The sequence below is a fragment of the Suncus etruscus genome, chromosome 9, assembly GCF_024139225.1.
Source record: "Suncus etruscus isolate mSunEtr1 chromosome 9, mSunEtr1.pri.cur, whole genome shotgun sequence".
Taxonomy (NCBI): Eukaryota; Metazoa; Chordata; class Mammalia; order Eulipotyphla; family Soricidae; genus Suncus; species Suncus etruscus.
This window is the reverse complement of record NC_064856.1, coordinates 9,081,971-9,134,982: the sequence shown is the minus strand read 5'-3', so window position 1 is coordinate 9,134,982 and position 53,012 is coordinate 9,081,971. Positions and strand designations below refer to the sequence as shown.

The following is a 53,012-nucleotide window of genomic DNA, read 5'->3' as shown; positions in this document are numbered from 1 at the left end:
TTTCTTGTTTTTTTGGGGGTGGGGGGCGGGGAGGGGTCACATCCTGCAGCGCTCAGGGGTTCCTCCTGGCTCTAAGTTCAGAAATAGCGCCTGGCACGCTCCAGGGGGGACCCTATGGGCTGCAGGGATTCGAACCACCGTCCTTCTGCATGCAAGGCAAATGTCTTATCTCCATGCTAATTCTCCGGCTCTCCCCCGGGACGGGACGCAAGCCACTTTCCAGGCCTGGGGGCGACGGCGGCTCCCGGGCGCCCCCTGGCGGCTCGCCCGGCTCCGGCACCCACAATGCTCGCGTCGCCGCGCTCGGGCCGGCCGGCTCCAAGATGGCGCAGGCGATCTTCGAGGCCCTGGAGGGTGAGCGCGGCGGCTGTTCCGCCCGGCGCCCCCTCCCGCCGCGACCTCGCGGCGCCGGGCCCGGCGGGAGGGCGGCGTGGCGGGAACAGCCGCGGGGCGGGAGGGGGGCTCGAGCGGGAACAGCCCGCGGGCGCCTGGGCCGGGCCGGACTGCGCTGCGCTGCGCGGCGGGGGGGTGGGGTGGGCGGCGGGACGGGAACAGCGGCGGCGGGAGGGGGCCTGGTGGCCGGAACAGCCGCGGGAGGCCCAAGGGGAGGGGCGGGGCCTAGGGGAGGGGGGTCGGGTGGGGCACACCCCAGAGTGAGTGGTCCGAGGTCCCCCCACCCCAAGCAAGGGCTGGAGGCTGGAGCCAGCCTTCTGGGCCCGCGGGGTGGTGGTGGTGGAGCTGGAGAGCAGCCAAGGGATGCTGGGGGTCAGGCAAGGCCTGGGGGGAGCAGGTTGGGGTGCATGGGGTCATGGGGGGCCCTGCCCACAAAGAGCCCCCCGCTGTGGATCCGTGTGTGAGGCCCCCCACTGGGAAACGATTGGTGCCACCTGGGTTGCAAGTGCAGGCCCCGAGCCCCAGATCTTAGAGGGATTGATGGGATCCTGGCATGGGCACCCTGGCATGGGCGAAGGGGAATGTAGGCTTCAGAGACAGCAAATGAGGGCATCCAATAATTTGCACCTGCTGGGCATGCAGAGGAAACCTTTGCGACATTCAGACTAGATGCCAGGGCAGACTAGATGCCAGGTGGGTGCAGGCCCTGCCTAGAATGTTTCTGGGAAGGGTGTCATAAGAGGGGTGACGGTGAGTGTACACCCTAAAAGTAGGCCAGACTAGTGGGATGTGACTAAGACTTTTCGAGTCTGGTAACTGCAGGACGTCTACTTTATGTTCCTCCACTGCTTAAAGGATCTCAAGAACTCTCACTGTGACATTAGGGTCCCCCTTTCTTAATTTAGGGATAGTTTCAGGACCCATCTTTTTTTATTGTTTGTTTTTGTTTTTTGTTTTTTTTTTTGGCCACAACCCAAAAAAAGTGGAAACTACTTGGCTGATATTTAGGAGCAACCCCAGTCTGACAGGCTCTGCAGCCTAGCAGGGAAAAAGTTGCTGTTTGTTTGTTTGTTTGTTTTTTTGGGGGGGTCACACCTGGCAGCGCTCAGGGGTTACTCCTGGCTCTACTCTCAGAAATCGCTCCTGGCAGGCTTGGGGGAACCATATGGTATGCCGGGATTCGAACCACCGTCCTTCTGCATGTAAGGCGAATGCCCTACCTCATGCTGTCTCCCCGGCCCCATGTTGCTTTTGAGTTAAAAAAAAGAGCCAGGTCAAAGAAATGTAACTCTGGTGTTACTCCTGGCTATGCACTCAGAAATCGATCCTGGCTTAGGGGATCACATGGGAACATGGGGGATCAAACCATGGTCTGTCCTAGGCTAGCCGCCAGCAAGGCAAACACCCTATAGCTGGCCCCTTATATTTTAAATTTTGGACCACTCAGCAGATTTGCTCAGGGCTTACTCCTGTCTCTACTTAGGATTGCCCTTAGCAGTGTTCAGGGGACCTTATGTGGAACTGAGGGATCTAATCCAGGTAGGTTGCCATTAATTAAGGCAGGTGACCTATCCACTGTACTATCTTTCCAGATCCATTCTCTGGGACTCTTTGAACCACACACTCCCTGCCCCATAACCCAGTTGCTGTAGGCGGCTTCTGTCCTACAGCTCTAGTGGGCTTCAATGAATCCTACTTCAGGGAAGTGGGTAAACATGGACTGGTGGTGAGATAATATGAAGAAATGAGACCACACAATGAATGTATAGGGAAACACTTCTGGCCAGCGTGTCACAAATTCAATCTTCATGCTAGGAGTATTTTAAAGGGTGAAACGACAGTGTTGGACATGAAAGGAATTTCACATTCATGAAAAGCAGAAAGTTTTAGAAAAACAGAAACATTAGCAGTAGGCCTGTTGGATATACATAACAATCTAACTGGCTTGGCAGCTCAGGTGAAAAGGATCTATTTGAGAAGTCCTGAGTTAGAAGGGAGAAAGTTAGCCTATCAAAAAGCGGAAACTGGTGCTCGCTTTGGCAGCACATATACTAAAATTGGAACGATACAGAGAAGATTAGCATGGCCCCTGCGCAAGGATGATATGCAAATTCGTGAAGCGTTCCAGATATATATATATATATATATATTTTTTTTTTTTTGGTTTTTGGGCCACACCCGGCGGTGCTCAGGGGTTACTCCTGGCTGTCTGTTCAGAAATAGCTCCTGGCAGGCACGGGGGACCATATGGGACACGGGGATTCGAACCAACCACCTTAGGTCCTGGATCAGCTGCTTGCAAGGTAAATGCCGCTGTGCTATCTCTCCAGGCCCGCGTTCCATATATATATATATATATATATATATATATATATATATATATATATATATATATATTTTTTTTTTTTTTTTTTGGTTTTTTTGGTTTTTGGGCCACACCCGGTAACGCTCAGGGGTTACTCCTGGCTATGCGCTCAGAAGTCGCTCCTGGCTTGGGGGACCATATGGGACACCGGGGGATCGAACCGCGGTCCGTCCAAGGCTAGCGCAGGTAAGGCAGGCACCTTACCTTTAGCGCCACCGCCCGGCCCTTTTTTTTTTTTTTAAAGCAGAAACTGCTTGGCTGATATTTAGGAGCAACCCCAGTCTGACAGGCTCTGCAGCCTAGCAGGGAAAAAGTTGCTTTTGGGGCCGGGTAGGTGGCGCTGGAGGTAAGGTGTCTGCCTTGCAAGCGCTAGCCAAGGAAGGACCGCGGTTCGATCCCCCGGCGTCCCATATGGTCCCCCCAAGCCAGGGGCGATTTCTGAGCACATAGCCAGGAGTAACCCCTGAGCGTCAAACGGGTGTGGCCCAAAAAACAAAAAAAAAAGAAAAAGTTGCTTTTGAGTGAAACAGAGCCAGGTCAAAGAAATGTAAATTTTGTACCTGGCTTGGAGATTTTTTGTTTGTTTGTTTGTTTTTGGCCACATCTGGTAGCACTCTGGGGTTACTCCTGGCTTTATGCTCAGAAATCGCTCCCAGAAGGCTCGGGGACCATATTTGATGCCGGGATTCGAACCACCATCCTTCTGCATGCAAGACAAACACCCTACTTCCATGCCATCTCTCCAGCCTCCTTGGCTAGGAGTTTTGATGACTTGGAGCAAAGTTCCTGACCAGGCTTTTTGTTGTAAATGGGGCTGACAGAGAGATGAAAATTGTCTTGGTTTCGTTTGCTACTGAAAATTCTCTGGGCAAAAGAATTTGTTTAAGACCAAAATTTGGCCTGTAAATGTACAAGGGAGAAATAATATTTAGGCTAAATAATGTGAAGGTAATGTAATGCCAGTACCATGACATGAATTTCAGAAATATCTCCAGAATTCCTCAACTCTCCACTCAGGGGTAAAGCTTCCGCAGCGGGCCTTTTGATGGAATTCCATGGGGTTAACAGTTCTCCGCATCAGGAAAATTCAGAAATTTCATCTGACACACCTATGGATAACTCCTTTAATTGGAGATATAGAAACTATTTGGGGCCGGAGAGATAGCATGGAGGTAGGGTGTTTGCCTTGCATGCTGAAAGACAGTGGTTCGAATCCCGGCATCCCATATGGTCCCCCGAGCCTACCAGGAGCGATTTCTGAGCATAGAGCCAGGAGTAACCCCTGAGCACTGCTGGGTGTGATCAAAAACCAAATATATATATATATATATATATATATATATATATATATATATATATATATATATATATATATATAATCTATGGTGTTGACACCTGGTGACCAAATAGTCACAGAATAAGTAATTGTTGAAATAATAGAAACCAGGGCAAAGTGTCCTGAACGACAGAATGGCACTTGCCTTGTACATGACCACCTGGGTTGATCTGTGACACTCCATATGGTCCCTTGAGCCTACCAGGAGGGATCTCTGAGCACAGAGCCAGGAGTAAGTGCTGAGCACTGCTGGATGTCTCCCTATCCCTTTTTAAAAAAGGGTCAGAGAAGTACAATATACATATATATGTTGCTGTGTCCACTGAGGCTGACCCTTGTTTGATCTGCCACTCTGGGCACCAAGATAGGTCAGTCCTGAGTACAACACCAGTAGAAGTCTCTGAACACTTCTCAGTGTGCTCCTAGGACCACTCCCTCCAAAAAAGAGAAATTTTAGAAATGATATAAAGATTAACCTTAGGAACCAGAATGATAGTACTGCAGGTAGGGCACTTTTATGTGGCTGATTCAGGTTTGATTCCTGCTACCCTCTAGGGTCCCCTAAGCCTTGCCAAGAGTGATTCCTGAGCGAGAGCCAAGAGTAAGCCCTGACCACAGGTGGGTGTGACCCAAAAGAAAGAAGAAAAAGATATCCTAGCTGATATTCAGTGCTGTAATGGGTGAGGGTGTGATAGTAACCTCTAGGAATCTGTTACAAAAGGGAAACCCACTTTCTTTTGAATTTCTCAATGTTTGAGTTTGTATTTTGTTTTTAGCTTTGGGGCTATACCTGGTGGGGCTCTCTGTTAGTGCTCAGGGAACTGTGTAGATCCAGGGGTTGAACTCATATTTATTCCACATTTAGAGTATGTACTACAGCCCTCAAAGCCATTTTCTCAGGCCCCAGCCTTTTAGGTTTGTTTTTTTGTTTTGTTTCGTTTTGTTTTTGTTTGTTTGTTTTTTGGGTCACACCCGGCAGTGCTCAGGGGTTACTCCTAGCTCTGTGATCAGAAATTGCTCCTGGCAGGCTCGGGGACCCTATGGGATGCTAGGATTCGAACCAATGACCTTCTGTATGAGAAGCAAACGTCTTACCTCCATGCTATCTCTCCGGCCCCAGCCTTTGAGTTTTTACTATGAAATTGTAAATGTGAGATTGGAGAGATCATACAGTGGGTAGAGTGCTGGTCTTGCACACGGCTGACCTGAATTCAGTCTCTGGCACTTGATCTGGTCCCCCAAGCCTGGCGTGTGTGTGTGTGTGTGTGTGTGTGTGTGTGTGTGTGTGTGTGTGTGTGTGTGTGTCTGTGTCTGTGTCTGTGTCTGTGTATATGTGTGTCTGTGTGTGTTTGTGTATGTCTGTGGTGTGTGTGTGTCTGTGTGCGTGTAGGGAGGAAGTGAGGGAGAGAGAGAAGGAAGGGGGGGGAGAGAGAGAAATGGAGAGAAGAAAAACCAGTTCTTAGCATACTATAAGACATATGTGGGGCCCGGAGAGATAGCACAGCGGTGTTTGCCTTGCAAGCAGCCGATCCAGGACCAAAGGTGGTTGGTTAGAATCCCGGTGTCCCATAGGGTCCCCCGTGCCTGCCAGGAGCTATTTCTGAGCAGACAGCCAGGAGTAACCCCTGAGCACCACCGGGGGTGACCCAAAAAACCAAAAACCAAAAAAAAAAAAAAATGACATATGTGGAGAGAGAGCCAAAGAGAGAAGAAAGGGAGGAGAGAGAGAGGGGAAAGGAGAGAGAGAAAGGGAGAGAAGAAAAACCAGTTCTTAGCATACTATAAGACATGCCCAACTAGGGGAGGTTGCAGAACTTCAGAGATCTGTGGGCAGGGAACATGCCATGCCCTGGGGAGAGCTCTTCAGAGTCACAGAACTTTATGTGGGTGAATAGCTAGAGATGAGGCTTCTGAACTTTTGTCTTGAAGTCAGTGTGGAACCAAGAAAGGGCTTTCTGCAGGGCATTGTTAATGGGCTCTATGCTTAGGGGGATCATATGTGGTTCTGGGGATCCAACTGGGGTTCACCCCATGTAAGGCAAGCATGTATTTCTCTCTGGCCAATTTTGAAATTACTTTTTCTGTAGATTTCATGCATCTAGTCATAGTGTACTCTGATGATTGGGAAATATGAAATCAGTTGGCTTCTCAAGAAAACAGAGAAATGGGCTAGAGCAATAGTACAGTGGGTAGGGCATTTGCCTTGCACAAAGCTGACCTGCATTTGCTTCCCAGCATACCGTACTGAGCACCATTAAGATGAATCTTTGAGCCAGCGTAAGCTCTGAGAACCATGAGGTGTGACCCAAAAGCCAAAAATAAATAAGTTTTTTTTTTTAAATAAAAACACAGTGTAGCTATATGCATAGGCATATTTATGGGATTTGTGGGGTATGGTTGGGGGTTCACTTAGGATTAGAGGCAGCCATTAATCAGAAGTCCAGCCTAGTGGGGCCTAATGACTGAGAAAGAGTGACCCACCAGTACATGTGGCTTCATGGTACAAGTGCTCAGGACCAGTGGTAGAGCATTAGAGCATTTGCCTTGCATGTGGCCTGCCCGGGACAGACCCGGTTCTATTCCTGGCATCCCATATGGTCCCCTGAGCTTGTCAAGAGCAATTTCTTTTCTTTTCTTTTCTATTTTTTTTGTTTGTTTGTTTTGTTCGGCCACATCGGTGACGCTCAGGGTTTACTCCTGGCTAGTTGCTTAGAAATCGCTCCTGAGGGGCCGGTGAGGTGGTGCTAGAGGTAAGGTGTCTGCCTTGCAAGCGCTAGCCAAGGAAGGACCACGGTTCGATCCCCCGGTGTCCCATATGGTCCCCCCAAGCCAGGGGCAGTTTCTGAGCTCTTAGCCAGGAGTAACCCCTGAGCATCAAATGGGTGTGGCCGAAAAAACAAAAAGCAAAAACAACCAAAAACAAACAAACAAACAAACAGAAAATTGCTCCTGGCTTGGGGACCATATGGGATGCTGGGGGATCTAAACGTGGTCCATCCTAGGTTAGCCTCGTGCAAGGCAAACACCTTACAGCTTGCACCACCACTCCGGCCCCCAGGAGCGCTTTCTGAGCACAGAGCCAGGAGTAACCCCTGATCACCACCAGGTGAGGCCCATAAAAACAAACAAAAAAAATCTGCTTCTGGGGCCGGAGAGATAGCATGGAGATAAGGCGTTTGCCTTGCATGCAGAAGGACTGTGGTTCTAATCCCAGCGTCCCATATGGTCCCCCCAGCCTGCCAGGAGCGATTTCTGAGCGTAGAGCCAGGAGTAACTACCGAGGGCTGCCGGGTGTGACCCAAAAACCAAAAAAAAAGAAAAAATATGTATTAATCTATGTCTCTCTGTGTGTACATATATACACATGCATGTATATGAATACTGAATGAAAAAATGAAAAAATGAAGTGCTCAGAATCCAGGTCACTCAGTTTATTGCCCTGCAGCCTTGCAGTCCTTCTGGTATGACCCATGACCTGAGGTGGTGACTAATATTCCTACTTCATATTCTTTTTTTTTTTTTTTGGTTTTTGGGTCACACCCAGCGGTGCTCAGGCGTTACTCCTGGCTGTCTGCTCAGAAGTAGCTCCTGGCAGGCACGGGGGGTGGGGGGGTGGGGGTGGGGGGTGGGGGTGGGAGTGGGGGGGGGACCATATGGGACACCGGGATTCGAACCAACCACCTTTGGTCCTGGATCAGCTGCTTGCAAGGCAAACGCCATTGTGCTATCTCTCCGGGCCCTTGGTTTTGTTTTTTGAGCAACAACCAGCAGTGCTCAAGGCTTATTCCTGGTTTTGTGATTACATCAGGGATCATTATTGGTAGGGCTTGGAACACTATGAGTACTGGGGAGCCACATGCAAAGTAAGTGCCCTATCACTATACTATTACTCCAACTCTCAGAGTCTAATTTTCTTATTTTAGGGTGTAGGGTAGCAGATAGAAATAAGAAAGGCAGGGGCTGGAGCAATAGCACAGCAGTATGGTGTTTGCCTTGCACACTGCTGACCTGGGACCAACCTGGATTTGATCCCCGGCATCCCATATGGTCCCCCAAGCTTGTCAGGAGTGATTTCTGAGCACAGAGCCAGGGGTAACCCCTGAACAGAAATAAGGGCATCACTTGCAACTCCACTTCCTGGACTATATCTCAAGGGCCCAAGAAACAAAATGGAGAAAAGACATTTGCACCCTTATGTTCCTTGCAGCACTATCTTCTACAATAGCCAAAATCTGAGAACAACCCAAGTGTCCAAAAGTAGATGACTATGGGCCGGAACGGTGTTACAGTGGTAAGGCATCTGCCTTGCCTATGCTAGCCTAGGACAGATCGTGGTTCCATCCTCCAGTTTCCCAGGAGCAATTTCCAAGTGCATAGCCAGGAGTAACCCCTGAGTGTCACTGGGTGTGGCCAAAAAAAAACAAAAAAGAAAAGAAAAAAGTAGATGACTAGATAAAGATATACAATAAAATAGAACTTGTCCATAAGATACAATCAGGTTGGAGAGATAGTACAGTGGGTAGGCTGACTTGGTTTTGATCCCAGGTATTTCATAGTCACCTAGCTCCACCAGGAGAAATTCCTGAGCAAAGAGTCAGGAAAAAACTCTGAGCATAGCCTGATGTGACTTTAAAACAACAGCAACAAAAATAAAATAAAAGATACAGGGGCCGGAGATTTAGCACAGTGGTAGGGCGTTTGTCTTGCTTGCAGAAGAATGGTGGTTCGAATCCCGGCATCCCATAGGGTCCCCTGAGCCTGCCAGGAGCGATTTCTGAGCATAGAGCCAGGAGTAACCCCTGAGCGGTGCCGGATATGACCCAAAAACCAAAAGTAAATAAGTAAATAAATAAATAATAAAATAAAAGATACAGTGATTTGCTGCTACATGGAGGGACCTGGAAAGTCTCATACTGAGTGAAGTTAGTCAGAGAAAGACTGACACAGAAAGATCTTCTCTCATATGTGGAATATAAAGAAACAAAGGTGTACTAACAAATTACTAAAGACAGTGGAATCAATGTGAAAATTGGTGTTTAATAGGAAACATGCCACTTAAGAGGGTTGGAACATTGTAGACCTGAAAGACAATCATGAATAACTGTAATTTTATAATGGGGGAATTATATATGAAACTCTATCAGCAACAGTACTATAAACCACAATGGAAAAGCTTAAGAAAAAGAAAGCACCTCAAAAAGCAGACTTGTGTATATGTGTGTGGGAGCAATATGGAGGGAGCATTGGTGAAAAAGTGGATACTGGGGAAGGATTGGGTGTTGAAACATTGTATGCCTGAAACCCAGTTATGAATAATTTAGTAATTTCATGATGATTAAAAAAATAAAATGACTAAAAAAATTTTTTTAAAGGGAGATCATGGGGCTGGAGAGATAGCATGGAGGTAGGGTGCTTGCCTTGCATGCAGAAGGATGGTGGTTTGAACCCCGGCATCCCATATGGTCCCCCGAGCCTGCCAGGAGCAATTTCTGAGCACAGAGCCAGAAGTAACCCCTGAGTGCTCCCGCTGCCGGGTGTGACCCAAAAACCAAAAAAAAAAAAAAAAAAAAAGATTAGTCAACCACTCTTATCATTCTATCATTCAAAGAGCAGATATTCTGGCTGGTCTGCAAAGAGACAAAGGGAAGATTATATACTGAAGGGACCAAGCTAATTATCTATCTTAGAAAATTGAAAAAAAAGATCTTGGGGCTGGAGAGAGAGTATAGGGATTAAGATACTTGCCTTGCAGGCAGCCAGCCTTTCCTTTTTGATCCCTGGCTCTACAAATGGAGCCCTGTGCATCTCAGGACTAACCCCTGAGCACATAGCCACTGAGCATTGCAAAACATGGCCCAAAACACACTCCCTCTTTCCCCTACCCTTAGAGGCACAAAGAAAGAAAGAGAATGGGGGCTGGAATGATAGCACAGTGGTAGGGTGTTTGCCTTGCAGGCTGCCAAACCCAGAATGGATCAGGATGGGTTTGATTCCTGGCATCCCATAAGGTCCCCGGAGCCTGCCAGGAATAGATTTCTGAGCACAGAGCCAGGAGTAAACCCTTTATGCCACTGGGTGTGTCCCCAAAACAAACAAACAGACAAAAAAAATAAAGAGAATGAAAACTTACTAAAAGTCTACAATACTTTTCATTACCAGAACTCAGACATTCCCTAGTTGCAAGCATTTGGGCAGTGACACAATTATACTAGGGTTACTATGCTTCCAGCCACAATCTTGGCTTATGTTGCTGAGGCAGAAGAAGAAAATCAATCAGGGCCCAGCCAACTACCTCAGCTATATGAGCCTTGTAACAGGTTTAGTTTGTAAGGGCAGCACCTCTGCTGGATGCTAGCCCTCCTTCAGAGAGGGTATGTTTCCTTTTTTTCAGGGATGGACAACCAGACTGTCCTGGCCGTCCAGTCACTATTGGATGGCCAAGGAGCAGTCCCTGACCCCACAGGCCAGAGCGTGAATGCACCCCCTACAATCCAACCACTGGGTGAGTATGTGTTTATGTTCACCGTGGGAAGAGTAAGTAGTTCCTCATGAAAAAGAAATGGTGCTCATCAGGGGTTGTGGGAGAAAATTGTGCAGTTTGTCCACCAGGATTTCTGCTGAACAAGCTCACGTTTCTGAATCTTGACCTCAGAACAAGCTCTGGTATCCGAATCTTCTCCCTTCTTCTAAGCCTACTCACTCACAAGGGAAGAAGTAGAATCATACATCTTTTTTTATTTTCTTTTTTAAAGTCCGGACATACCTAGCAATATTCCCTTCCTGGTGCTTTGAGGTCACCTCTGGTAATACGAGGGAAACATGTGGTGCCAGAGATTAAACCCAGGCCTGCTCCACCATTGAGCTACCTCATCAACCTTCAAACCACTTCCTTTTAAGAGGAAGTTACAAGTATAGCATGCTTCTGCTGTTGTCCCGAGTTTAGACACATAAGAGTCTACCCCAGAGAAACCTGGGAAATACATATTTAAGGCCATATTTCCCACTAAAATTTATAATACTATTTAAGGGGAAGAGTGACTATTGAGTGATGGGTATTTTTTGGGGGGGTCACACCTGGCAGTGTTCAGGGGTTACTCCTGGCTCTGCACTCAGAAATCGCTTCTGGCAGGCTCGGGGGACCACATGCGATACCGGGAATTGAACCACTGCCGTTCTAGTTTGGTCTTGTGCAAGGCAAATACCCTACTGCTGTACTATCTCTCTGGCCCCGACATTTCTTTTTTTTGTTTGTTTTGTTTTTGGGTCACACCTGGCAGCACTCAGGGCTTACTCCTGGCTCTACGCTCAGAAATCGCTCCTGGCAGGCTCGGGGGACCATATGGGATGCCGGGATTCGAACCACCAACCTTCTGCATGAAAGACAAATACCTTACCTCCATGCTATCTCTCCGGCCCTTGGCCCTGACATTTTTGTTGTTAATATTTTTGGTGCTGGGGATTGAACCCAAGCCTCATACTTTTAACTGTACAACTGAGCCACAGCCCTGGTCCTGATTTGCCATGGCTGCTTGGCACAGTGCATGATTTGTGGCAACCCTCAGTGATGGGTAGTGGTAGCTAATCATTTAATTTTTCATTAAATTAAGCATCCATGAGGGTCTCCAGAATATGTGCCTAGAATATGTTTCCATTATGGTGATGAGTAGAATATATTTTCTTCCCTGGGAAAGTGTGATGTGGGAGTTGTGTCCAGAGAAGGAACTGTGGCCATAGGCATTAGGAAGATGTCCTGTATGGGTCAGAGCAGTAGTACAAAGGGTAGGGTGCTTGCCTTACATACAGCTGACCTGGATCCTATCCCTGGCATTCCAGAAGGTTTCCCAAGCTCCACCAGGAACAATTTCTGAGTGCAGAGCCAGGACTATCCCCTGAGCATCGCAGGATATGGCTAAAAAAAAAAGGATGTGCTAGAGGAGATGACATCTGGGTTGACTCTTGGAGAATGAATTTTCTCAGATAGGCAGCATGGCCAGGAAAGCAAAGGAGACAGATACCCAGTGGGTATCTTGGGGCTCCCTGAAGTCTGATGACCAAATTTAGCCATCTGAATTTATTCACTTTGAAGTGGATTTACTTTACTACTTGATATATAATTTTTCCATGTCTGGGTGAACGTGGTCCTGCAGGGTTTTGCAGGGTTTTGCAAACTCATCAGACACGAAGCCTTGACACTGTCTGTCCCCTAGGTCCCAGAGCTTTGGTAAATTGATTGGCTGTTATGATTTGTTTCTCTTGAGTCTCCCTCTGATTTATCCACTTTCACTTTTTCCCTGATCCCTTCCTCTTTCTGCTTGTCTGCGGCTGTTATCCCAAGATGATGAGGATGTCTTTCTCTGCGGGAAGTGTAAGAAGCAGTTCAACTCACTGCCAGCATTTATGACACACAAGCGGGAGCATTGCCCGGGGAGTGCCCCTCCCCTGGCCACCGTCTCACTGGCCACCAACAGCATCTACACACCTTCGGCAGCCCCCACGGCAGTCCAGCAGGCCCCACCTCCTGCCAATCGCCAGGTACTCGTGCCACCGTGTGTTTACGCATTCATCCATTCAGCAGAATGTGCTTGTCGCAATTCAGCCTTTGATGGGGCTTACTGATGGAGGGATGATGAGGTCTTTCTCCTCCAGCTCAGAGCGTCTGTCACCCCGTTCAGCCTGCAGTACTGAGGTGAATGTGTCGGGTATAAAGCTAACAAGCAGTCAGGCGTCAGAAGATATCAGCTTTATTTGGCGGACATGGCTGAAGCCAAAAGCCCCAGAATCAGCCCTCGAAAAAAGCCCCGGCCTTCCACAGACCCTTGCTTTTATACATGAGAATCAGGTACCACCGTAGGGTGGGAGCAGAATGCCAGGTCACCCAGAATACCTAGGGTAGGGCACAATCACTGATCAGGGATCAGAGTAGGATCAGTAACATAATAATCCCATGGAAATGTTTACATACACAACAGTGCTCAGCCACTCAGTAGGTATAAGACTCTGGGGTGGAAGGCCCGGAGAGATAGCACAGCGCATTTGCCTTGCAAGCAGCCGATCTAGGACTAAAGGTGGTTGGTTCGAATCTCGGTGTCCCATATGGTCCCCCGTGCCTGCCAGGAGCTATTTCTGAGCAGACAGCCAGGAGTAACCCCTGAGCACCGCCGGGTGTGGCCCAAAAACCAAAAAAAAAAAAAAAAAAAAAAAAAGACTCTGGGGTGGTACAATGAGGTCCTGTACACACTTGGGTGAGGAAGACGGGATCCAATTAAAGGTTTCAGCCCAAAAATATAGGGCCCAAAAACTAAATACAGCTTTCATGTAGGACCTTGTATTTATTCCCAGCATTGAAGGAAGAAAGATAGAAAGTAGGAAAGAAAAGAAATACTTTTTTGAACACTGATTTTGAAAAGACAGCTGTATTTTTTTTCTCTTTTTTAAAAAAAAAATTTGGAAAGAAGAGAGAGAGGGAGGGAGGAAGGGAGAGATAGAGGGAGAGAGAGGGGGAAGAGAGAGTGGAGAGAGAAAGGGAGGGAGGGAGCAAAAGGGAGTTGGGGGAGTGAGTGAGAAAGAATGAGAGAGAGAGCATCTGTATTCTTTTTTGTTTTGTTTTAATTTAGGCCACATGTAGCATGCTCAGGGGTTACTTCTGACTGCATTCAGGAATCACTTCTGGCAGGCTCAGGGGACTATGGGAAACCAGGTATTGAACCCCGGTCAGCTGGCAAGGCAAATGCCCTACCCATTGTGTTATCGCTTCAGCTCCATAAAACAAGATGTCTTATTATTGGGCTTTAGAGTTTGTGTCTTAGAGGAAAATGTGACTTATTCTCCTCATTTGGTGAGGAAATGTAGATTCAGAGAAGTGGAGTGACTTGCCCAGGATATACAGCAGGGACCTGTAGTATTACAGCCCTTGCGATGGGCTTGGACCCACAGAGGTGACCATGGAATCTGAAGACTAGATTTTTTATGTCATATCTTTCAGTTCTTTCCAGAGTCTCTGACTTTCTTTTCTGATTTTTTTTTTTTTTGTCTGTGCCACTGTCCAGATCTCCACGTATATCACTGTGCCCCCATCTCCACTCATTCAGACTCTGGTGCAAGGAAACATCTTGGTGAGCGATGATGTGCTCATGTCCGCCATGTCCGCCTTTACATCCTTGGACCAGCCTATGCCCCAGGGACCCCCACCTGTGCAGGTAAGAAGGGGCTGCTGTTTCTCAGCACGCCATAGCTTGCCTTCTGGGGAGGTCTGAACACCTCAGCAGGGCAGCCCTCTTGTGTTTTGGAAACTTCCGTGTTCATTTGGGATCTGGAGCATGACTTTGAAGTTTCAGAGTTATAGTTACTCTAATATAATTTCTATTTTTATTCTCAGAGAAATAGCTAAAGTTACTCTAATATGATTTCTATTTTTATTCTTTAAGAACTAATATTAAAAGGGCTACTGGAGAGATAGTATAGGAAGATAGGAACTTACCTTGCTTGTGACTGTGTTTTCTACTGGTCCTGGCTCAAGTCTCCAACACCACACAGGCTTTCCTCAGTACTGCCAGGGGTCATTCCTAAGCACAGTCACCCCAGAGCATCAGTGAGTTTGGCCCCAAAACCTCAAAAATAAGTAAATAAAAATGAAAAAGTATTCCTAGCTACATGGAATTTGATACTAGAAACTAGTAAAATAGTGTCTAAACTAAAGAAGAAAAAATGTGTTCTGGGGGGCCGGAGTGATAGCACAGCTGTAGGGCGTTTGCCTTGATGCGGCTGACCCAGGATGGGCCTTAGTTCAATCCCCGGTGTCCTATATGGCCCCCTGAGCCAGGAGTGATTTCTGAACTTATAGCCAGGAGTAACCCCTGAGCATCACTGGGTGTGGCCTAAAAAAAAAACAAACACAAAAACCTAAAAATGTGTCCTGGGTACAGAGATAGCTTAGTGGACTGGTCACATGCTTTGCATGCTTTGCATGCTGGAGGCACAGGTTCAATTCCAGCATCATGGCCCCACCACCCCTGGGAGTAACTGCCATCCACTGATCCAGGAGTAGCCCCTGAGTACCACCAAGTACAGCCCAACACCTTACTGTTTCCCAAAATAAAACAAACACACGAAGTTTTTTTTGTTTTTTGTTTTTTTGGTTTCTGGGTCATTCCTTCTGGCACTCAGGGGTTACTCCTGGCTCTGCACTCAGAAATTACTCCTAGCAAGCACAGAGATGCCGGGATTTGGGCCTCACAGTTTCATGCATCATGATGGCTACAACTAATTCAGGTGACTTAACAAAAATGTATCTATCTGGGGCCGGAGAGATAGCACAGCAATAAGGAGTTTACCTTGCATGCAGAAGGATGGTAGTTTGAATCTTGGTATCCCATATGGTCCCCCGAGCCTGCCCGGGGCGATTTCTTTCTTTCTTTCTTTTTTTTTTTTTTTGGTTTTTGGGTCACACCCAGCAATGCTCAGGGGTTATTCCTGGCTCTACACTCAGAAATCACCCCCTGCAGGCTCGGGGAACCATATGGGCTGCGGGATTTGAACCAGCGACCTTCCACATGTAAGGCAAACACCTTACCACTGTGCTATCTCTCCGGCCCCCAGGAGCGATTTTTGAGCAGCCGCGTGCACAGCAAACGCCCTACTGCTGTGCTATGGCTCTGGCCCCTGGAACACATTTTTTTCTTTCTTAGTTTAGACACTATTTTACTAGTTTCTAGTATCAAATTCCATGTAGCTAGGGATACTTTTTTCAGAGTAAAACTTGGGAAGTTGGGTGGAGGGATAGCATGGAGGTAAAGCGTTTGCCTTTCATGCAGAAAGTCAGTGGTTCAAATCCTGGCATCCCATATGGTCCCCTGAGCCAGGAGCGACTTCTGAGCATAGAGCCAGGAGTAACCCCTGAGCGCTGCCGGGTGTGACCCCAAAATAAAAACAAAACGAAACAAAACAAAAAACTTGGAAAGTCAATCATTCAACTATCTATAGTCCCTCCACCCAAAAAAGATAGTATTAAAAGTTTAGTGTCTGGCTTTCCTGATCTTTGAATATGAAGAGATATAGGAATGGCTTTTTATTTTTGTTTGTTTGTTTTGGGGCCATACCTGGCAGCGCTCAGGGTTACTCCTGACTCTGTGCTTAGAAATTACTCCTGGCAGGGCTTGGGATGATCCCATGTGGGGTGATGGGAATCAAACCCAGGTTGGTCACATGCAAGGCAAACACCCTAACACCCTACCGACTGTGCTACAGACTGTGCTACTGACTGTACTACTGACTGTGCTATTGCTTCAGCACCAAGAGAAATAGGAATGGTTTTTGTTGTGTTTTTTTTTGTTTTGTTTTTGGGTCATACCTGGCAGCACTCGGGTTACTCCTGGTTCTACACTCAGAAATCACTCCTGGCAGGCTCGGGGGACCATATGGGATGCCAGGATTCGAATTACCCTCCTTCTGCATGCAAGGCAAACGCCTTACCTCCATGCTATCTCTCTGGCCCACAGGAATGGCTTTTCATACAAATATATTTATAAGTTTGAAAGAAATACCTACTGTATTTTCCAGCGTATAAGACGACTTTTGAAACAAAAAAAAAAGTCAATGGGGGTCGTCTTATACGCCGAGTATATCCCGAAAAATGTTTCAATATGCCGCTAAACGAAAATTGTCTGAATATTGCCAAAAAAAAAAAACCACAAAATTTCCAACTCAATCCTGCACCAATCACTGCAAGGCTGCTCAGACCGCCTCTCTAACTCAGCCAATCCAAGCAGACGTTTTATGCATGCAAATTAGACAATGTCTGGACCCAAATATATACTGTCAAAAGCCTGCTCAGATTGGCCAGAGTCAGAGAGGAAGTCTATTGCAGTATAACCTTTGAACCTTTGCTTGTTGTGATTGGCTCACTGTGGTACATACAGTTGCAGCACAGGAACGTTCTGTCTGATACAGCGAATATAGGCCTAAACCTATGTTGTAACTGCAAAATTAGGGGGTCGTCTTATACGCCGGAAAATACGGTATATAAATGGGTCGTTGTGTGCTAAAACTTGCCCTTTTTGGGGTGGGACTCAACAAGATGTTGGTATCAGGCAGCTTTACTTTTGATTTTTGTCTTTTGGCCACTCCTGGCAGTGCTCAGGACTTACTCCCGACTGTTGTCAGGAATTACACCTGAGGGGCCCAGGGGACCATATGGGGTGCTATGGATCAAACCCAGGTCGGTTGCATGCACAACAAGCACCTTACCTACTGTACTATCTCTCTGCCTCAACTTTACTTTTGTCTTCTAATTTCAGAGCAGCCTGAACATGCATTCTGCACCCAGTTACCTCACCCAGCCACCACCACCGCCTCCACCTCCTCCCCCACTCCCCCCACCCCCACCTACCCAGCCTCCCCCACCCCCCCCTCAGAACTTGGGTCCCCCGGGGCGAGCCAACCCTGGAGGGAATGGTGTGGTGGAAGTGTACAGTACTGCCCCACCCCTGGCTGGAAATGCAACAGTGGAGATTCAGGCACTGGGAATGCAGCCCTACCCCCCTCTGGAGGTAAATGTAGACAGGCAGCTGGGAAGTGGGGGACAAAACTAGTTCTGGTCCTCATGGGCAACCTTGAACTTCCCTGAATCTTGACTATATGCCAGACACAGCTGGAGGTGGGGGACCAACACAGATCTGATTCGTTGTCTCCTAAAGAGAACCCCCTCAGAACTTTAATCCTAAGGACTTGAATCAAGTCATTACCTCCTAAAAATAGGAAATGCAGACTCTGAGAAAATGTTATGGAGCAGCAGAAATGGAGCTGCCCTTGGGAACTGCTTTGGGAGAACTATCAGAGAATGCCTCTTTTAGGGATAGGGTTTAAAAAAAATCATCCTCACGATTCTCTCTTAGATTAATAGGAGAGGTGTGACTGTGCAAGAAATAGTGACAGAGACTGGCAAAAAAGCTTTTGTGATTTCTCACATTTATGACAGTCAGATTAGCAAGTGCTGATCCTGGCCTCAGTTGCCCATGTTAAGTGTCTGCAGGTGGCTCGTGGGTGGCTGTGTGTATGTGTGACTGTGGGTGGGACGAGTTTGCTTCATGCATCTCTCCTGTTCTAGTGGTGGAGGTGGCGGCGTAGTGAGGCAGACAGGAACACTTGCCAGCTACATAGTGATGTTTCTGAGTGATCGGAGCAGGAGGCCAGGCCAGTGGGGACAAAAGAGGCAGGAAAGGAGAGGCATCCTGCAATGGGAAGCACTGCCAATTCATGTTGCAGGGGACTCAGGGACGAGGTGCAGTGCAGATCCAAGGTTGTCTTGCAACTGGATTGCCATATGTTCTGTGCTGAGCCTTGCTGGGAAGCGCTAAGTTAAGGTTGCCTTTTCTCCAGTCCCTCAGTGTACATTCCCCGACACAGTGATGGCAGGAAGCCTGGTGTGCGTGTTAAATTCCATTTGTCATTTCTCAAGACTTACCCTAGGAAATGGCTATAGAAAATGTCCAACCAAGTCAGGTAGCATCTGTCTGTCTGTCCATTCATACATTACTCTATTCGTCCAGACCAATGGGTAAATTCCACCAATAGCCTCAAGGTATCACAATTCCCTCTGTTATTTGCTCTAACTGGGAAGAATGAAGCAAACCTTTGTTCTGTTTCAAAAGGAAATAAAGACCTCAAGATACTAAGGGGTTGGGGTGGCCCATTGGGCAGAGAAGGGCCCCTATCCTTATTTATTTCTCTGTAGATGGTGGTGCTCTTTGAGGGCAGAACCCAAGTCATCCTTGACTTGGAGATCTTAACACTCAATCTGTCTAGGGCATACTAGCCTAGGCATACTGTTCTCTAAGACAGAAGAACTCCCCTCCCAGAGCTGTTGGATAGAACAGGAGCTAACCTGGTAGCAGCCATGGCTTTGTCCAGAGGTGACCTGAACCATAGGATAATTTATTTACAGGGCTTGAGGAGCCAGCTCAGTCAGGATGAGTGGTCATCAGCTTCCAGGTTCAGTTCCTGGAGAGGCAGCACACAGCTGCTGCTGCCATACAGATGTGGGTGCTTCTATGGGAGGGAGATGTACCAGCTGCCCTGTCTTTTCAGAGCTGAAGGGCAGAGGCCACTGAAAGGCTGATGGCTGTAAATCTGCCTGTTCTCCATGGCAGCTGCTGCTGGAGAGCAGAATCTGTTCTCTCTGTCAAGATCTCAACCAATGCTTCTCCAAGGCAGAGGCCAAGCTGGGAGGGGTCAGGAATGTGGGATTTAGCTGCCTGTGCTGTGTATCATAGAGAGCCAGGAAACTGTGAGAATGGAGACAGGATCTGGCAGGAGCCCCTGCTCAAGTGAAGTTATGCCCTCTGCACCCACATTTGAGAGTCCATTTTGTGCCAAGCAATGACTTAGGGCAGAAGAAAAGCTCTTGACTTTATAAAGACCCAATTTATGCAGTGGTGATAAATCTAAAGAGGACAGGGGCCAGAGAACAGTAAGGTCAGTGGGGGTGGTGGTGTTTGCCTTATATGCTGATGACCCAGGTTCAATCTCCAACATCCCATCTGGATCCCCTGAGCACTGATAGGAGTCATTTCTGAGCATAGAGTCATAAGACTTAAGCATCACTGCTATGACCCCAAAACAAAAACAAAATAAAGGAAAGAGGCACAAAGGAAGGCTAGAACTTGACGTTTTGTAGAATCTGGCCCTGGGAGGTACATGGAGAATGAATTAATGGATGGATGGATGGATGGATGGATGGATGGATGGATGGATGGTGCTCAGTGTTGACTGGAGTGGAGTGTCTCAGAACTCTTTAGTAATTTTCTGTTTCTTCACTGTCAGTTATCAGTTGAGGGGTATCACGAGGGATCTACTAAGAAATGGGGCCCAGGGACCACTCTTGCTCTGCCCTTCCTGCTTTGCTCCCTAACAATGCAGTTTTTCTAGGTGCCAAACCAGTGTGTGGAGGCCCCGGTGTATTCCACCCCGCCTGTGTACAGTCCTGGGAAACAGGGATTCAAACCGAAAGGACCAAATCCTGCTGCCCCCATGACCAGTGCTACAGGGACCACAGTGGCTGCCTTTGACTCCTCGTCAGTGCTGAAGACCCGGCGGGCCAAGGGGGTCAGTGGACTTCAAGAAGGTGAGCCCGAAGCTTGCCACACATATCTTTTAGCTCTGGCATGTCCACAAGCTACTAGTTCTAGCTTTTTCTTTTCTTTTTTTTTTTTTTTTTTTTGTGGTTTTTGGGTCACACCCAACAGTGCTCAGGGGTTTTTCCTGGCTCCGTGCTCAGAAATTGCCCCTGTTAGGCACGGGGGACCATATGGGACGCCGGAATTCAAACCGATGACCTTCAGCATGAAAGGTAAACAAACGCCTTACCTCCATGCTATCTCTCCGGTCCCGCTTTTTCTTTTCTAACAGCTAGTGTTGAGTTGGGCTGCATGGAATAGAAATCCAGAGTAAAAGACTCATTTAAGATGCTCTGGTTTTTTGTTTTTTGGTGTGTGTGTGTGTGTGTGTTTTTTGTTTTTTGGTGTGTGTGTGTGTGTGTGTGTGTGTGTGTGTTTGGGTCACATCCAGTGGTACTCAAGGGTTACTCCTGGCTCTTTGCTTAGAAATCACTTCTGGCAGGCTTGGGGGCCATATGGGATGCCGGGATTTGAACCACTGTCCGTCCTGGTTTGGCCGTGTGCAAGGCAAACGCCCTACTACTGTGCCATCTCTCCGGCCCCTGCTCTCGTTTTCTATTTCTTTTCAATTTTCATTTCATTATTATTATTTTTATTTTTTTGAAATCTTTGGGCCACATTCAATGATACTCAGAGTTTACTCCTGGCTTTGTGCTCAAAGGTCACTCCTGATGATGTTTGGGGGATCATGTGCAGGGTCAGGGATTCAGCCAGGGTTGTCTGTATGTAAGGCAAGTAAGTACCTAACCCTTGTGTTCTCTCCTTGACCCTTACATTTGTTTTGTTGTTGTTGTTGTTGTTTTCTTCTGTGCAGAATAAGGCTAAAGGCAGGCATTCTGGAGATCATATGCATATATAACATATGATTTATATGCCTATTTCTTGTATAATTTGTGCTCTGCCACTCATTGGACATTACCACTATTATTGGAATACCTTGCTCTATAAAATGGCTGCTGAGTTCCAGCGATCGGTATCATATTCCATTCAGTAGGAAGGATAAAAGATATTTCAGCTTCTAGACTTTTACTTAGATCTCAGTTTTCAAAACTTTGTCACTGACCACATTTGGTTACAAAGGAAACTGGGAAATGCCTCTTAGTGAGAAACTTTGTGGAAAAGATTTATGAGGATCCTAGGTTAGGGCTTGAAGGCAAGATTAAAAAGTGGTGGTACAAAAAGAGTGATAGTACAGTGGGTAGGGCACTTGCCTTCTATGCTGCTGGATTCAATGCCTGGCGCCACACATGGTTCCTGAGGCCCCACCAGAAGTGATCCTGAGTGAAGAGCCAAGAATAAGCCCTGAGCCCTACTGGGTGTGGCCCCCCAAACCAAACCAAACAAAAAGAGCGGTGGTAGTGGGAGAGAGCAGAGAGATAGAAACTTTAGATCTTCTCTGGTTAGTTACTTGTGCCTTCCTCTCAGAGATACATGCTGAGTATTTGTGTAGGCACAGTGCCAGGCACTGAGGGGCCATCATCTTCGCTCAGGAGTTCTCTGCCCCCAGTGACGGGAGACACACAGCTCTGTGGGAAGATGAACAGGATGCTGTGATCAAAAATCCAGAGGAGAGGGCCAGAATGATAACATAGGTGGTAGGACATTTGCCTTGCATGCAGCCTACCTGGGTGTGATCCCCAGTGTCCCATATGGTCCCCTGAGCACTGCCAGGAGTAACCCCTGAGCATTGCCAGATGTGGCCCCAAATGAAAAACAAACAATCATAAGAACCTGGAGGAGAGCTGGGAAGTACTGAGGATAGGAGGAGATGCTTTATATATGTTGGAAGGACCAAGCTTCCTAGTCTAGGTTGGCCCATGCTTGAGTCCAGCTAGGGTGGAGAGATGAGTGGGGCTGGTAGGAAGCAGAGAGTACAGCATCCAGAGACCTCAGCAGAGACAGGGTGTAGCCTAGAACTGGGGGGCCTTTGAGAGGTTTCCCTGCTCTCTTAGCCAGAGCATGTCCCTTTCCTCCACCAACCAGGTGAGGTTCATGCGAACACTTAATCTGCCTGTCCATGATGTTCCTCTCCAGGGAAGGGCTCTGTTGCCCTGAGTCCTGGATAGAGGGTCTGCATGTGGTCCTGGGCACCCTCAGTTGTGCCCTCACTTAAACCATCATTTTCCCTATCCCTCTCTGTCTTTCAGCTGCAGGGAAGCCTAAGGCACAGAAACTCAAGTGTTCATACTGTGACAAGTCATTCACCAAAAACTTCGACCTACAGCAGCACATTCGAAGGTATGAGCACGGGGGACAGGTGGCTCTAGGCAGGGTACAGTGGACAGGGATTGTCCTTCTCAGATCCCTCAGCTGGTGGTGGGACAAGTTCTATCTCTCCCCACCTGCTGCTGTGTTCTACAGTCTAGGGCCAGTATGTTTTAGCTGCTTCTCTCCAGAACAGTGCAGTGTCTGAGTGCTCTGGATCAGGAGAAACCAGAGAGGCTTGGCTTTGGGGTGCCTGTAGGTGCTACTCACTCACTGAGTATGATTCCTGTATCCAAGGATACCCACAGAGCCCCTCAGGACCCAAGCTTTCAGTCCAGGAAGCAGGAAGTAGGTGACTGGATCAGTGTGTCTCAAGAGTGGACCATGTTGGTACATGGTTCTTTTTGTTTGTTTGTTCTTATTTTTTTTTTTTTTGGTTTTTGGGCCACACCCAGTGGTGCTCAGGGGTTACTCCTGGCTGTCTGCTCAGAAATAGCTCCTGGCAGGCACGGGGGACCATATGGGACACCGGGATTCGAACCAACCACCTTTGGTCCTAGATCGGCTGCTTGCAAGGCAAACGCTGCTGTGCTATCTCTCTGGGCCCTGTTCTTATTATTTTATTTTAATTTTTTACTACACATATTGGTACTCAGGGGTTACTCCTGGCTTCACACTCAGGAATCACTCCAGGTTTGGGGGACCATATGGGATGCTGGGACTCAAACCCAGGTTGGCTACTTGCAAGACAAATGCCCTACCTGCTGTGCTATCTCTCTGGTCCTGGTACAGGAGATTATTTACTTTGTGACTAGAGCATTAAAAAGTGCTGAAAGACAATGAAACAATTACTCTCTTTTCAGTTTTGTTCTGTCCTTACATGTGACTTTATATTTTAAGGCCTTACATGTGGCTGAACCTGGTTTGATCCCAGCACAGCATGTGTGCCTCTGAATATCACCACGAGTGATCCCCGAGGAGAACCAGGAATAAGCCCTGAGCACCATGAGGCATGGTTCCTAATCCACTCCCCATCATAAAACCAAAAGGTCAATTTTATGGTGAAAGGGAGACTTCGGGGTGAACATCTGTATGCATTATAATTCAACATCTGGAATACTGCACAATACACTGCACAATACAATTATAGAAATGTTTACTTATAGATATGTATATCTGACTAAACTCAATACACTATAAACACATTTGCTTCAATACATTTTTTTCTTTAAAGGGTGGATGGGGGGCCAGAGAGATAGCATGAGGTAGGGTGTTTGCCTTGCATGCAGAAGGACAGTGGTTCGAATACCGGCATCCCATATGGTCCCCCGAGCCTGCTAGGAGCGATTTCTGAGCGTAGAGCCAGGAGTAACCCCTGAGCACAGCTGGGTTTGACCCCAAAACAAAACAAAACAAAACAAAAAATAAAGAGTGAATGGATGCCAGAGTGATAGGTCGGGCACTTGCCTTGCACAGACCTGGGTTTGATCCCTGGCACCATATATCACCCTCCAAGCCCACCAGGAGCAATCAAGTGCAGAGCCAAAGTTCCAAGCACTTCTGGGTGTGGCCTAGAAAAATAAGATACCCTAAAAACAGTGAACGGAATTTTGGGGTTATTTTATGGTACTCAGGGGCTATTCCCAGGTTCACTCTGGGGACAGAGTGTGGGGAATTACTCTTGGTGGTGGACCATGTTGTAAGGGACTGAACGCAGGTTTTGTGTGCATGAATCCCAGTCCTTAGAGTTAGCTTTTCAGCCCCAGTGAGTGAATCTGAAGGAAAATACTCAGTAATGGTACAAGCACTGCATTGTGACACTGGAATGTTTTCTTCTTCAGAAATTCCTGGGCTGGGGCCGGAGTGATAGCACAGTGATAGGCCGACTGCCTTGCATGCTGCCAATCCGGGATGGACCGGGGTTCAATCCCTGGCATCCCCTATGGTCCCCTGAGCCTGCCAGGAGCAATTTCTGATCGCAGAGTCAGGAATACCCCCTGAGTGCCACTGGGAATGTCCCCAAAACAAAAACAAAGCACAACCCCCTGAAATTCCTGGGCTTATGGCCAAAGTACAGGGGTATAGGCTTACCTTGCACACAATTGACCAGGTTCAGTTGCCAGCATCCCTTATGGTCTCCTGAGTCAGCCAGGAGTGATCCTTGAGTGCAGCCAGGAGTAATCCCTGAGAATCTCTGGGTGCAAGCAGCCGATCCAGGACCAAAGGTGGTTGGTTCGAATCCCAGTGTCCCATATGGTCCCCTGTGCCTGCCAGGAGCTATTTCTGAGCAGACCGCCAGGAGTACCCCTGAACAACACCGGGTGTGGCCCAAAAACAAACAAACAAAAAAAATGAAAGAAAAATAAATCAGGCCAGAGATATACAATAGTGGGAAGGGCGCTTGTCTTGGCATACATACAACTCAGGTTCAATCCCCAGCACCCCATAAAGTCATCCAATCCCCACCAGGAAAGATCTCTAAACACAGGGCCAGGAGTGAGTCTTGAGGATCATCAGTTGTGACCCTAAAACTAACCAAATGAATAAACCAAAAGAATTAGAAGTTTTGGGGCCAGGCGGTGTCGCTAGAGGAAAGGTGCCTGCCTTTCCTGCACTAGCCTTGGACGGACCGCAGTTCGATCCCCCGGTGTCCCATATGGTCCCCCAAGCCAGGAGCAACTTCTGAGCGCATAGCCAGGATTAACCCCTGAGCGTTACCGGGTGTGGCCCAAAAACAAAAACAAAACAAAAAAAAGAATTAGAAGTTTTATTTATTTATTTATATTTTGGTTTTGGGGCCACACCCAGTGATGCTCAGGGGTTACTCCTAGCTATGCACGCAGAAATCGCTTCTGGCATGGGGGACTGTATGGGATACCGGGGATCGAAAGGAGGTCCATCCACGCTCAAGGCAAACGCCCTACCACTGCACTATCACTCCAGCCCTAGAAAGATTAGAAGTTTGTGTGTGTGTGTGTGTGTGTGTGTGTGTGTGTTTTTGGGTCACACCCAGCAGTGCTCAGAGGTTACTCCTGGCTCCATGCTCAGAAATTGCTCCTGGCAGGCACGGGGGACCATATGGGACACTGGGGTTCGAACAGATGACCTCCTGCATGAAAGGCAAACGCCTTACCTCCATGCTATCTCTCCAGCCCCAAAATATGAGAAGTTTTAGAAGTAGTAGAGGTTTCTATATTAGAAGTTTCTGTTTAAATGACTTAAAGCATTACGAAGTGTTTTATCTCATAGTCAGAAATGGGCAGAGAAGGGAAGCACCAGGGCTGGTGGGTTCAGCAGCTCTGGAATATCACCAGAGCCTGATCTGTCTTGTCTTTGGTAGGCCAGCAGCAGGGGGCTTGCCACAGTGGCAGAACCCTGGCCAGCTGCCTAAGGAGGCTGGATCTGGGCTTTCCTGGGAATCAGGGGGTATGGGGCTGCGAGTAAGTGGCCTTGTTCCCCACAGCCACACCGGTGAGAAGCCTTTCCAGTGCATTGCGTGTGGCCGTGCCTTTGCCCAGAAGTCCAACGTCAAGAAACACATGCAGACCCACAAGGTGTGGCCTCCCGGGCGCAGTGGGGGCACTGTCTCCCGGAACTCTGTCACTGTCCAGGTCATGGCTCTGAACCCCAACAGGCAGGAGGAGGAGGAAAGCACAGGTGGGTAGAAATAGGGGGCACACACTCTCCTTACCCTCTCCTGTAGCTCCCTTTTTTGTTTGTTTTTCTTGGGGGAGTTTGGGGGGTTTGTTTTTTGGTCACACTTGGCAGTACTCAGGGGTTACTCCTGGCTCTATGCTCAGAAGTCGCTCCTGGCAGGCTCCGGGGACCATATGGGATGCAAGGATTCGAACCACCATCCCTCTAAATGCAAGGCAAATGCCCTACCTCCATGCTATCTCTCTGGTCCCTAAGACCCTTCTTATGTGGCCCAGTGTGTCTGAGACATCTTGGGAACTCACCCTCTGCTGTGAGCCCCATTCTCTGTGCCTTCCAAGGTCTCCTGCATTCCTTGGAGAAGAGACCTTACCTCCCATGTCTTTTGGGGCTCCTTGTGATCCCCAGCAACAAAGCATTGGCCATTTGCACCCATTGATCCGACCTGACTCTGGGCCAGGCCATGAGTCAGCAAGGTGGAGGTGGAACCTTTGTCCTCAGCGAGACGGGGGCAGGTTGGCTGAGCAGGTGCCTGTGACTAGAAGAGGGAGCTGAGGAGGCGTGATAAGCAGTTAAGCGTCGTGTTTGGGATTTTTCTTTTTTTGTGTGTGTGTTTGGGATTTTTCACAGTTGCAGAGGAGAATGTCTGAGGGAAGGGCTAGGCGGGGGCTAAGCAATAGCTGTTTCTCAGGAGATGGAAGCAGTTCAGCATCTTCCCATTGGGAGTGGTGCCCGCCGTGTGCAGGTGCATGCTGTGTCCCAGCCCACGTCCGAGGCAGATGGTAGGTTGGTGTGGAGAGTACACAAGAATCCTTTCCAGAGGGACTGTCCCTCTCTCTCTTTCTCCTGACTCTTGCTCTGCCTTGGCTTTCTTCACAGGGTTGGGTCAGAGCCTGTCAAGCGTTTCTCAGCCCCAGGCCATCCCTGCAGCAAGTGAGGAGGAGGGAGACAAGCTGGAAACCAAGCAGGTAGTCCTCATCGATAGCTCCTACCTGTGTCAGTTCTGCCCCAGCAAGTTCAGCACCTACTTCCAGCTCAAGTCCCACATGACCCAGCATAAGAACGAGCAGGTAGGCGAGGAGGGGAGGGACGGGGCACAGTGACAATGGTCATGAGCCTTGCCTAGGGTCTTGAACACAACAGGCATGAACCTTTAGTGACTTTGACCTCCTGTCAAACTGTCCTCCACATCAGGCTTCCTTCTCATCTGTCTGTAGGGGGCTGCTTCCCCAGTCATTATGCTGGGAGTAAGACAGGAAACCCGTTTCTTTGGAGTCAGAAAGAATTCCATGCAGGAAAGGCTTTTTTTTTTTTTTTTTTTTTTTGGTTTTTGGGTCAAACTCAGCGGTGCTCAGGGGTTACTCCTGGCTGTCTGCTCAGAAATAGCTCCTGGCAGGCACGGGGGACCATATGGGACACCAGGCTTCGAACCAACCACCTTTGGTCCTGGATTGGCTGCTTGCAAGGCAAACGCCGCTGTGCTATCTCTTTGGGCCCAGGAAAGGCTTTTTTTAATATTAGTTTGGGGGCTACATCTGGTCACTTCTGTGCTCGAGCATCATTTCTGGCAGTATCCAGAGACTGCATGGTGCTGGGGATTAAAACCAAGCCTCCTACCTGCAAACTTTGTGCCTAAGATGAGTCATTGTTCCTTTCTTTCCCAACCCTTGGAAACTAGTAATTTCTTACTGTCTCTGGATTTTCCTCTTCTGGATATTTTTTACAATTTTTTACTTTTATTTTATTTTTGGGTTTTGGACCACACCCAGTGATGCCAGAAATGGCTCCTGGCTTGGGGGACCATATGGGACCCTGGGGGATCGAACCTCGATCTGTCTTAGGCTAGCGTAGGCAAGGCTTACAGTTTGCATCACCACTCAGGCCCCTGGATATCATTGGCAAGAGAAGGTTCACAGAGTCTGAGCAATAGTATAATGGATAGCATGATGAGTTATTTATCTTGTATGCAACTGACCTAGGTTCTATCCCTGGCATCCCATATAGTCCCCAATAGGATTCCTAAGTGCAAAGCCAAAGTAAATCCTGAACACTGCTGCACACCCAAAAAAGATGAAAACAAAATAGGTTCATATGGCTGACAAAAGGTGCAAGTGAACTGGTGGGGACTTGGATGGGGGAACTGAAGGGATCAAATGTTTTGATAGGGCACATGACCACCAATGGCCAGTGGGGGGGTCACTTTATGAGGAAGAAGAGTATGGAGGGGCCGGAGCAATAGAACAGTGGTAGGGCTTTTGCTTTGCTTTTGCTTTGCACATGGCCAACTCCTGGCAGGCTGAGTTTGATCCTCAGCATCTCAAGCCTGCCAGGAAAAATTTCTGAGTGCAGAGCCAGGGGTAACCCCTGAGTATCTCTGGGTGTGTCCCCAAAACCAAAAAAAAAAAGAATAGAAGAAGCCTATGGAACTGGATTGTGGGAGGCCTGGCTGGGAGGAGAGGGCCCTCTGTTCAGAATAAAGTGGGAGTCCAAAGTAATAGCACAGCAGGCAGGGTGTTTGCATTGCTCATGTTCATCCCAGGTTTATTCTCCAGCTGTCCATATGGGCCCTCAAATACCACCAGGAGTGATCCCTGAGCGCAGAGCCAGAAAAGAATAAAGCTGGGTCTCCAGCCCCCATCTGGGCTCCCTTCTCCCTTCACCTGCCTTGCTTTTTCCCTCAAGGTGTACAAGTGTGTGGTCAAAAGCTGTGCTCAGACGTTCCCGAAGCTAGACACATTTCTGGAACACATCAAGGGCCACCAGGAGGAGCTGAGCTATCGTTGCCATCTCTGTAGCAAGGACTTCCCGTCGCTGTACGACCTCGGTGTACACCAGTATTCTCACAGCTTCCTGCCACAGCACAGCCCCAAGAAGGACAGTGCCGTCTATAAGTATGTGCCTCTTCTTACACCCCCCCAATCCCTCTACCACCAAGAGCCCAGGTCTGTCCCCCATCATCTCTTTTTTTTTTTTTTTTAAAGTTTTTGGGCCACACCCGGCGTTGCTCAGGGGTTACTCCTGGCTGTCTGCTCAGAAATAGCTCCTGGCAGGCTCGGGGGACCATATGGGACACCGGGATTTGAACCAACCACCTTTGGTCCTGGATCGGCTGCTTGCAAGGCAAACGCCGCTGTGCTATCTCTCCGGGCCCTGTCCCCCATCATCTCACTGTATGGCAACAACGAGATCTTATTGGAGAAATATGGTGCCAGGCTGCAAAATGGCTTCTGGGCCTTGGTGCTGGTGGAAGGAGCCAAGTCTTCTGTTGTTCTTCAGTATGGCAGATCTTCTAGTTTAGTTTAGTTTTGTGTTTATTTTTGGGCCATTCCAGGTATTCTCAGGGATCATTTCTGGTAGTGCCTGGGGACCATATGGAGTGCTGGGGACCAAACCAGAGTCAAGGAAAATGCCCTGCCTGCTTTTCTTTCTCTCTAGCCCCATTGTTTTTGGTTTTTGTTCAGTTTTTTTTTTTTTATTTTAGTTTTTCTGCCACACCTGATGACACTCAGGGGTTACTCCTGGCTTTGCACTCAGAAATTGCTCTTGGGTTGGGCAACCATATGGAAAGCCAGGGGATTGAACCACGGTTCGTCCTAGGTTATCACATGCAAGGAAGATGCCTTATTGCTTGCGCCACTGCTCCGGCCCCAGTTCAGTTTTTTATTTTTTTTTTTGAGGTGGGGGCACACCTGGCAGTGCTCAGGGATTATTCCTGGTTCTGTGTTCAAAGATCACTCTATTTATTTATTTACTTACTTACTTATTTTGGTTTTTGGGTCACACTGGCAGCACTCAGGGGTTATTACTAGCTCTATGCTCAGAAATCGCTCCTGGCAGGCTTGGGGGACCATATGGGATGCCGGGATTTGAACCACCGTCCTTCTGCATGCAAGGCAAACACCATACCTCCATGCTATCTCTCTGGCCCCTCAAATATCACTCCCCACTCTTGTAGTGCTTGGGGGACCATACATGGTGCTGGGAAGGAACCTGGATTAGCTGCTTTTTATCCTAGAAAAAGCATCATCCAAAGAGTAAACAATCTTTCCTTGTTGATAATGGAGACCTTAAGAAAAACTCTTTTTCCCAAGCTAAGAATATGAAAGTATCAAAAAAAAAACCCAAACAAAACAAAAAAATAAATAAAGGAGCAGGAGAGATAGCATGAAGGTAAGGCATTTGTCTTTTATGCAGAAGGTCATTGGTTCAAATCCCGGCATTCCATATGGTCCCCTGAGCCTGCCAAGAGTGATTTCTGAGCATAGAGCCAGGAGTAACCCCTGAGCGCTGCCGGGTGTGACCCAAAAGCTGAAAAACTAAAAACCAAAAAAATTATGAAAGTATTATTTATTTAGATTTCAATAAAGACAGTGCACTGATGCTCAGAATGAGAATGGGGCCGGCGAGGTGGCGCTAGAGGTAAGGTGTCTGCCTTGCAAGCGCTAGCCAAGGAAAGGACCACGGTTCGATCCCCGGTGTCCCATATGGTCCCCCCAAGCCAGGGGCAATTTCTGAGCGCGTAGCCAGGAGTAACCCCTGAGCATCTAACGGGTGTGGCCCGAAAAACCAAAAAAAAAAAAAAAAAGAGAAAAGAATGAGCATGCACTTTTGGTTTGTGTGTTTTGGAGCCACACCTGGCAACGCTCAGGGCTTTCTCCTGGTTCTTCTTTCTAGTAGGGACTATCCAGGGTACCAGGGATCAAACCCAGGTTAGGTAGGCATATGGTAAAACTACTTACCCATTATACTTCTCTCCAGCCTTAGCAGGCACGTATGTGAAAGTCAAAGCCAAAAGCAAGATACAGTTGTTTGTAATCTATAAGAAGATCTGGGTTATTTTATTTTGCTTTATTATCATTATTATTATTATTCTGGCCTCACACAATAGTGCTCACGGATCACTCCTGATGGGGCTTCGGGAACCTATGTGGTGCTTAGGATCAAACCTAGGACAGCCACATGCAAAGCAAGTGCCTCAACCATTTTATTATCTCTGTAGCCCTAAAATTGAAGTTCAAGTTTAAAGTAGGATTCAAGAAGATGGCGCAAGGGGTTGGAGCACAGCTGTGTGTGCTGAGAACTGGGTTTGATCCCTCACTCTGAAAAGTTTCCCCGGGTAGCACAGTGACAGCCTCCTCAGACATTCGAATGTGCTCTCCACCATGGAGCTGTGTCCTCAGTCTCTTTATAAAGAGGCTTTATATGTCCTTTATAGAGAGATGCTTTGCTTTATTCCTGGCTCAGGATCTAATCCATGTCATACATGCAGTAAGTTGTGTGTCTTTAGTCTCCCTTAGGCTGGAGATGTATTTCGTTACATTCTCTTTGTCTTTTTCATGAACTTGAAGATTGTAGACTAGTGGGGTTTTGTTTTTGTTTTTGTTTTTGGGCCACACGCAGTGGCGCTCAGGAGTGATTCCTGGCTCTGTGCTCAGAAATCGCTCCTGGCAAGCTTGAGGGACCGTATGGGATGCCAAGAATTGAACCTGTCCTGGGTTGCTCAAGAGTAATCTTTGTTGTTGTTTTTTTATTTATTTTTTTTAATTTAAGCACCATGATTACATACATGATTGTAGTTAGGTTTCAGTCATAAAAAGAACACCTCCTGGGGGCCAGCATGGTGGCGCTAGAGGTAAGGTGTCTGCCTTGCTAGCGATAGCCTACAACAGACTTCGGTTCAATCCCCCAGCGTCCCATAAGGTCCCCCAAGCCAGGAGCAACTTCTGAGCGCTTAGCCAGGAGTAACCCCTGAGCATCACTGGGTATGGTCTAAAAACCTAAACAAACAAACAAACAAACAAAAAACACCCCCGGGGCAGGAGAGATAGTGTGGAGGTAAGACGGTTGCTTTTCATGCAGATGGACAGTGGTTCGAATCCCATATGGTCCCCTGTGCCTGCCAGCGGCAATTTCTGAGCATAGAGCCAGGAGTAACCCTTGAATGCTGCTGGGTGTGACCCAAAAACCAAAAAAAAAAAAAAAAAAAAAAAAAAAGGAAAGTAAAGAAAAAGAACATCCCCCTTCACCAGTGCAACCTTCCCACCACCTATGCCCCCCATCTCCCTCCTTACCCACTCCCTCCCTGCCTGTATTCCAGACAGGCATTGTACTTCTCTTACTCATTAACATTGTCATGATAGTTAGTGTAGTCATCTCTCGAACTAAACTCACCACTCTATGTGGTGAGCTTCATATCGAGAGCCAGTCCTTCCAGCCCTCATCTCTGTTGTAAGAGGGATGAGGAAGGTGTTCTAAGTGTGTTGAGCACAGAACCTGGGCAGATCTGACTAGCACTTTGGGCAGGAATATTTCTCACTGCCATCTGGTGGTAAAGGAGTCTACTTGCTTTCTCATGGTTTCATAGTAAGGAAATGAGGGATGTTTCTTCCGTAGAGTGACTTATGATTTACAGCTGCTACTTAAAAAAATTTTTATTCATTTGTGGGTGTGTGTTGCTAGAAATTAAATCCAGGGCCTTAGGCATGCATGACAAGTGTTTAACTTGTGCACACCTAAGTGCCAGGAATTGAATCTGGGTGGGTCTTATGTGGACGAGTACCGTAACCCCTGATATTATCTCTCCAGCCCCTGAAGCTTCGATTTTGGAGGCATATCAATCATGTGATGTTAAAAGTAGGACCTGTGTATAGACATTTGTAATTAGAAATCTTTTGGGAAAGTTGGCTCATTTGATTCTTGGGATAATCTTAAGAATGTGGACAGCCAGGCCCGGAGAGATAGCACAACGGCGTTTGCCTTGCAAGCAGTCGATCCAGGACCAAAGGTGGTTGGTTCGAATCCCGGTGTCCCATATGGTCCCCCATGCCTGCCAGGAGCTATTTCTGAGCAGACAGCCAGGAGGAACCCCTGAGCACAGCCGGGTGTGGCCCAAAAACTAAAAAAAAAAAAGAAAAAAATAAAAAATAAAAAAAGGATGTGGACAGCCAAGAGTTAGTACAATAGATAAGGCTCTTGTATTGCATTCAGCCGACCTAGGTTTTATAATATATTTTGAGCTCAGAGTCAGGAATAAGCCCTGATCACAACTAAGTGTGCCCCCCCCCAAAAAAAACAAAACAACAGCCCCCCCCCCCAATTACACCAAAAATGATTATATGAAGGGTAGATCTAATTGGGATTCTTTTTTTTTTTTTTTTTTTTTTTTTTTGGTTTTTGGTTTTTGGGTCACACCCGGTGGTGCTCAGGGGTTACTCCTGGCTGTCTGCTCAGAAATAGCTCCTGGCAGGCACGGGGGACCATATGGGACACCGGGATTCGAACCAACCACCTTTGGTCCTGGATCGGCTGTTTGCAAGGCAAACGCCGCTGTGCTATCTCTCCAGGCCCCTAATTGGGATTCTTTTTTTTTTTTTTTTTTTGTGGTTTTTGGGTCACACCCGGCAGTGCTCAGGGGTTATTCCTGGCTCCAGGCTCAGAAATTGCTCCTGGCAGGCACAGGGGACCATATGGGGCGCCGGGATTCGAACCGATGACCTCCTGCATGAAAGGCAAACGCCTTACCTCCATGCTATCTCTCCAGCCCCTAATTGGGATTCTTAACCCATTTGGTGAATGCAGAAATGGAGGTCAGAGTTGGGAAGATGTCAACCTTGGAGCCTTGTCTTTTGGATTTTTTTCTTCAAGTTTCCTTTGATGCCTAGAGCAGTCTATCAATAGAACGGATAGTTTCTGCCTCCAGAGCAAACTTGCTAGTGGAGGAGAGAGAGATAAGAATCAGTAAGCCAAAAAACTAGCTCAATGGGTTGGAGTTCATGCTTTATGTGCAAGAGACCAGGATTGATCCCTTATGCTTCATGTCCTCTGAACACACATGAAGTGGCCCCTAAACATAGATCTGGGAGTAGCTCCTAAGTACTCCTGGGTGTAGCCCTAAAATAATAATTAAAATAATTAAAGAAGGGCTGGAGGTGGGGCCAGAGAGATAGCACAGCGGGTGTTTTTGCAAGCAGCCAACCCAGGACCTAAGATGGTTGGTTCGAATCCCAGTGTCCCATATGGTCCCCTGTGCCTGCCAGAAGCAATTTCTGAGCAGATAGCCTAGAGTAACCCCTGAGCACTGCCAGGTATGGCCCCAAAACCAAAAAAAAAAAAAAAAAAAAAAGGGCTGTAGGAAGAGTACAGTACAGTGGATAGGGCTCTTGTTTTGTACATGGCCAACTCAAGTTTGATCTCTGGCATCAAACATCTGGTGCTCGGATGGTCTTCTGAGCACCATCAGAGTGATTCCTGAGTGCATAGCCTGAGTACCACTGGATATGACCCAAAAAACAAACCAAAAAAAATTTTTTTTTAAATAAATATAGTACAGAGGTTAAGTTGCTTGCCTTGCAAGCTTGTTCTTAACTGTACATATTTTTTTTTTGCTTTGTTTTTATTTTATGGGATACACCAGGTGGTGTTCAGGAGTTACTCCTGGCAGGCTCAGGGGATCATATGGGATGCCGGGGATCAGCCTTGGATCGGCCACATGCAAAGCAAGTGCTCTACTTGCTGTGCTATTGCTCTAGTCCCCAGATGACCTTCTTTTGATCCCTGGCACCACAGGACTCCCAAACATTGATTGGTATGATTCCTGAGCACAGACAGATCCTGGAGGAGCCCCTGGGTAGTACTAGATGTGACTTCCAAAACAAGCAAGCAAAACACTGATGACAAAATAGGGTATTCCAGGGATAATTGGGGCAACTGGAAATAAGGTGTTCAGGAGGGCCTCTCTGTGGAAGTGACAAGTGAACTGAGATATGAAGAACAAGAAGGTGCTGCCAGCAGAAGCCTTGGGGAAGAGTGTTCTAGGTAGCAGGATGAGTAATTGCAAAGGCCCTGAAATGAGCATAAGCTCACTTCTATAACACTAAGGAGAGAGGCTGGAGAGACAACACAGCAGTAGGCCATTTGCCTTGCACGCAGCCTATCCAGGACTGACAGTGGTTCAAATCCTGGCATCCCATATGGTCCCCTGTGCCTGCCAGGAGCAATTTCTGAACACAGAACCAGGAGTAACCCCTGAGTACAGCTGGGTGTGACCCCTCCACCAAATAAATAAATAAATAAGGAGGGTTGTGGAGATAGCTCAGGGACCAAGTGCATATATGGTATACCGGAGTCCCTTGTGGCCACCAGAATACTGCCAGAAGTGACCCCCCCTAAAATAAATAAATAAAACATTCCTGAAAATGCCAGAGGGTGTGATTCATTAGTAGAGCATCTGCCTTGATGGTGGGAAGCTGTGAGTTTGCTCACTTATCCCCCAACTCTATACTGAATGTCAGCACAGCATTATGATCCCCTCCCTGTACCATGACACAGTGTGTGGACTCCCAGTGTGTGACCTCTGGACAAAGCAACACCAACAGAGGAAAAGCAAAGGACGAAATAGAGAGGACACTCAGTGAGGGGAGCAGAGTTGGAGGGAGGCAGAGGACCAGGAAACCCTAAGAACTGATAGTAGGACCTGGCAATCCAGGGCATGACCAGGCCTGCTGTTCCTTGTCAAAGCATTCCCTGGCTCCCTTATGGAGAGTGTTCAGGGGAAGGCCAGAGGGGGCTAGTACCCAGAGAAGAGTGACCTGAGACATGAGGATAAAAACACTCTTTGGGGAGCCAGAGAGATAGCATGGAGGTAGGGCAAATGCCTTGCATGCAGAAGGGTAATGATTGGAATTCCGGCATTCCATATGGTCCCCTGGGCCTGCCAGGAGTGATTTCTGAGCGTAGAACCAGGAGTAGTAACCCCTGAGCGCTGCTGGGTGTGACCCAAAAACAAAATGAAAACAAAAATGAAAACCCACTCACTTTGCAGAGTGAATTCAACACCTGATTTTGCCTAGGAGGCCAGGGGGTGGGCAGGCAGGGAGCTTGTTCAGCTCTCCCCCTTGACCTCCTGCTCCTTTCCCGTCCCCAACACCTCCTGCTTTTTCCTCCAATGACTCCTGTTCCTTCCCTCCTCACTTCCTGCTCCTTTCCCCCCAACTCTTCTCCTGCTCTTTCCACTCAGGTGTGTCAAGTGCGTCAACAAATACTCTACCCCCGAGGCCCTGGAGCACCACCTGCAGACAGCTACACACAGTTTCCCCTGTCCTCACTGCCAGAAGGTAAGTCCCTCCCCTGTCACCCCACTGCCCCCTCTCTTTTGCTCCTCTCCGCCCTAGGAGTGCAGGTGAACTTGGAAGTTGTCTCTGCAGACCCCACTTCCTCTTGGAAGTTTGCTTGCTCTGCTGACTTCACAGGCCAGATGTGGCTGGGAGGAGCGGGATGGGAGGATTTGTCAGGGGTTGTCAGACTCAGGCACTGAAGTCTCGCCTGGGCTCAGCAGTCTGAATGGATCATTATCATTCTCCTTGAAACTCTTGGTCTTTTCACCCAAAAAAGGCTGCCGGGGCCGGAGAGATAGCATGGAGGTAAGGCGTTTCCTTGCATGCAGAAAGATGGTGGTTCAAATTCCAGCATCCCATCTGGTCCCCCGAGCCTGCCAGGAGCGATTTCTGGGCGTAGAGCCAGGAGTAACCCCTGAGCGCTGCCAGGTGTGACCCCCCCCCCAAAAAAAAAGGCTGCCATGATGTCTTCAAACATCTTCCCTATATTCTAGTGTCTCAAAACATCCTCATGCCCCAAACTAACAAATACAGGACTATAGGGCTAAAGAGCATATTTGGTATACAGAAGTTCTGAGTTTGATCCCTGGTACCACATGGTACCCTGAGCCAGCAATCTCTAAGCACAGAGCCAAGAATAGTCCCGAGGGGCCAGAGTGATGGTGCAAGTGGTAGGGCATTTGCCTTGCATGAGACTAACCTAGGGCAGAAGCCCCAAATGAAAGTGTATCATGGATTGCGCGAGAAGTATGCCAGATGCTGAGTGTTCCCCTGAGTTGTCTCACTTAATCCTAGAAGTTACACAAACTGTTACTGCCCCCGTTTTATTGACAGGGAAACCAAGCACTGCAAGCCAAGTGTCCCAATGAGATATGTAGAACTAATAAAGAGTGGGCAGTTGGCTCTGTACCCTATCATGTCCCTAATTCAAACAAATAATATCCTTCCTGTAACCAGTGCTAAAGACTCTGCACTTAGAAATTGCTTCTGGCAGGCTTGGGGGACTATATGGGATGCTGGAGATCGAACCTGGGTCCATCTAGGTCTGCTGTGTGCAAGGCAAATGCACTGCCACTGTGCTATCATCCAGCCCAAAATAATTTTTTTCATTAATTTAGTTATTTGACAGTTTTTTTTGTTCCTTTTCTATTTCTCTACCTTTTAGTCATTTGACTAAGGTGTAGAACTGGGGAATAGAAACCTCTCTCTTTTTTTTTTTTTTTTTTTTTTTTTTGGTTTTTGGGCCACACCCGTTTGACGCTCAGGGGTTACTCCTGGCTATGTGCTCAGAAATCGCCCCTGGCTTGGGGGGACCATATGGGACGCCGGGGGATCGAACCGCGGTCCTTCCTTGGCTAGCGCTTGCAAGGCAGACACCTTACCTCCAGCGCCACCTACCCGGCCCCAGAAACCTCTCTCTGACCTCTCAGAAATGCTTTGTAGAAGGACTGTACTCAGTGGGGTTAATGATGACCTTAAAAGTGTGGATTTGGGGGCCGGAGAGATAGCATGGAGGTAAGGCGTTTGCCTTTTATGCAGGAGGTCATCGGTTCGAATCCCGGCGCCCCATATGGTCCCCTGAGCCTGGAGCCAGGAATAACCCCTGAGCACTGCTGGGTGTGACCCAAAAACCAAAAAAAAAAAAAAAAAGTGTGGATTTGAGGGCCCGAGGGATAGCATGGAGGTAGGGCGTTGCCTTGCATGCAGAAGGATGGTGGTTCGAATCCCGGCATTCCATATGGTCCCCTGAGCCTGTCAGGAGCGATTTCTGAGCGTAGAGCCAGGAGGAACCCCTGAGTACCGCTGGGGGTGACCCAAAAACCAATTTGGGTGGGCTGAAGAGATAGTACAGTGGATAGGATGCTTGCCTTGTCCATAGCCAATCCAGGTTTGATCACCAGCATCCCATACTGTCTCCTAGTATTGCCATATGTAACCTCCCCCCAAAAAAGCAGCAAAAAATGTTAAATAATAAAAACATGGATTGGGAGAGCTATGAGACAGTACAGGCCTTGGGTGACATTCCCCCTTCTTCCCAAATAGTGGATTGATATTCAAGGTGAAATTTGCTCTGCCTGGTAGGGGCTTCAGAGAAGCAGCAACACTTGTGTTGGGTCTATTTGGGTGGTGCCCATATCTGGTGGCGCCAGAGCTTATTCCTGGCTCTGAACTCAGGGACCAGTCCTGGCAGGGCTCAGGAAACCATATGGGGTGCCTGGGATTAAATCCAGATCAGCCACATGCAAGACAAGCATCCTACCCACTGTACTGATGCTCCAACCCTGTATTAGGTATTGAAGGAAAGAAGCAGTTCAGGCTGAGAGAGAGGCTTTCAGGCCAAGGCTGGCTGGGCCTCTGGGAGAAAAACGAATCCTGAGGTGTGAGGACAGAGCCTGCCATTGTGGGTTGGAAATGGCCCTTTGAGCTCAAAGGATGGCAGTGGATCACCTTTGACTCCATCCTCTCTCACCAGGTGTTTCCTTGTGAGCGCTACCTTCGACGTCACCTGCCCACCCACGGCAGCGGGGGCAGGTTCAAGTGCCAGGTGTGCAAGAAGTTCTTCCGGCGGGAACACTACCTCAAACTGCACGCTCACATCCACTCTGGTAGGCATCCTGCCCCCCCCCCACCTGCCCAGCCCTCTCCCACATCGGTGTCCCCTCTCTCATCCTCTCCCGGACCTTCTCGGCCAGATCTTTCTTCTCACTCTCCCCATTTTTCTCCCACCACCTCTCCTAGTTCCGTTCATCAGCCTTAGACTAAGCAGAGCCCTGGGGCTCTTCATTCCTGGTTCTTGGCTCTGCCTCCAGTGTAGCAGCCCCTCTCACCACCCTGCGCCCAAGTGGGAGCACTGTTTATTTCTCTTGATCTTTAAATATTTTTTTGTTTTGGTTTTCTGGGCCACACCCTGTAGTGGTCGGGGTTAATACCTAGTCACTTAAGAGTGACCCCAGGTGGTGCTCAGGAAACTCTATGTGGTGCTTGGTATCTAATCAGGACTGCAGTTGCTGAAGCAATATGCAGGGCAAGTGCCTCCCCTCCTGTACCACTCTCCAACCCCTAAATGTTTATCAGTTGTGTGTTTCATTGTTTATGGGGCCAGAGAGAGAACTCAGTGCACTGAAATGCGGGATTTGCATGTGGGAGAGACTTGAGCTCTCTCCCCAGGACCACATGGTCCTCAGTTATCACCAGAAGGGCCTACTGAACGCAATGGAATATGGTCAGCCCTGTGAATTTTTTTTATTTTATTTAACTGAAAAGGATATAAAGATTGACAAAATTCTTTGACAAGAAGAAACCACCGATAATAAAAACTAGCCCCCTGCCATCAGCTGGCCTACCCAAATGGTCTTTTTTTTTTTTTTTGAGGTACCAGGGATTGTGCATGGTAGGCATCTGTTTTGCCAGAGATCCATATCACCCGGCCTCCAGTGTTTGCTTTCACTATGATCTGTTTATATTGTAACCTCAGAAATGCATGCATAAACATGCTGAAACTTATTTGACAAAGCAATACTTTTTTTTCCCGGTTTTAATTTTAATTTTAGGGTTGTACTTGGTCTTTGAAGTGGTTTGGGCCACATCATGTGGTGTTCAGGGGCCATTCCTGGATTGTACTAAGAAATGAGAGATAGCACAGCGGAGTTTGCCTTGCAAGCAGCTGATCCAGGACCAAAGGTGGCTGGTTCGAATCCCGGTGTCCCATATGGTCCCCCGTGCCTGCCAGGAGCTATTTCTGAGCAGACAGCCAGGAGTAACCCCTGAGCAATGCTGGGTGTGGCCCAAAAACCAAAAAAAAAAAAAAAGAAAAGAAATGACTCCCAGTGGTGATCATAGTGCCAAATGTGGTGCAGATCTGGCCACATACAAAAGGGGCATATTAACCTCAGTACTATCTCATGGTCTCTCGATTTTTTATTTATTTTTGGGCCACACCTTGCGGCGCTAAGGAGTTACACCTGGCTCTACACTCAGAAATCGCTCCAGGCAGGCTTGGGGGACCATATGGGATGACGGGAGTCAAAACTGGGTCTGTCCCAGGTCAACTGTATGCAAGGAAAATGCCCTACTGCTATGCTATCTTTCTGCCCCCCCTTTTTTATTTTGGTTTTTGGACCAAACCCAGTGGCACTGCACTCAAAAATCACTTCTGGCAGGCTTGGGGACCATATGGGATGCCAGGGATCAAACCTGGGTCTGTCCTGGGTTTGCCACATGCAAAGCAGATGTCCTACGTGCTGTTCTGTCACTCTGGTTTCTCAATTTTTATTTTTTGGATGGCCACACATGACAGTGCTCAAGGGTCATTATTGTCAATGCTTATGAAACCATAGATTTTAACCTTTGTGTTCTCTGAAGCCCAATTTTAGTGTTTTATGATTTGGGTGTTGGGGCCACACCTGACTGTGCTCAAGATCACTCGTCCAGGAGGGCTGTGGAGGGGAGGGCATTTGAAGAACCCAAAACAATCGTATAGTGGGTAGAGTGCTTTCTTTGCATCTGGCTGACCTGGATTTGATCCCTGGCACCCCAGAATGGTCCCCTGAGTCTGCCAGGAGTGATCCCTGAGCTCAGAGCCAGGTGTAAGCCCTAAGCACTGCTGAGTATGTCCTAACACAAAATCAAAAATCAAATTTATGATGGTGGGGATTGAATCTGGGTCAGCATCATTCAAAAAGCCCTTCCCTATATATTATCTTCCTGGCCACCAATTTTAAGTTTGTGGTGCTTAGTTTTTGTTTTGGGTTTTTTAGTTTTTGATTTTTAGGCTATACTGGCAGTGCTCGGGAACACTCCTGGCAGGCAGGCTCTGGAGACCATATGGGATGGGATGATGGTCGGGATCAAACTTGGATCAGTGCTATGCAAAGCAAACGCCCTACTTGTTGTTCGATTGCCTCAGTCTTCAATTTTCATTTTTTTTTTTTTTTTTTTTTTTTTTTGTTTGTTTTGTTTTTTTGGGCCACACCCGGTAACGCTCAGGGGTTACTCCTAGCTATGCGCTCAGAAGTTGCTCCTGGCTTGGGGGACCATATGGGACACCGGGGGATCGAACCGCGGTCCGTCCAAGGCTAGCGCAGGCAAGGCAGGCACCTTACCTTTAGCGCCACCGCCCGGCCCCCTCAATTTTCATTTTTTAAAACTCTAATTATTAATTGGGCCTTGCACATGTTCAATACAGGAAAGGCCATAGTTCAAATCCTGGAATCCCATATGGTCCCCCGAACCTGTTAGGAGTGACTTTTGAGTGCAGATCCAGGAGTAACTCCTGAGTGCTGCCAGATGTGACCCAAAAACCAAAAACCAATAAAATAAAATAAAATAAAATAAAGATTGAGTCCTTCCTGTGGTTGAGATGTGGACTCTCCCTCACTTTTTCCCCTGAGTGTTCTGTATATATACAAGTGATCAGCACTTCTTAAGGTCCCCCCCCCAAATAAAAAACAAAATTAAAACCACCCTCCCACCTCACCTCCATTTTAAATTATTATGCAGCATTCTGACTTTTCTCCCCTTGCGCTATCTACAGAAGATCTTTCCAGATACAGAAACACAAACCTGGGCCCGGAGAGATAGCACAGCGGCGTTTGCCTTGCAAGCAGCCAATCCAGGACCAAAGGTGGTTGGTTCGAATCCCGGTGTCCCATATGGTCCCCCATGCCTGCCAGGAGCTACTTCTGAGCAGACAGCCAGGAGTAACCCCTGAGCACCGCTGGGTGTGGCCCAAAAACCAAAAAAAAAAAAAGAAACACAAACCTTCACTTTTTTTTTTTTTTTGACCTTAATCTTTTTCATGAATCCAAAGCATTCCATTGCAAGGGTCAGAATTTCCTTAATCATGGGGTTGGTATTTTCAAAAGTACATTCCAGAGAATGAACGGAGAAGAGGAAACAAGGGCAGGAAGTCAAAACAGCCCAGTAATGACTGTTTTTCCAAAGCACAGATCGGCAGCCAGGGATCCTCACTGCTCTTTCTATTGCCCTCCTGCCCAGGGCAATTTTCTCCATAGGCAGTTGTGGGGTTACTCGCTGGGTTCCAGTTGTTACTGCAGAGGCTAATGTTAGGTAACTCACCTAGTACATGTAGTGCAGAAACTTCAATTTCAGTTTCAAATATAAAATACCCACCAAGGGGCTAGAGAAAGATTAAGTACAGTGGCTCTTGTTTTATATGCTTCCAACATGGGTTCTATCCCAGGTATCCCATATAGTCTCCTGAGAACTGCCAGGAGTTATTCCTTTTTTTTTTTTTTTTTTTTGGTTTTTGGGTCACACCCAGCAGTGCTCAGGGGTTATTCCTGGCTTAGGCTCAGAAATTGCTCCTGGCAGGCACGGGGGACCATATGGGAGCTGGGATTCGAACTGATGACCTCTGCATGAAAGGCAAATGCCTTACCTCCATGCTATCTCTCCGGCCCCAGGAGTTATTCCTGAGGTCAGAGCCCATCCCCACTTGTCATGTCTCTTGGCACTCACCTTGGCCTCTCCCACCCCGTTGGTTGTTGTGGTTACCATTCTGCTTTCTGAACATCATTTGGCCACTTCTGGTTACTTGGCTGGTTGCCTGCACCTTCACCCACCTTGGTGAATTTAGCCTGAGAGGCCCAGGGAACTCACCAGCTAGAGTCCACCTACATGTATGTAGACCATCTATACTATGTCTGCCGGCACAGGCCCCCTCCCCACACACAGAAGTCCTCACCTTGGCTAAAAGGGCCTCCCTATCAGGCCTGGATGAGTCACCACAGAACATATCCCATCCTCCCACTCTACTCAGCCACATTAGCCTCCCCAGGGTTTCTTAGATGCACCTGGTGCCTTCACCTTTCCTTCTGCCTTGCCATCTCCTCTCAGATGCCTGGAAAACTTAACCCCTCCGTCTTTCAAGTTTCCATTCATGTGCTGCCTTTTTAGCTGCCTTTACCCCACTATCTTGGTGAAAACAGGACCTGGAGGACAGGAGAGTCGACTCTTCCTTGGTCACTACCTAGAGGAGCTGTTGCCCTCTAGTGGGGACCTCTGTGCCCCATCTTGAGTCCCTCTCATGGACTCCTCAGTTCACCCCACCCACCTGTGTCCCCTCCTGCAGGCGAGAAACCATATAAATGCTCAGTGTGCGAGTCTGCCTTCAATCGCAAGGACAAACTGAAAAGACACATGCTGATCCACGAGCCATTTAAGAAATACAAATGCCCCTTCTTGTGAGTAGAGGTCGGTGTGGGGGGCATGGGCCAGCTTTGTCCTGTGGTGGGTCAGAAGGAAAGCAAGGATGAGCATCACTGTCCTTTTCCCCCTGCTTGTATTTTCCCATTGTTGCTGCATTTATCCAGGGTTGCATCCTTGGTTGTAGTATTAGAAGACACTTTGTGGTGGTGCTGGGAGGTGGAGGTTACAAATTGGGGGACACAATCTGCATGCTTGTGCCAGGGGTCGAATTCATGACCTCATGTCTGCAAACTTGATACTCTGCCCAGAGTTATCACCAAGCTCCTTCTCTTTTTGCCTGTCCTGGTTTACCTTCTCCCCTGTTCCTTGCATAGCCTTTAGGAGGAAACAAGGATTCCCTCATGCCTAGCGCTATCAGAGGGAGGGAGGGATCAAAGGCTCCTTTGGTGAGCATCCCCTGATGGTGACTTTGGGTTCTAGGACACACACAGGCTGCAGTAAGGAGTTCAATCGGCCAGACAAGCTGAAGGCTCATATCTTCTCTCACTCAGGTAAGAGGTTTGTCACCTGTTAGAGGTATGGTTTAGCTCAAACCCCCTTCCAGAAGACTAGGAATGAACTATGAAGCTTATTGTTTCAGCGTGGAATTTTTTTTTTTTTTTTTTTTGTGGTTTTTGGGTCACACCCGGCAGTGCTCAGGGGTTATTCCTGGCTCCAGGCTCAGAAATTGCTCCTGGCAGGCACGGGGGACCATATGGGGCGCCGGGATTCAAACCGATGACCTCCTGCATGAAAGGCAAACGCCTTACCTCCATGCTATCTCTCCGGCCCCTCAGCGTGGAATTTTTCAGCCAGTAGATATTCACTCCTGGTGCTACTAACCAGGCCTAGGTGAGGGCGTAGTCCCTCAGGCAGAGGATACCTGTAGAGGGCTCTGTGTGGTTAAGGTCGAGCTGAGATATGGGGAAGATCAGGCTCAGATAGGTTCCTAGACATGGCCAGGAAGGCTCCCTGTATCTGAGAAATTCCCACCAAGAGTCAGCAACAAATCAAACAGCACGCTTTGAGAAGTGGGAGAGCACTGGCTATTTCCCAGAGGACTCAGCTGAGCTCATTCCAGCCCTAAACAAAGGCCAGATTTCTGTTTTATAGGATATTTGATTGGGGGGGGGTGTTGTTGTTGTTTATTTTTCTTTTTGGTTTTGGGCTATACCTGGCAGGGGTTACTCCTGGCTCTGTGCTCAGAAATTGCTCCTGGCAGGCTCAGGGGACCATATGGGATGTTAAGGATCCAACCCGGGTCCATCCCAGGCCAGCCACAAAACCCCACCGCTGTGCTATTGCTCCAACCAAGAAAGGTGATTTTACAGACTCTTTTTTTGTTGTTGTTGTTGTTTTTTGGGTCACACCCGGCTGCGCTCAGGGGTTACTCCTGGCTCAACTCTCAGAAATCGCTCCTGGTAGGCTGGGGGAACCATATGGGATGCAGGGATTCGAATCACCGTCCTTCTGCATGGAAGGCAAACGCCCTACCTTCACGCTATCTCTCCAGCCCCACTTTTATAAACTGTTTGACGGGAGTTTTGGACCTTTGCAGGAAATAGGCAGGATTATACAGAAAAAAAAAAAAAAAAAAAAAAAAACCAGAAATTCCCAAGCTTGTTATTTTGCAAAGCAAAGTCTGGACCACTTCAAGGATTTGAGCATATTTGGAGGATGGTCCCAGGTTCTCAAGGTTACAAAGAGACTGACTGTCTCAAAAACATCTGAATGCGAGGCCCAGAGAGATAGCACAGCGGTGTTTGCCTTCCAAGCAGTCGATCCAGGACCTAAGGTGGTTGGTTCGAATCCTGGTGTCCCATATGGTCCCCCGTGCCTGCCAGGAGCTATTTCTGAGCAGATAGCCAGGAGTAACCCCTGTGCACCGCTGGGTGTGGCCCAAAAACCAAAAAAAAAAAAACAAAAAACAAAAAACATCTGAATGTACATGTGGTCATGCTGTTTAGTCCCAGCTGCCCTCAGCAGGTCCTGCTTTCAGTGTTTGCTGTTTGAAATGTGACCAGGACTCTATTTTCTTTTTTTTTTTTTTTTTTTTTTTTTTGATTTTGGTTTTTGGGTCACACCCAGCAGCACTCAGGGGTTACTCCTTTTTTGTTTGTTTGTTTGTTTTTCTATTTTTAGTTTTTGGGTCACACCCGGCAGTGCTCAGAGGTTACTCCTGGCTCTACCCTCAGAAATTGCTTCTGGAAGGCTTGGGGGACCATATGGGATGCTGGGATTCGAACCACCGTCCTTCTGCATGCAAGGCAAATGCCCTACCTCCATGCTATCTCTCCAGCCCCATCAGGGATTACTCCTGACTCTATACATCATAGGGTGTTGACCTCTGTCCCAGAAGTCTACCCAACAGGTGTCAATAGCACATCCTCCCTTCTGTGATGTCTTCAGGGAATAGTCAGATATTTGTGGAGGAGCAAAATGGTCCCCAGTGAAGAATTGTCAGTTGTCAGAAAGGAGATAGTAGGGGCCGGGCGGTGGCGCTAAAGGTAAGGTGTCTGCCTTGCCAGCGTTAGCCTAGGACGGACCGCGGTTCGATCCCCCGGTGTCCCATATGGTCCCCCAAGCCAGGAGCGACTTCTGAGCGCATAGCCAGGAGTAACCCCTGAGCGTTACCGGGTGTGGCCCAAAAACCAAAAAAAAAAAAAAAAAAAAGAAAGGAGATAGTGGCTAAAGAAATGTGAAAACTGGGGCCAGAGAGATAGCATGGAGGTAAGGCATTTGCCTTGCATCCAGAATGACGGTGGTTCGAATCCCGGCATCCCATATGGTCCCCCGAGTCTGCCAGGGGCGATTTCTGAGCCTGGAGCTAGGAGTAACCCCTGAGCGATGCCGGGTGTGACCCAAAAAAAAAGAAGGGGCCCGGTGAGGTTGTGCTAGAGGTAAGGTGTCTGCCTTGCAAGAACTAGCCCAAGGAAGGACTGCGGTTCGATCCCCCGGCGTCCCAAATAGTCCCCCCCAAGCCAGGGGCAATTTATGAGCACTTAGCCAGGAGTAACCCTTGAGCATCAAACGGGTGTGGCCCCCCCCAAAAAAAAGAAATTTGAAAACTGCAGTTGGAGAGATAGATGCAAGCCTTTGCCTTGCATGCAGAAGGACAGTGGTTCGAATACCAGCATCCCATATGGTACCCTGAGCCTGCCAGGAGCGATTACTGAGCATAGAGCAAGGAGTAACCCCTGAGCGCTGCTGGAGAGATAGCATTCAGGAAAGGCCTTTGCCTTGCATGCAGAAGGATGGTGGTTCGAATCCCGCATCCCAAATGGTACCCTGAGCCTGCCAGGAGTGATTTCTGAGCACAGAGCCAGGAGTAACTCCTGAGTGTTGCCAGTATGACCCAAAAACTAAAAAAAAAAAGGGAAATTTGAAAACTGGGCCAGAGTAATAGCAGAGTGTAGGGCTTTTGCCTTGTACGCTTCTGACCTGGGATGACCCAGTTTGATCCCCAGCATCTTTTTTTTACTTTTTTACAAAAATTAAAAAAAAAAATGATGGGGCTGGAGATGGCCCAGCCATCTAAAATTAAAAAAAAAAAAATGATGGGGCACAGCGGTAAGGCATTTGCCTTAGATGCAGAAGGACAGTGGTTCAAATCCCGGCATCCCATATGGTCCCCTGAGCCTGCCAGGAGCGATTTCTGAGCATAGAGCCAGGAGTAACCCCTGAGCGCTGCCGGGTGTGACCCAAAAAAAAACAAACAAAAAAAAAAGGATTTGAAAACTGGGAGAGTCTTTGGGGCAGCTTCCAGACAAATACTACCCTTCTCTAAGCCTTTATCTCAGAGACACTGGCAGGGCTAAGTAGGCTAGAGTGACTTCATTTGGGCCTAAGGGTCCACAGTTCGTTTAGTAAGTGAATGTTGGAAATTTTTGAGAGCCATGACTGTGTCTAACTTTATAGGAAAACTGACTATATCATGGTAGAAATAGGCAATGAACAGCAGATAGTGTGTGAGAGAAATATGGCCAAAACTGAGATGGAAACAAGCAGAGTGCTGGCTAGGAATGAAGTGGGCTTGGTGTTAGAAAGGGCCCTTCAGGGGCTGAAGAGATAGCATGGAGGTAAGGTGTTTGCCTTGCATGCAGAAGGTCAATAGTTCAAATCCCAGCATCCCATATGGTCCCCCGAGCCTGCCAGGATCGATTTCTTTTTTTTTTTTCTTCCTCTTTCTATTTATTTATTCATTTATTTATTTATTTTCAGGAGTGATTTCTGAGTGTAGAGCTGGAAGTAACCCCGAGTGCTGCCGGGCATGACCCAAAAACAAAAACAAAAAAAAAAAGAAAGGACCTTCTGAGGATGGTGGGGGTATAGCAGCCAAGTACCAGAGAATGAGAAGAACTTAGAAAAGAGTTCTTTTTTTATTTTTTTTTCTTTCGGTTTTTGGGTCACACCCAGCAGTGTTCAGGGGTTACTCCTGGCTCTATACTCAGAAATCACTCCTTGGTGACCCCGGGTAAGTCACTTCACCTCTCCACACACCGGTGCGCCTCACCTAGGATGGGGCCTAGGATCAGGGGACCATATGGGATGCCAGGATTAGAACCACCACCATCCTGGGTCAGCTGTGTGCAAAGCAAATGCCCTACCCCTGTGCTATCACTCTGGCCCTCTCAGAAAAGAGTTCTGGGTTAGGTAACGTGCAAAGCTTGGAGGCATCAGAGAAGAGGTATGTGAGGCTACACACATGGAAAGGAAACTTAGAGCACAGAGACAAGTTAAGAAGCTGGGCCTGGAAGGATGGACTGAGAGGTGCAGTGGTGGCCAGATTGCATATTGTTTTGCAGAAAACCTGGAGCTTCACTAGAGGGTGTAGAACAGAAAATGTCATGATTCTTTAATTTTCTTTGGGTAATTTTTTTTGGGGGGAGGTGGGAGGGCCACATACAGTAGTGCATAGGGGTCATTCCTGGTGATGCTCAGGGGAATCAGGAGAAATAGGTAGTATAGGTAGTACCAAGAATCAAATCTGGAGACTATATACTCCAGTCCTTGAAATCTTTGTTCCTGCCACCACAGTCCTTCAAGCTTTTTTCTGTTTGGTTTGGTTTGATTTTTGGGCCACATCTGGCAGCTCTCAGGGGCTACTCCTGGCTCTCTGCTCAGAAATTGCTCCTGACAGGCTCAGGGGATCAGATGGTAGCCAGGGGGGCCAGGAAGGTGGTGCTAGAGGTAAGATGTCTGCCTTACAAGCGCTAGCCAAGGAACGGACCGCGGTTCGATCCCCCGGCGTCCCATATGGTCCCCCCAAGCCAGGGGCGATTTCTGAGCACATAGCCAGGAGTAGCCCCTGAGCGTCAAACGGGTGTGGGCCAAAAACAAAAACAGATGGTAGCCAGGGATCAAACCTGGGTCAGCTACATGCAAGGCAAATGCCCTACCCGCTGTGCTATCACTCTAGCCCCAAGTCCTTCAAGCTTTATGAAGAAGTTTCTAGTTGCCCTGTAAATGTGAGAGCTTAAGGGTATAGGAAAACACAGAGAAGAGCTGGAGAAATAGTACAGCGGGTCAGGCAACGCAGGTATGATTCCTAGCATCCCATGTGCCCTCCTCCCCAGCAGTGCCGGGAATGATTTCTGAGGGCCAGAACCAGGAGTAACCTCTGAGCATTGCTGGGTGTGGCCCACAAACAACACCCTCCAAAAAAGAAAAGGGGCCGGAGAGATAGCATGGAGATAAGGCATTTGCCTTGCATGCAGAAGGTTGGTGGCTTGAATCCGGCATCCCATAAGGTCCCTCGAGCCTGCCAGGAGCGATTTCTGAGAGTTGATCCAAGAGTAACCCCTGAGTGCTGCCGGGTGTGACCCCAAAACAAAAAAAAACAAAAAAAACAAAAAACAAAGAAACCAGAAAAAAGTTGAAGTCATCCAGGTAGGAGGTTTAGCTGTAGCGGGACTGGATGGCTGTTCCAGGGAGACTAGCAGCAGGTGCAAAAGCCCAGGGGCGGAGCCAGCGTGGGGCCAGGAAACTCAGGCCCACATAAGCCATGGCAGAGAGATTGGCTGAAGGGAGCCCAATTCTGTAGGTTCTCACATTGCCAGCTGAACTGGATTTTGACTCGTGCTGAGATGAGCACCCTCATTCATTTTCCCCTCACTCCACAGGCATGAAGCTTCATAAGTGCACCCTATGCAGCAAGTCCTTCAGCCGTAGGGCCCACCTCGCCGAGCACCAGCGAGCCCACACAGGCAACTACAAGTTCCGCTGCGCTGACTGTGCCAAGGGTTTCTCCCGCCACAAATACCTCAAGGATCACCGCTGCTGCCTGGGTCCCCCAAAAGACAAGGACCTGCAAGCCCGGCGACCCCCCCGCCGGAGGACAGCACCCTACAATGGCAGCAGTGGTGGCCGCAAGGTGGGGGCCTCCCTGCCTGACCCACTGGGGCTCGAGGAACTGAAGGACCCAGGGGCCGGGCCTGAGCCTGAGACTGCCCCTGGCAAGCCACCCTTCTCAGAGTCCGATGCAGTGTTGTCCATTGTGGTGGGGGGCCCCATGGGGGGTGAGCCCGAGCTGGTGGTGCCCAGCCATGCCCAGGCCCTGGGCTCAAACCTGGCACTGGCAGAGCTGCAGACTGGGGCAGAAGGGCCCTGTGCCATGCTTGCTGTGCCTGTCTATATCCAGGCCTCAGAGTGACAGCCTGCGGTGTTTGCTCTCACAACTTGGCACAATGTTCACCTCTGGGTTTGGGGCTCGATGGGGGAAGTCTAGAGATCCTTCTGCACAAAAGCCTTCAGCTGTATCCCCTGCCCTGCTAGAAAATCCCAGAGCCTGCAGGGACCTGGGGCAGGGCTGCTGTGGCTTTCAAACAAAAGCAAAAGAGATGACTGGGCCAGAGAGACCAGGGGGTACTGGTCCTGAGTCGCAGTCAGGCTCTCAGAGAGGAAAGAGTAGATTGTCCTGCCCTGCCTGCCGCAGGCCTCGCAGTGGTCTCCGGTCCAGCTGTACTAGCTAGATCTCTTATCTGCCAGGCCTTTTCACATCTGGTAACTCAGGGCATGGAGGCAGTGAGGAAGCACAAGGAGGTTGAGGGTGTAGTGCTTTTCTCAGCACTATCTGGCTTCCAGCCAAGTGCTGTGTGACTCTGCTTAAGTCACTCACTTCACAACTCGCTGTGTGATCCCGGGTAAGTCACTTCACCTCTCCACATACCGGTGCGCCTCACCTAGGATGGGGCCTATGACTCTGCTACCTCACAGGGTTGTCACAAGATGCTGTAGAAGGAAATGTTGAAAAGGCTCGGTGCAGTGCCAGGCACTGGGAAAGGGCCCAGTACACGTTTAATGAAGTATGTGTCCAGGACAAGGCTTCAGCCTTGACAGCTTCTTTCATAACCTCTAGGTGGCAGCACTCTAGAGGCACACAAGGCTGTGCTGGCCCTTAGACATGGGCGGACACAGGCTATGTTGGAAACACACTGGAAGAGAAGTTTTGACTCAGTTTTGACAGTGCTGGCTCCAGGGCCTGGCCACATACCCGTTTGATGTCAGAAAAATCACTAGAACCAGAGGGGCATGATGAGCATAGAGGCCCTCCCTGCCACCGAGCACGTCCTCCTAAGCCAGGCTGGCTGGAACAAAGGGAATCATTCATGGTTCCTCATTTATTTGCTACACTACCCTGGGGGGCCCACATTTCCTTAGGTGCTGGAGACGTGCTGGGATCACATTGCCCCTGATTCTTTCATCCCAGCACTGACCTGTGCTCTGGAGAGGTTGGAGGCAGGAAGAGGGACAAGCAATCCTGCAGTGCTGAGGGAGCCTAGGGTCTATGTCTACAATTACTGGGGACCGGTAGTGTGCTAGAGAAGGGGACATTTGAGCAGGCCCTTACCAAATGGGGGATACCAGTGGTGGTGGCACTGCCTTGGGGGAGACACATCTGCTGTGGCAGGCTGCGCACAAAGACTTCATGGTTGAACTGTGGAGGCCTGTTGTGTGTTGGGCCCCATGAGTGTTTGTGGAGAATGAGCAGATATCTGGGTGAGGATCCCTAAGCTGTTCGTGGCGCTGCCTCTCCACTCCATCAGATCCGTCCTTGTCCTCTGACACTGGAGGAGTCAGTAGACTCATGGTCGGAGCTCACACTATCTGTGAACCGTGGAGCAGGGGCTCCGCTGGATGCTGGGTGCTCTTCTCCACTGTCCTCTATAGAAAAATACTGTGTTGGTGTCAGATTGAAGCACTTTTGGGCTGTAGGATGGGATCTGAATAGGCTTTTGCATTGATGGAGAGGTCATGGGAGGCAAGTAAACCTTCCTAAAAGTTTTAACAATGCCATTAAAGGAAATGTTGAAACTTGATATCCTTCCCAAAATGACTATTTGTTCTGTCCTATTAATGTATACACACACATTTCTGTGAGAACCAGGCACTTCGAAGTGTGGCATTCTCAAAGTGTTTTGAGGCAGGTTGTTTTGAGGTAGGTGCTTCATTATTATTTGTGTGTATGCATGGTGCTGAGGGTCAATCTCTGAGCTTCACTCTCACATCCCAGCCTGCTTTTTTTTTTTTTTTTTTTTTTTGATTTTTGGGCCACACCCGGTAACGCTCAGGGGTTACTCCTGGCTATGTGCTCAGAAGTTGCTCCTGGCTTGGGGGACCATATGGGACGCCGGGGATCGAACTGTGGTCCGTCCAAGGCTAGTGCAGGCAAGGCAGGCACCTTACCTCGTGCCACCGCCCGGCCCCCCAGCCTGCTTTTTTTGTTTATTTATGGGCCAGCTCTTACAGAACTTGAAGATACTCCCAGCAGTGTGTGGAATTGAACCCGGGCCTCCAGGATGCAAAGCATGAACTCAAAATCCTTTGAGTCATCTCGCGTTCCTCCAACCCCATTTTTTGGCTTCTGGGTCCTGCTTAGGGACACTATTCCTGGCTCTGGCATTGAAAATCGCTGTGGGCTTGTACTGGTGGTGCTGGGGATTGAACTAGGTCTCCTGCATGTAGATCATGTGCTCGGCCCCTTTATTATTTCTTTTACACAGTTGCTTTATTAGATGTGAGCATGCATAAGTGTATCACATTATTTTTGGGGGGATCACACCCAGCGGTGCTCTGGGGTTACTCCTGGCTCTGTACTCAGAAATTGCTCCTGGCAGGCATGGGGGCCATATGGGATACAGGATCCGCCACCTGTCCTGGATCCGCTGCATGCTAGGCAAACACCCTGCCACTGTGCTATCTCTTTGGCCAATATCACATATTTTATACATATATACATAAATTCATACAAGTTGTGAGAGTATTGGAGCATGAACACGAGATCATCTGGGATCAAATCTAGGCATTGATACCTATAAGTCATCTGCACTACAAATTGAACCACATCCCTAGCCTCCTCTTTCTCCTCTTTTCTTTTTTCTTCTCTTCCTCCTCTTCTTTTTATTCTTTTCCTCTTCCTCTTCTTCCCCTTCTTCCACTTCTCACAGTCCCTCCAACTCCTCTTATTTTTACTCTCTTTCTGGGTCTCTGGGACTCCAATGATTCTTACATTGTTTCTGTTGAGTTTATCAAAGACTTCTATTTTCACCTGTTCACATTCTTCAAGTAGT

At 48.3% G+C, this 53,012-nt stretch overlaps 1 protein-coding gene and 1 non-coding gene across 2 annotated transcripts; both read left to right on the top strand.

The window, feature by feature from the left end:
* Positions 1–1,151: 1,151 nt before the first annotated feature.
* Positions 1,152–50,453, top strand: ZNF341 (zinc finger protein 341). Its single transcript, XM_049779158.1, has 15 exons — positions 1,152–1,278; positions 10,486–10,596; positions 12,430–12,626; positions 14,141–14,290; positions 17,387–17,638; positions 20,016–20,211; positions 22,411–22,501; positions 25,932–26,125; positions 27,002–27,192; positions 28,805–29,013; positions 36,138–36,234; positions 38,708–38,840; positions 43,328–43,439; positions 43,885–43,955; positions 49,566–50,453. The coding sequence occupies exons 2-15, from the start codon at positions 10,488–10,490 to the stop codon at positions 50,093–50,095; spliced, it is 2,532 nt and encodes an 843-aa protein (XP_049635115.1). The 5' UTR covers positions 1,152–1,278; positions 10,486–10,487; the 3' UTR covers positions 50,096–50,453.
* On the top strand, positions 2,421–2,527 carry LOC126019700 (U6 spliceosomal RNA). The gene has a single exon (XR_007499328.1). It is a non-coding gene; the product is annotated as a U6 spliceosomal RNA (small nuclear RNA).
* Positions 50,454–53,012: the final 2,559 nt, after the last annotated feature.

Coding starts and splice junctions, on each gene's coding strand:
- ZNF341 (XM_049779158.1), top strand. CDS start 10,488: ATGGACAACCAGACTGTCCTGGCCGTCCAGTCACTATTGGATGGCCAA. Junction 12,627..14,140: donor CACCTCCTGCCAATCGCCAG/GTACTCGTGCCA, acceptor GCCACTGTCCAG/ATCTCCACGTATATCACTGT. Junction 38,841..43,327: donor GCACGCTCACATCCACTCTG/GTAGGCATCCTG, acceptor CCCCTCCTGCAG/GCGAGAAACCATATAAATGC.